Here is a 72,089-nt window from a genome sequence, read left to right as displayed (position 1 = left end):
TTTCATGTGTTAAAGTTTTTTTGCAGAGCAAGTCATGTTTGAGCTTCAATGCACATTATCACTAGTTTAAACCTTCTAAGAACACTAATGCTGTGTTTAGTGCAATAAGCAAATGAAGAGAAAGCAAGGCCAGATTTGCTAAAAAGCTCCTTTCTCAGTGAGAGAAAGTTGGTTTATGCAATTTTAAGAGTAAAGCTCAAGTACATGAAAGATATTTCTTTCTCGTGAAATGTAATGTTATTTGCAATGCAGAAGACAGATTTTCATGTGTTAAAGTTTTTTTGCAGAGCAGGTCATGTTTGAGCTTCAATGCGTATTATCACTAGTTTAAACCTTTTAAGAACACTAATGCTGTGTTTAGTGCAACTAGGCAAATGAAGAGAAAGCAAGGCCACATTTGCTGCAATGCTTCTTTCTCAGTGAGAGAAAGTTGGTTTATGCAATTTTATGAGTAAAGCTCAAGTACATGAAAGATGTTTCTTTCTCATGAAATGTAATGTTATTTGCAATGCAGAAGACAGATTTTCATGTGTTAAAGTTTTTTTGCAGTGCAAGTCATCTTTGAGCTTCAATGCACATTATCACTAGTTTAAACCTTCTAAGAACTCTAATGCTGTGTTTAGTGCAAGTAAGCAAATGAAGAGAAAGCAAATGAAGGTTTAAACCTTCTAAGAACACTAATGCTGTGTTTAAGTGCAACTAGGCAAATGAAGAGAAAGCAAGGCCACATTTTCTGCAAAGCTTCTTTCCCAGTGAGAGAAAGTTGGTTTATGCAATTTTATGAGTAAAGCTCAAGTACATGAAAGATGTTTCTTTCTCATGAAATGTAATGTTATTTGCAATGCAGAAGACAGATTTTCATGTGTTAAAGTTTTTTTGCAGAGCAAGACATGTTTGAGCTTCAATGCACATTATCACTAGTTTAAACCTTCTAAGAACACTAATGCTGTGTTTAGTGCAAATGAAGAAAAAGCAAGGCCACATTTGCTGCAAAGCTTCTTTCTCAGTGAGAGAAAGTTGGTTTATGCAATTTTATGAGTAAAGCTCAAGTACATGAAAGATGTTTCTTTCTCATGAAATGTAATGTTATTTGCAATGCAGAAGACAGATTTTCATGTGTTAAAGTTTTTTTGCAGAGCAAGTCATATTTGAGCTTCAATGCACATTATCACTAGTTTAAACCTTTTAAGAACACTAATGCTGTGTTTAGTGCAATAAGCAAATGAAGAGAAAGCAAGGCCAGATTTGCTAAAAAGCTCCTTTCTCAGTGAGAGAAAGTTGGTTTATGCAATTTTAAGAGTAAAGCTCAAGTACATGAAAGATATTTCTTTCTCGTGAAATGTAATGTTATTTGCAATGCAGAAGACAGATTTTCATGTGTTAAAGTTTTTTTGCAGAGCAGGTCATGTTTGAGCTTCAATGCGTATTATCACTAGTTTAAACCTTGTAAGAACACTAATGCTGTGTTTAGTGCAACTAGGCAAATGAAGAGAAAGCAAGGCCACATTTGCTGCAATGCTTCTTTCTCAGTGAGAGAAAGTTGGTTTATGCAATTTTATGAGTAAAGCTCAAGTACATGAAAATGTTTCTTTCTCAGGAAATGTAATGTTATTTGCAATGCAGAAGACAGATTTTTATGTGTTAAAGTTTTTTTGCAGAGCAGGTAATGTTTGAGCTTCAATGCATATTATCACTAGTTCAAACCTTTTAAGAACACTAATGCTGTGTTTAGTGCAACTAAGCAAACGAAGAGAACGCAAAGCCACATTTGCTGAAAAGCTTCTTTCTCAGTGAGAGAAAGTTGGTTTTTGCAATTTTAAGAGTAAAGCTCAAGTACATGAAAGATGTTTCTTTCTCATGAAATGTAATGTTATTTGCAATGCAGAAGACAGATTTTCATTTGTTAAAGTTTTTTTGCAGTGCAAGTCATGTTTGAGCTTAAATGCACATTATCACTATTTTAAACCTTCTAAGAACTCTAATGCTGTGTTTAGTGCAAGTAAGCAGATGAAGAGAAAGCAAATGAAGGTTTAAACCTTCTAAGAACACTAATGCTGTGTTTAAGTGCAACTAGGCAAATGAAGAGAAAGCAAGGCCAGATTTGCTAAAAAGCTCCTTTCTCAGTGAGAGAAAGTTGGTTTATGCAATTTTAAGAGTAAAGCTCAAGTAATGAAAGATGTTTCTTTCTCATGAAATGTAATGTTATTTGCAAAGCAGAAGACAGATTTTCATGTGTTAAAGTTTTTTTGCAGAGCAGGCCATGTTTGAGCTTCAATGCATATTATCACTAGTTTAAACCTTTTAAGAACTCTAATGCTGTGTTTAGTGCAAGTAAGCAAATGAAGAGAAAGCAAATGAAGGTTTAAACCTTCTAAGAACACTAATGCTGTGTTTAAGTGCAAGTAAGCAAATGAAGAGAACGCAAAGCCACATTTCCTGAAAAGCTTCTTTCTCAGTGAGAGAAAGTTGGTTTATGCAATTTTAAGAGTAAAGCTCAAGTACATGCAAGATGTTTCTTTCTCATGAAATGTAATGTGATTTGCAATGCAGAAGACAAATTTTCATGTGTTAAAGTTTTTTGCAGTGCAAGTCACGTTTGAGCTTCAATGCACATTATCACTAGTTTAAACCTTCTAAGAACACTAATGCTGTGTTTAAGTGCAACTAGGCAAATGAAGAGAAAGCAAGGCCACATTTGCTGCAATGCTTCTTTCTCAGTGAGAGAAAGTTGGTTTATGCAATTTTATGAGTAAAGCTCAAGTACATGAAAGATGTTTCTTTCTCATGAAATGTAATGTTATTTGCAATGCAGAAGACAGATTTTCATGTGTTAAAGTTTTTTTGCAGAGCAGGTCATGTTTGAGCTTCAATGCATAATATCACTAGTTTAAACCTTTTAAGAACACTAATGCTGTGTTTAGTGCAACTAAGCAAACGAAGAGAACGCAAAGCCACATTTGCTGAAAAGCTTCTTTCTCAGTGAGAGAAAGTTGGTTTATGCAATTTTAAGAGTAAAGCTCACGTACATGCAAGATGTCTCTTTCTCATGAAATGTAATGTCATTTGCAATGCAGAAGACAGATTTTCATGTGTTAAAGTTTTTTTGCAGAGCAAGACAAGTTTGAGCTTCAATGCACATTATCACTAGTTTAAACCTTCTAAGAACACTAATGCTGTGTTTAGTGCAAATGAAGAAAAAGCAAGGCCACATTTTTTGCAAAGCTTCTTTCTCAGTGAGAGAAAGTTGGTTTATGCAATTTTAAGAGTAAAGCTCAAGTACATGAAAGATATTTCTTTCTCGTGAAATGTAATGTTATTTGCAATGCAGAAGACAGATTTTCATGTGTTAAAGTTTTTTTGCAGAGCAGGTCATGTTTGAGCTTCAATGCACATTATCACTAGTTTAAACCTTCTAAGAACACTAATGCTGTGTTTAGTGCAATAAGCAAATGAAGAGAAAGCAAGGCCAGATTTGCTAAAAAGCTCCTTTCTCAGTGAGAGAGAGTTGGTTTATGCAATTTTAAGAGTAAAGCTCAAGTACATGAAAGATATTTCTTTCTCGTGAAATGTAATGTTATTTGCAATGCAGAAGACAGATTTTCATGTGTTAAAGTTTTTTTGCAGAGCAGGTCATGTTTGAGCTTCAATGCGTATTATCACTAGTTTAAACCTTTTAAGAACACTAATGCTGTGTTTAGTGCAACTAGGCAAATGAAGAGAAAGCAAGGCCACATTTGCTGCAATGCTTCTTTCTCAGTGAGAGAAAGTTGGTTTATGCAATTTTATGAGTAAAGCTCAAGTACATGAAAGATGTTTCTTTCTCATGAAATGTAATGTTATTTGCAATGCAGAAGACAGATTTTCATGTGTTAAAGTTTTTTTGCAGTGCAGGTCATGTTTGAGCTTCAATGCACATTATCACTAGTTTAAACCTTCTAAGAACTCTAATGCTGTGTTTAGTGCAAGTAAGCAAATGAAGAGAAAGCAAATGAAGGTTTAAACCTTCTAAGAACACTAATGCTGTGTTTAAGTGCAACTAGGCAAATGAAGAGAAAGCAAGGCCACATTTTCTGCAAAGCTTCTTTCCCAGTGAGAGAAAGTTGGTTTATGCAATTTTATGAGTAAAGCTCAAGTACATGAAAGATGTTTCTTTCTCATGAAATGTAATGTTATTTGCAATGCAGAAGACAGATTTTCATGTGTTAAAGTTTTTTTGCAGAGCAAGACATGTTTGAGCTTCAATGCACATTATCACTAGTTTAAACCTTCTAAGAACACTAATGCTGTGTTTAGTGCAAATGAAGAAAAAGCAAGGCCACATTTGCTGCAAAGCTTCTTTCTCAGTGAGAGAAAGTTGGTTTATGCAATTTTATGAGTAAAGCTCAAGTACATGAAAGATGTTTCTTTCTCATGAAATGTAATGTTATTTGCAATGCAGAAGACAGATTTTCATGTGTTAAAGTTTTTTTGCAGAGCAAGTCATATTTGAGCTTCAATGCACATTATCACTAGTTTAAACCTTTTAAGAACACTAATGCTGTGTTTAGTGCAATAAGCAAATGAAGAGAAAGCAAGGCCAGATTTGCTAAAAAGCTCCTTTCTCAGTGAGAGAAAGTTGGTTTATGCAATTTTAAGAGTAAAGCTCAAGTACATGAAAGATATTTCTTTCTCGTGAAATGTAATGTTATTTGCAATGCAGAAGACAGATTTTCATGTGTTAAAGTTTTTTTGCAGAGCAGGTCATGTTTGAGCTTCAATGCGTATTATCACTAGTTTAAACCTTGTAAGAACACTAATGCTGTGTTTAGTGCAACTAGGCAAATGAAGAGAAAGCAAGGCCACATTTGCTGCAATGCTTCTTTCTCAGTGAGAGAAAGTTGGTTTATGCAATTTTATGAGTAAAGCTCAAGTACATGAACATGTTTCTTTCTCAGGAAATGTAATGTTATTTGCAATGCAGAAGACAGATTTTTATGTGTTAAAGTTTTTTTGCAGAGCAGGTAATGTTTGAGCTTCAATGCATATTATCACTAGTTCAAACCTTTTAAGAACACTAATGCTGTTTTTAGTGCAACTAAGCAAACGAAGAGAACGCAAAGCCACATTTGCTGAAAAGCTTCTTTCTCAGTGAGAGAAAGTTGGTTTTTGCAATTTTAAGAGTAAAGCTCAAGTACATGAAAGATGTTTCTTTCTCATGAAATGTAATGTTATTTGCAATGCAGAAGACAGATTTTCATTTGTTAAAGTTTTTTTGCAGTGCAAGTCATGTTTGAGCTTAAATGCACATTATCACTATTTTAAACCTTCTAAGAACTCTAATGCTGTGTTTAGTGCAAGTAAGCAGATGAAGAGAAAGCAAATGAAGGTTTAAACCTTCTAAGAACACTAATGCTGTGTTTAAGTGCAACTAGGCAAATGAAGAGAAAGCAAGGCCAGATTTGCTAAAAAGCTCCTTTCTCAGTGAGAGAAAGTTGGTTTATGCAATTTTAAGAGTAAAGCTCAAGTAATGAAAGATGTTTCTTTCTCATGAAATGTAATGTTATTTGCAAAGCAGAAGACAGATTTTCATGTGTTAAAGTTTTTTTGCAGAGCAGGCCATGTTTGAGCTTCAATGCATATTATCACTAGTTTAAACCTTTTAAGAACTCTAATGCTGTGTTTAGTGCAAGTAAGCAAATGAAGAGAAAGCAAATGAAGGTTTAAACCTTCTAAGAACACTAATGCTGTGTTTAAGTGCAAGTAAGCAAATGAAGAGAACGCAAAGCCACATTTCCTGAAAAGCTTCTTTCTCAGTGAGAGAAAGTTGGTTTATGCAATTTTAAGAGTAAAGCTCAAGTACATGCAAGATGTTTCTTTCTCATGAAATGTAATGTGATTTGCAATGCAGAAGACAAATTTTCATGTGTTAAAGTTTTTTGCAGTGCAAGTCACGTTTGAGCTTCAATGCACATTATCACTAGTTTAAACCTTCTAAGAACACTAATGCTGTGTTTAAGTGCAACTAGGCAAATGAAGAGAAAGCAAGGCCACATTTGCTGCAATGCTTCTTTCTCAGTGAGAGAAAGTTGGTTTATGCAATTTTATGAGTAAAGCTCAAGTACATGAAAGATGTTTCTTTCTCATGAAATGTAATGTTATTTGCAATGCAGAAGACAGATTTTCATGTGTTAAAGTTTTTTTGCAGAGCAGGTCATGTTTGAGCTTCAATGCATAATATCACTAGTTTAAACCTTTTAAGAACACTAATGCTGTGTTTAGTGCAACTAAGCAAACGAAGAGAACGCAAAGCCACATTTGCTGAAAAGCTTCTTTCTCAGTGAGAGAAAGTTGGTTTATGCAATTTTAAGAGTAAAGCTCACGTACATGCAAGATGTCTCTTTCTCATGAAATGTAATGTCATTTGCAATGCAGAAGACAGATTTTCATGTGTTAAAGTTTTTTTGCAGAGCAAGACAAGTTTGAGCTTCAATGCACATTATCACTAGTTTAAACCTTCTAAGAACACTAATGCTGTGTTTAGTGCAAATGAAGAAAAAGCAAGGCCACATTTTTTGCAAAGCTTCTTTCTCAGTGAGAGAAAGTTGGTTTATGCAATTTTAAGAGTAAAGCTCAAGTACATGAAAGATATTTCTTTCTCGTGAAATGTAATGTTATTTGCAATGCAGAAGACAGATTTTCATGTGTTAAAGTTTTTTTGCAGAGCAGGTCATGTTTGAGCTTCAATGCACATTATCACTAGTTTAAACCTTCTAAGAACACTAATGCTGTGTTTAGTGCAATAAGCAAATGAAGAGAAAGCAAGGCCAGATTTGCTAAAAAGCTCCTTTCTCAGTGAGAGAGAGTTGGTTTATGCAATTTTAAGAGTAAAGCTCAAGTACATGAAAGATATTTCTTTCTCGTGAAATGTAATGTTATTTGCAATGCAGAAGACAGATTTTCATGTGTTAAAGTTTTTTTGCAGAGCAGGTCATGTTTGAGCTTCAATGCGTATTATCACTAGTTTAAACCTTTTAAGAACACTAATGCTGTGTTTAGTGCAACTAGGCAAATGAAGAGAAAGCAAGGCCACATTTGCTGCAATGCTTCTTTCTCAGTGAGAGAAAGTTGGTTTATGCAATTTTATGAGTAAAGCTCAAGTACATGAAAGATGTTTCTTTCTCATGAAATGTAATGTTATTTGCAATGCAGAAGACAGATTTTCATGTGTTAAAGTTTTTTTGCAGTGCAAGTCATCTTTGAGCTTCAATGCACATTATCACTAGTTTAAACCTTCTAAGAACTCTAATGCTGTGTTTAGTGCAAGTAAGCAAATGAAGAGAAAGCAAATGAAGGTTTAAACCTTCTAAGAACACTAATGCTGTGTTTAAGTGCAACTAGGCAAATGAAGAGAAAGCAAGGCCACATTTTCTGCAAAGCTTCTTTCCCAGTGAGAGAAAGTTGGTTTATGCAATTTTATGAGTAAAGCTCAAGTACATGAAAGATGTTTCTTTCTCATGAAATGTAATGTTATTTGCAATGCAGAAGACAGATTTTCATGTGTTAAAGTTTTTTTGCAGAGCAAGACATGTTTGAGCTTCAATGCACATTATCACTAGTTTAAACCTTCTAAGAACACTAATGCTGTGTTTAGTGCAATAAGCAAATGAAGAGAAAGCAAGGCCAGATTTGCTAAAAAGCTCCTTTCTCAGTGAGAGAAAGTTGGTTTATGCAATTTTAAGAGTAAAGCTCAAGTACATGAAAGATATTTCTTTCTCGTGAAATGTAATGTTATTTGCAATGCAGAAGACAGATTTTCATGTGTTAAAGCTTTTTTGCAGAGCAGGTCATGTTTGAGCTTCAATGCATATTATCACTAGTTTAAACCTTCTAAGAACACTAATGCTGTGTTTAAGTGCAACTAGGCAAATGAAGAGAAAGCAAGGCCACATTTGCTGCAATGCTTCTTTCTCAGTGAGAGAAAGTTGGTTTATGCAATTTTATGAGTAAAGCTCAAGTACATGAAAGATGTTTCTTTCTCATGAAATGTAATGTTATTTGCAATGCAGAAGACAGATTTTCATGCGTTAAAGTTTTTTTGCAGAGCAAGACATGTTTATGCTTCAATAACGCACATTATCACTAGTTTAAACCTTCTAAGAACACTAATGCTGTGTTTAGTGCAAGTAAGCAAATGAAGAGAAAGCAAATGAAGGTTTAAACCTTCTAAGAACACTAATGCTGTGTTTAAGTGCAACTAGGCAAATGAAGAGAAAGCAAGGCCACATTTTCTGCAAAGCTTCTTTCCCAGTGAGAGAAAGTTGGTTTATGCAATTTTATGAGTAAAGCTCAAGTACATGAAAGATGTTTCTTTCTCATGAAATGTAATGTTATTTGCAATGCAAAAGACAGATTTTCATGTGTTAAAGTTTTTTTGCAGAGCAAGACATGTTTGAGCTTCAATGCACATTATCACTAGTTTAAACCTTCTAAGAACACTAATGCTGTGTTTAGTGCAAATGAAGAAAAAGCAAGGCCACATTTTTTGCAAAGCTTCTTTCTCAGTGAGAGAAAGTTGGTTTATGCAATTTTATGAGTAAAGCTCAAGTACATGAAAGATGTTTCTTTCTCATGAAATGTAATGTTATTTGCAATGCAGAAGACAGATTTTCATGTGTTAAAGTTTTTTTGCAGAGCAAGTCATGTTTGAGCTTCAGTGCACATTATCACTAGTTTAAACCTTCTAAGAACACTAATGCTGTGTTTAGTGCAATAAGCAAATGAAGAGAAAGCAAGGCCAGATTTGCTAAAAAGCTCCTTTCTCAGTGAGAGAGAGTTGGTTTATGCAATTTTAAGAGTAAAGCTCAAGTACATGAAAGATATTTCTTTCTCGTGAAATGTAATGTTATTTGCAATGCAGAAGACAGATTTTCATGTGTTAAAGTTTTTTTGCAGAGCAGGTCATGTTTGAGCTTCAATGCGTATTATCACTAGTTTAAACCTTTTAAGAACACTAATGCTGTGTTTAGTGCAACTAGGCAAATGAAGAGAAAGCAAGGCCACATTTGCTGCAATGCTTCTTTCTCAGTGAGAGAAAGTTGGTTTATGCAATTTTATGAGTAAAGCTCAAGTACATGAAAGATGTTTCTTTCTCATGAAATGTAATGTTATTTGCAATGCAGAAGACAGATTTTCATGTGTTAAAGTTTTTTTGCAGTGCAAGTCATCTTTGAGCTTCAATGCACATTATCACTAGTTTAAACCTTCTAAGAACTCTAATGCTGTGTTTAGTGCAAGTAAGCAAATGAAGAGAAAGCAAATGAAGGTTTAAACCTTCTAAGAACACTAATGCTGTGTTTAAGTGCAACTAGGCAAATGAAGAGAAAGCAAGGCCACATTTTCTGCAAAGCTTCTTTCCCAGTGAGAGAAAGTTGGTTTATGCAATTTTATGAGTAAAGCTCAAGTACATGAAAGATGTTTCTTTCTTATGAAATGTAATGTTATTTGCAATGCAGAAGACAGATTTTCATGTGTTAAAGTTTTTTTGCAGAGCAAGTCATGTTTGAGCTTCAATGCACATTATCACTAGTTTAAACCTTCTAAGAACACTAATGCTGTGTTTAGTGCAATAAGCAAATGAAGAGAAAGCAAGGCCAGATTTGCTAAAAAGCTCCTTTCTCAGTGAGAGAAAGTTGGTTTATGCAATTTTAAGAGTAAAGCTCAAGTACATGAAAGATATTTCTTTCTCGTGAAATGTAATGTTATTTGCAATGCAGAAGACAGATTTTCATGTGTTAAAGTTTTTTTGCAGAGCAGGTCATGTTTGAGCTTCAATGCGTATTATCACTAGTTTAAACCTTTTAAGAACACTAATGCTGTGTTTAGTGCAACTAGGCAAATGAAGAGAAAGCAAGGCCACATTTGCTGCAATGCTTCTTTCTCAGTGAGAGAAAGTTGGTTTATGCAATTTTATGAGTAAAGCTCAAGTACATGAAAGATGTTTCTTTCTCATGAAATGTAATGTTATTTGCAATGCAGAAGACAGATTTTCATGTGTTAAAGTTTTTTTGCAGTGCAAGTCATCTTTGAGCTTCAATGCACATTATCACTAGTTTAAACCTTCTAAGAACTCTAATGCTGTGTTTAGTGCAAGTAAGCAAATGAAGAGAAAGCAAATGAAGGTTTAAACCTTCTAAGAACACTAATGCTGTGTTTAAGTGCAACTAGGCAAATGAAGAGAAAGCAAGGCCACATTTTCTGCAAAGCTTCTTTCCCAGTGAGAGAAAGTTGGTTTATGCAATTTTATGAGTAAAGCTCAAGTACATGAAAGATGTTTCTTTCTCATGAAATGTAATGTTATTTGCAATGCAGAAGACAGATTTTCATGTGTTAAAGTTTTTTTGCAGAGCAAGACATGTTTGAGCTTCAATGCACATTATCACTAGTTTAAACCTTCTAAGAACACTAATGCTGTGTTTAGTGCAAATGAAGAAAAAGCAAGGCCACATTTGCTGCAAAGCTTCTTTCTCAGTGAGAGAAAGTTGGTTTATGCAATTTTATGAGTAAAGCTCAAGTACATGAAAGATGTTTCTTTCTCATGAAATGTAATGTTATTTGCAATGCAGAAGACAGATTTTCATGTGTTAAAGTTTTTTTGCAGAGCAAGTCATATTTGAGCTTCAATGCACATTATCACTAGTTTAAACCTTTTAAGAACACTAATGCTGTGTTTAGTGCAATAAGCAAATGAAGAGAAAGCAAGGCCAGATTTGCTAAAAAGCTCCTTTCTCAGTGAGAGAAAGTTGGTTTATGCAATTTTAAGAGTAAAGCTCAAGTACATGAAAGATATTTCTTTCTCGTGAAATGTAATGTTATTTGCAATGCAGAAGACAGATTTTCATGTGTTAAAGTTTTTTTGCAGAGCAGGTCATGTTTGAGCTTCAATGCGTATTATCACTAGTTTAAACCTTGTAAGAACACTAATGCTGTGTTTAGTGCAACTAGGCAAATGAAGAGAAAGCAAGGCCACATTTGCTGCAATGCTTCTTTCTCAGTGAGAGAAAGTTGGTTTATGCAATTTTATGAGTAAAGCTCAAGTACATGAAAATGTTTCTTTCTCAGGAAATGTAATGTTATTTGCAATGCAGAAGACAGATTTTTATGTGTTAAAGTTTTTTTGCAGAGCAGGTAATGTTTGAGCTTCAATGCATATTATCACTAGTTCAAACCTTTTAAGAACACTAATGCTGTGTTTAGTGCAACTAAGCAAACGAAGAGAACGCAAAGCCACATTTGCTGAAAAGCTTCTTTCTCAGTGAGAGAAAGTTGGTTTTTGCAATTTTAAGAGTAAAGCTCAAGTACATGAAAGATGTTTCTTTCTCATGAAATGTAATGTTATTTGCAATGCAGAAGACAGATTTTCATTTGTTAAAGTTTTTTTGCAGTGCAAGTCATGTTTGAGCTTAAATGCACATTATCACTATTTTAAACCTTCTAAGAACTCTAATGCTGTGTTTAGTGCAAGTAAGCAGATGAAGAGAAAGCAAATGAAGGTTTAAACCTTCTAAGAACACTAATGCTGTGTTTAAGTGCAACTAGGCAAATGAAGAGAAAGCAAGGCCAGATTTGCTAAAAAGCTCCTTTCTCAGTGAGAGAAAGTTGGTTTATGCAATTTTAAGAGTAAAGCTCAAGTAATGAAAGATGTTTCTTTCTCATGAAATGTAATGTTATTTGCAAAGCAGAAGACAGATTTTCATGTGTTAAAGTTTTTTTGCAGAGCAGGCCATGTTTGAGCTTCAATGCATATTATCACTAGTTTAAACCTTTTAAGAACTCTAATGCTGTGTTTAGTGCAAGTAAGCAAATGAAGAGAAAGCAAATGAAGGTTTAAACCTTCTAAGAACACTAATGCTGTGTTTAAGTGCAAGTAAGCAAATGAAGAGAACGCAAAGCCACATTTCCTGAAAAGCTTCTTTCTCAGTGAGAGAAAGTTGGTTTATGCAATTTTAAGAGTAAAGCTCAAGTACATGCAAGATGTTTCTTTCTCATGAAATGTAATGTGATTTGCAATGCAGAAGACAAATTTTCATGTGTTAAAGTTTTTTGCAGTGCAAGTCACGTTTGAGCTTCAATGCACATTATCACTAGTTTAAACCTTCTAAGAACACTAATGCTGTGTTTAAGTGCAACTAGGCAAATGAAGAGAAAGCAAGGCCACATTTGCTGCAATGCTTCTTTCTCAGTGAGAGAAAGTTGGTTTATGCAATTTTATGAGTAAAGCTCAAGTACATGAAAGATGTTTCTTTCTCATGAAATGTAATGTTATTTGCAATGCAGAAGACAGATTTTCATGTGTTAAAGTTTTTTTGCAGAGCAGGTCATGTTTGAGCTTCAATGCATAATATCACTAGTTTAAACCTTTTAAGAACACTAATGCTGTGTTTAGTGCAACTAAGCAAACGAAGAGAACGCAAAGCCACATTTGCTGAAAAGCTTCTTTCTCAGTGAGAGAAAGTTGGTTTATGCAATTTTAAGAGTAAAGCTCACGTACATGCAAGATGTCTCTTTCTCATGAAATGTAATGTCATTTGCAATGCAGAAGACAGATTTTCATGTGTTAAAGTTTTTTTGCAGAGCAAGACAAGTTTGAGCTTCAATGCACATTATCACTAGTTTAAACCTTCTAAGAACACTAATGCTGTGTTTAGTGCAAATGAAGAAAAAGCAAGGCCACATTTTTTGCAAAGCTTCTTTCTCAGTGAGAGAAAGTTGGTTTATGCAATTTTAAGAGTAAAGCTCAAGTACATGAAAGATATTTCTTTCTCGTGAAATGTAATGTTATTTGCAATGCAGAAGACAGATTTTCATGTGTTAAAGTTTTTTTGCAGAGCAGGTCATGTTTGAGCTTCAATGCACATTATCACTAGTTTAAACCTTCTAAGAACACTAATGCTGTGTTTAGTGCAATAAGCAAATGAAGAGAAAGCAAGGCCAGATTTGCTAAAAAGCTCCTTTCTCAGTGAGAGAGAGTTGGTTTATGCAATTTTAAGAGTAAAGCTCAAGTACATGAAAGATATTTCTTTCTCGTGAAATGTAATGTTATTTGCAATGCAGAAGACAGATTTTCATGTGTTAAAGTTTTTTTGCAGAGCAGGTCATGTTTGAGCTTCAATGCGTATTATCACTAGTTTAAACCTTTTAAGAACACTAATGCTGTGTTTAGTGCAACTAGGCAAATGAAGAGAAAGCAAGGCCACATTTGCTGCAATGCTTCTTTCTCAGTGAGAGAAAGTTGGTTTATGCAATTTTATGAGTAAAGCTCAAGTACATGAAAGATGTTTCTTTCTCATGAAATGTAATGTTATTTGCAATGCAGAAGACAGATTTTCATGTGTTAAAGTTTTTTTGCAGTGCAAGTCATCTTTGAGCTTCAATGCACATTATCACTAGTTTAAACCTTCTAAGAACTCTAATGCTGTGTTTAGTGCAAGTAAGCAAATGAAGAGAAAGCAAATGAAGGTTTAAACCTTCTAAGAACACTAATGCTGTGTTTAAGTGCAACTAGGCAAATGAAGAGAAAGCAAGGCCACATTTTCTGCAAAGCTTCTTTCCCAGTGAGAGAAAGTTGGTTTATGCAATTTTATGAGTAAAGCTCAAGTACATGAAAGATGTTTCTTTCTCATGAAATGTAATGTTATTTGCAATGCAGAAGACAGATTTTCATGTGTTAAAGTTTTTTTGCAGAGCAAGACATGTTTGAGCTTCAATGCACATTATCACTAGTTTAAACCTTCTAAGAACACTAATGCTGTGTTTAGTGCAATAAGCAAATGAAGAGAAAGCAAGGCCAGATTTGCTAAAAAGCTCCTTTCTCAGTGAGAGAAAGTTGGTTTATGCAATTTTAAGAGTAAAGCTCAAGTACATGAAAGATATTTCTTTCTCGTGAAATGTAATGTTATTTGCAATGCAGAAGACAGATTTTCATGTGTTAAAGCTTTTTTGCAGAGCAGGTCATGTTTGAGCTTCAATGCATATTATCACTAGTTTAAACCTTCTAAGAACACTAATGCTGTGTTTAAGTGCAACTAGGCAAATGAAGAGAAAGCAAGGCCACATTTGCTGCAATGCTTCTTTCTCAGTGAGAGAAAGTTGGTTTATGCAATTTTATGAGTAAAGCTCAAGTACATGAAATATGTTTCTTTCTCATGAAATGTAATGTTATTTGCAATGCAGAAGACAGATTTTCATGCGTTAAAGTTTTTTTGCAGAGCAAGACATGTTTATGCTTCAATAACGCACATTATCACTAGTTTAAACCTTCTAAGAACACTAATGCTGTGTTTAGTGCAAGTAAGCAAATGAAGAGAAAGCAAATGAAGGTTTAAACCTTCTAAGAACACTAATGCTGTGTTTAAGTGCAACTAGGCAAATGAAGAGAAAGCAAGGCCACATTTTCTGCAAAGCTTCTTTCCCAGTGAGAGAAAGTTGGTTTATGCAATTTTATGAGTAAAGCTCAAGTACATGAAAGATGTTTCTTTCTCATGAAATGTAATGTTATTTGCAATGCAAAAGACAGATTTTCATGTGTTAAAGTTTTTTTGCAGAGCAAGACATGTTTGAGCTTCAATGCACATTATCACTAGTTTAAACCTTCTAAGAACACTAATGCTGTGTTTAGTGCAAATGAAGAAAAAGCAAGGCCACATTTTTTGCAAAGCTTCTTTCTCAGTGAGAGAAAGTTGGTTTATGCAATTTTATGAGTAAAGCTCAAGTACATGAAAGATGTTTCTTTCTCATGAAATGTAATGTTATTTGCAATGCAGAAGACAGATTTTCATGTGTTAAAGTTTTTTTGCAGAGCAAGTCATGTTTGAGCTTCAGTGCACATTATCACTAGTTTAAACCTTCTAAGAACACTAATGCTGTGTTTAGTGCAATAAGCAAATGAAGAGAAAGCAAGGCCAGATTTGCTAAAAAGCTCCTTTCTCAGTGAGAGAGAGTTGGTTTATGCAATTTTAAGAGTAAAGCTCAAGTACATGAAAGATATTTCTTTCTCGTGAAATGTAATGTTATTTGCAATGCAGAAGACAGATTTTCATGTGTTAAAGTTTTTTTGCAGAGCAGGTCATGTTTGAGCTTCAATGCGTATTATCACTAGTTTAAACCTTTTAAGAACACTAATGCTGTGTTTAGTGCAACTAGGCAAATGAAGAGAAAGCAAGGCCACATTTGCTGCAATGCTTCTTTCTCAGTGAGAGAAAGTTGGTTTATGCAATTTTATGAGTAAAGCTCAAGTACATGAAAGATGTTTCTTTCTCATGAAATGTAATGTTATTTGCAATGCAGAAGACAGATTTTCATTTGTTAAAGTTTTTTTGCAGTGCAAGTCATGTTTGAGCTTAAATGCACATTATCACTATTTTAAACCTTCTAAGAACTCTAATGCTGTGTTTAGTGCAAGTAAGCAGATGAAGAGAAAGCAAATGAAGGTTTAAACCTTCTAAGAACACTAATGCTGTGTTTAAGTGCAACTAGGCAAATGAAGAGAAAGCAAGGCCAGATTTGCTAAAAAGCTCCTTTCTCAGTGAGAGAAAGTTGGTTTATGCAATTTTAAGAGTAAAGCTCAAGTAATGAAAGATGTTTCTTTCTCATGAAATGTAATGTTATTTGCAAAGCAGAAGACAGATTTTCATGTGTTAAAGTTTTTTTGCAGAGCAGGCCATGTTTGAGCTTCAATGCATATTATCACTAGTTTAAACCTTTTAAGAACTCTAATGCTGTGTTTAGTGCAAGTAAGCAAATGAAGAGAAAGCAAATGAAGGTTTAAACCTTCTAAGAACACTAATGCTGTGTTTAAGTGCAAGTAAGCAAATGAAGAGAACGCAAAGCCACATTTCCTGAAAAGCTTCTTTCTCAGTGAGAGAAAGTTGGTTTATGCAATTTTAAGAGTAAAGCTCAAGTACATGCAAGATGTTTCTTTCTCATGAAATGTAATGTGATTTGCAATGCAGAAGACAGATTTTCATGTGTTAAAGTTTTTTTGCAGAGCAGGTCATGTTTGAGCTTCAATGCGTATTATCACTAGTTTAAACCTTTTAAGAACACTAATGCTGTGTTTAGTGCAACTAGGCAAATGAAGAGAAAGCAAGGCCACATTTGCTGCAATGCTTCTTTCTCAGTGAGAGAAAGTTGGTTTATGCAATTTTATGAGTAAAGCTCAAGTACATGAAAGATGTTTCTTTCTCATGAAATGTAATGTTATTTGCAATGCAGAAGACAGATTTTCATGTGTTAAAGTTTTTTTGCAGTGCAAGTCATCTTTGAGCTTCAATGCACATTATCACTAGTTTAAACCTTCTAAGAACTCTAATGCTGTGTTTAGTGCAAGTAAGCAGATGAAGAGAAAGCAAATGAAGGTTTAAACCTTCTAAGAACACTAATGCTGTGTTTAAGTGCAACTAGGCAAATGAAGAGAAAGCAAGGCCAGATTTGCTAAAAAGCTCCTTTCTCAGTGAGAGAAAGTTGGTTTATGCAATTTTAAGAGTAAAGCTCAAGTAATGAAAGATGTTTCTTTCTCATGAAATGTAATGTTATTTGCAAAGCAGAAGACAGATTTTCATGTGTTAAAGTTTTTTTGCAGAGCAGGCCATGTTTGAGCTTCAATGCATATTATCACTAGTTTAAACCTTTTAAGAACTCTAATGCTGTGTTTAGTGCAAGTAAGCAAATGAAGAGAAAGCAAATGAAGGTTTAAACCTTCTAAGAACACTAATGCTGTGTTTAAGTGCAAGTAAGCAAATGAAGAGAACGCAAAGCCACATTTCCTGAAAAGCTTCTTTCTCAGTGAGAGAAAGTTGGTTTATGCAATTTTAAGAGTAAAGCTCAAGTACATGCAAGATGTTTCTTTCTCATGAAATGTAATGTGATTTGCAATGCAGAAGACAAATTTTCATGTGTTAAAGTTTTTTGCAGTGCAAGTCACGTTTGAGCTTCAATGCACATTATCACTAGTTTAAACCCTCTAAGAACACTAATGCTGTGTTTAAGTGCAACTAGGCAAATGAAGAGAAAGCAAGGCCACATTTGCTGCAATGCTTCTTTCTCAGTGAGAGAAAGTTGGTTTATGCAATTTTATGAGTAAAGCTCAAGTACATGAAAGATGTTTCTTTCTCATGAAATGTAATGTTATTTGCAATGCAGAAGACAGATTTTCATGTGTTAAAGTTTTTTTGCAGAGCAGGTCATGTTTGAGCTTCAATGCATAATATCACTAGTTTAAACCTTTTAAGAACACTAATGCTGTGTTTAGTGCAACTAAGCAAACGAAGAGAACGCAAAGCCACATTTGCTGAAAAGCTTCTTTCTCAGTGAGAGAAAGTTGGTTTATGCAATTTTAAGAGTAAAGCTCACGTACATGCAAGATGTCTCTTTCTCATGAAATGTAATGTCATTTGCAATGCAGAAGACAGATTTTCATGTGTTAAAGTTTTTTTGCAGAGCAAGACAAGTTTGAGCTTCAATGCACATTATCACTAGTTTAAACCTTCTAAGAACACTAATGCTGTGTTTAGTGCAAATGAAGAAAAAGCAAGGCCACATTTTTTGCAAAGCTTCTTTCTCAGTGAGAGAAAGTTGGTTTATGCAATTTTATGAGTAAAGCTCAAGTACATGAAAGATGTTTCTTTCTCATGAAATGTAATGTTATTTGCAATGCAGAAGACAGATTTTCATGTGTTAAAGTTTTTTTGCAGAGCAAGTCATGTTTGAGCTTCAGTGCACATTATCACTAGTTTAAACCTTCTAAGAACACTAATGCTGTGTTTAGTGCAATAAGCAAATGAAGAGAAAGCAAGGCCAGATTTGCTAAAAAGCTCCTTTCTCAGTGAGAGAGAGTTGGTTTATGCAATTTTAAGAGTAAAGCTCAAGTACATGAAAGATATTTCTTTCTCGTGAAATGTAATGTTATTTGCAATGCAGAAGACAGATTTTCATGTGTTAAAGTTTTTTTGCAGAGCAGGTCATGTTTGAGCTTCAATGCGTATTATCACTAGTTTAAACCTTTTAAGAACACTAATGCTGTGTTTAGTGCAACTAGGCAAATGAAGAGAAAGCAAGGCCACATTTGCTGCAATGCTTCTTTCTCAGTGAGAGAAAGTTGGTTTATGCAATTTTATGAGTAAAGCTCAAGTACATGAAAGATGTTTCTTTCTCATGAAATGTAATGTTATTTGCAATGCAGAAGACAGATTTTCATGTGTTAAAGTTTTTTTGCAGTGCAAGTCATCTTTGAGCTTCAATGCACATTATCACTAGTTTAAACCTTCTAAGAACTCTAATGCTGTTTTTAGTGCAAGTAAGCAAATGAAGAGAAAGCAAATGAAGGTTTAAACCTTCTAAGAACACTAATGCTGTGTTTAAGTGCAACTAGGCAAATGAAGAGAAAGCAAGGCCACATTTGCTGCAATGCTTCTTTCTCAGTGAGAGAAAGTTGGTTTATGCAATTTTATGAGTAAAGCTCAAGTACATGAAAGATGTTTCTTTCTCATGAAATGTAATGTTATTTGCAATGCAGAAGACAGATTTTCATGTGTTAAAGTTTTTTTGCAGTGCAAGTCATCTTTGAGCTTCAATGCACATTATCACTAGTTTAAACCTTCTAAGAACTCTAATGCTGTGTTTAGTGCAAGTAAGCAAATGAAGAGAAAGCAAATGAAGGTTTAAACCTTCTAAGAACACTAATGCTGTGTTTAAGTGCAACTAGGCAAATGAAGAGAAAGCAAGGCCACATTTTCTGCAAAGCTTCTTTCCCAGTGAGAGAAAGTTGGTTTATGCAATTTTATGAGTAAAGCTCAAGTACATGAAAGATGTTTCTTTCTCATGAAATGTAATGTTATTTGCAATGCAGAAGACAGATTTTCATGTGTTAAAGTTTTTTTGCAGAGCAAGACATGTTTGAGCTTCAATGCACATTATCACTAGTTTAAACCTTCTAAGAACACTAATGCTGTGTTTAGTGCAAATGAAGAAAAAGCAAGGCCACATTTGCTGCAAAGCTTCTTTCTCAGTGAGAGAAAGTTGGTTTATGCAATTTTATGAGTAAAGCTCAAGTACATGAAAGATGTTTCTTTCTCATGAAATGTAATGTTATTTGCAATGCAGAAGACAGATTTTCATGTGTTAAAGTTTTTTTGCAGAGCAAGTCATATTTGAGCTTCAATGCACATTATCACTAGTTTAAACCTTTTAAGAACACTAATGCTGTGTTTAGTGCAATAAGCAAATGAAGAGAAAGCAAGGCCAGATTTGCTAAAAAGCTCCTTTCTCAGTGAGAGAAAGTTGGTTTATGCAATTTTAAGAGTAAAGCTCAAGTACATGAAAGATATTTCTTTCTCGTGAAATGTAATGTTATTTGCAATGCAGAAGACAGATTTTCATGTGTTAAAGTTTTTTTGCAGAGCAGGTCATGTTTGAGCTTCAATGCGTATTATCACTAGTTTAAACCTTGTAAGAACACTAATGCTGTGTTTAGTGCAACTAGGCAAATGAAGAGAAAGCAAGGCCACATTTGCTGCAATGCTTCTTTCTCAGTGAGAGAAAGTTGGTTTATGCAATTTTATGAGTAAAGCTCAAGTACATGAAAATGTTTCTTTCTCAGGAAATGTAATGTTATTTGCAATGCAGAAGACAGATTTTTATGTGTTAAAGTTTTTTTGCAGAGCAGGTAATGTTTGAGCTTCAATGCATATTATCACTAGTTCAAACCTTTTAAGAACACTAATGCTGTGTTTAGTGCAACTAAGCAAACGAAGAGAACGCAAAGCCACATTTGCTGAAAAGCTTCTTTCTCAGTGAGAGAAAGTTGGTTTTTGCAATTTTAAGAGTAAAGCTCAAGTACATGAAAGATGTTTCTTTCTCATGAAATGTAATGTTATTTGCAATGCAGAAGACAGATTTTCATTTGTTAAAGTTTTTTTGCAGTGCAAGTCATGTTTGAGCTTAAATGCACATTATCACTATTTTAAACCTTCTAAGAACTCTAATGCTGTGTTTAGTGCAAGTAAGCAGATGAAGAGAAAGCAAATGAAGGTTTAAACCTTCTAAGAACACTAATGCTGTGTTTAAGTGCAACTAGGCAAATGAAGAGAAAGCAAGGCCAGATTTGCTAAAAAGCTCCTTTCTCAGTGAGAGAAAGTTGGTTTATGCAATTTTAAGAGTAAAGCTCAAGTAATGAAAGATGTTTCTTTCTCATGAAATGTAATGTTATTTGCAAAGCAGAAGACAGATTTTCATGTGTTAAAGTTTTTTTGCAGAGCAGGCCATGTTTGAGCTTCAATGCATATTATCACTAGTTTAAACCTTTTAAGAACTCTAATGCTGTGTTTAGTGCAAGTAAGCAAATGAAGAGAAAGCAAATGAAGGTTTAAACCTTCTAAGAACACTAATGCTGTGTTTAAGTGCAAGTAAGCAAATGAAGAGAACGCAAAGCCACATTTCCTGAAAAGCTTCTTTCTCAGTGAGAGAAAGTTGGTTTATGCAATTTTAAGAGTAAAGCTCAAGTACATGCAAGATGTTTCTTTCTCATGAAATGTAATGTGATTTGCAATGCAGAAGACAAATTTTCATGTGTTAAAGTTTTTTGCAGTGCAAGTCACGTTTGAGCTTCAATGCACATTATCACTAGTTTAAACCTTCTAAGAACACTAATGCTGTGTTTAAGTGCAACTAGGCAAATGAAGAGAAAGCAAGGCCACATTTGCTGCAATGCTTCTTTCTCAGTGAGAGAAAGTTGGTTTATGCAATTTTATGAGTAAAGCTCAAGTACATGAAAGATGTTTCTTTCTCATGAAATGTAATGTTATTTGCAATGCAGAAGACAGATTTTCATGTGTTAAAGTTTTTTTGCAGAGCAGGTCATGTTTGAGCTTCAATGCATAATATCACTAGTTTAAACCTTTTAAGAACACTAATGCTGTGTTTAGTGCAACTAAGCAAACGAAGAGAACGCAAAGCCACATTTGCTGAAAAGCTTCTTTCTCAGTGAGAGAAAGTTGGTTTATGCAATTTTAAGAGTAAAGCTCACGTACATGCAAGATGTCTCTTTCTCATGAAATGTAATGTCATTTGCAATGCAGAAGACAGATTTTCATGTGTTAAAGTTTTTTTGCAGAGCAAGACAAGTTTGAGCTTCAATGCACATTATCACTAGTTTAAACCTTCTAAGAACACTAATGCTGTGTTTAGTGCAAATGAAGAAAAAGCAAGGCCACATTTTTTGCAAAGCTTCTTTCTCAGTGAGAGAAAGTTGGTTTATGCAATTTTAAGAGTAAAGCTCAAGTACATGAAAGATATTTCTTTCTCGTGAAATGTAATGTTATTTGCAATGCAGAAGACAGATTTTCATGTGTTAAAGTTTTTTTGCAGAGCAGGTCATGTTTGAGCTTCAATGCACATTATCACTAGTTTAAACCTTCTAAGAACACTAATGCTGTGTTTAGTGCAATAAGCAAATGAAGAGAAAGCAAGGCCAGATTTGCTAAAAAGCTCCTTTCTCAGTGAGAGAGAGTTGGTTTATGCAATTTTAAGAGTAAAGCTCAAGTACATGAAAGATATTTCTTTCTCGTGAAATGTAATGTTATTTGCAATGCAGAAGACAGATTTTCATGTGTTAAAGTTTTTTTGCAGAGCAGGTCATGTTTGAGCTTCAATGCGTATTATCACTAGTTTAAACCTTTTAAGAACACTAATGCTGTGTTTAGTGCAACTAGGCAAATGAAGAGAAAGCAAGGCCACATTTGCTGCAATGCTTCTTTCTCAGTGAGAGAAAGTTGGTTTATGCAATTTTATGAGTAAAGCTCAAGTACATGAAAGATGTTTCTTTCTCATGAAATGTAATGTTATTTGCAATGCAGAAGACAGATTTTCATGTGTTAAAGTTTTTTTGCAGTGCAAGTCATCTTTGAGCTTCAATGCACATTATCACTAGTTTAAACCTTCTAAGAACTCTAATGCTGTGTTTAGTGCAAGTAAGCAAATGAAGAGAAAGCAAATGAAGGTTTAAACCTTCTAAGAACACTAATGCTGTGTTTAAGTGCAACTAGGCAAATGAAGAGAAAGCAAGGCCACATTTTCTGCAAAGCTTCTTTCCCAGTGAGAGAAAGTTGGTTTATGCAATTTTATGAGTAAAGCTCAAGTACATGAAAGATGTTTCTTTCTCATGAAATGTAATGTTATTTGCAATGCAGAAGACAGATTTTCATGTGTTAAAGTTTTTTTGCAGAGCAAGACATGTTTGAGCTTCAATGCACATTATCACTAGTTTAAACCTTCTAAGAACACTAATGCTGTGTTTAGTGCAATAAGCAAATGAAGAGAAAGCAAGGCCAGATTTGCTAAAAAGCTCCTTTCTCAGTGAGAGAAAGTTGGTTTATGCAATTTTAAGAGTAAAGCTCAAGTACATGAAAGATATTTCTTTCTCGTGAAATGTAATGTTATTTGCAATGCAGAAGACAGATTTTCATGTGTTAAAGCTTTTTTGCAGAGCAGGTCATGTTTGAGCTTCAATGCATATTATCACTAGTTTAAACCTTCTAAGAACACTAATGCTGTGTTTAAGTGCAACTAGGCAAATGAAGAGAAAGCAAGGCCACATTTGCTGCAATGCTTCTTTCTCAGTGAGAGAAAGTTGGTTTATGCAATTTTATGAGTAAAGCTCAAGTACATGAAAGATGTTTCTTTCTCATGAAATGTAATGTTATTTGCAATGCAGAAGACAGATTTTCATGCGTTAAAGTTTTTTTGCAGAGCAAGACATGTTTATGCTTCAATAACGCACATTATCACTAGTTTAAACCTTCTAAGAACACTAATGCTGTGTTTAGTGCAAGTAAGCAAATGAAGAGAAAGCAAATGAAGGTTTAAACCTTCTAAGAACACTAATGCTGTGTTTAAGTGCAACTAGGCAAATGAAGAGAAAGCAAGGCCACATTTTCTGCAAAGCTTCTTTCCCAGTGAGAGAAAGTTGGTTTATGCAATTTTATGAGTAAAGCTCAAGTACATGAAAGATGTTTCTTTCTCATGAAATGTAATGTTATTTGCAATGCAAAAGACAGATTTTCATGTGTTAAAGTTTTTTTGCAGAGCAAGACATGTTTGAGCTTCAATGCACATTATCACTAGTTTAAACCTTCTAAGAACACTAATGCTGTGTTTAGTGCAAATGAAGAAAAAGCAAGGCCACATTTTTTGCAAAGCTTCTTTCTCAGTGAGAGAAAGTTGGTTTATGCAATTTTATGAGTAAAGCTCAAGTACATGAAAGATGTTTCTTTCTCATGAAATGTAATGTTATTTGCAATGCAGAAGACAGATTTTCATGTGTTAAAGTTTTTTTGCAGAGCAAGTCATGTTTGAGCTTCAGTGCACATTATCACTAGTTTAAACCTTCTAAGAACACTAATGCTGTGTTTAGTGCAATAAGCAAATGAAGAGAAAGCAAGGCCAGATTTGCTAAAAAGCTCCTTTCTCAGTGAGAGAGAGTTGGTTTATGCAATTTTAAGAGTAAAGCTCAAGTACATGAAAGATATTTCTTTCTCGTGAAATGTAATGTTATTTGCAATGCAGAAGACAGATTTTCATGTGTTAAAGTTTTTTTGCAGAGCAGGTCATGTTTGAGCTTCAATGCGTATTATCACTAGTTTAAACCTTTTAAGAACACTAATGCTGTGTTTAGTGCAACTAGGCAAATGAAGAGAAAGCAAGGCCACATTTGCTGCAATGCTTCTTTCTCAGTGAGAGAAAGTTGGTTTATGCAATTTTATGAGTAAAGCTCAAGTACATGAAAGATGTTTCTTTCTCATGAAATGTAATGTTATTTGCAATGCAGAAGACAGATTTTCATGTGTTAAAGTTTTTTTGCAGTGCAAGTCATCTTTGAGCTTCAATGCACATTATCACTAGTTTAAACCTTCTAAGAACTCTAATGCTGTGTTTAGTGCAAGTAAGCAAATGAAGAGAAAGCAAATGAAGGTTTAAACCTTCTAAGAACACTAATGCTGTGTTTAAGTGCAACTAGGCAAATGAAGAGAAAGCAAGGCCACATTTTCTGCAAAGCTTCTTTCCCAGTGAGAGAAAGTTGGTTTATGCAATTTTATGAGTAAAGCTCAAGTACATGAAAGATGTTTCTTTCTTATGAAATGTAATGTTATTTGCAATGCAGAAGACAGATTTTCATGTGTTAAAGTTTTTTTGCAGAGCAAGTCATGTTTGAGCTTCAATGCACATTATCACTAGTTTAAACCTTCTAAGAACACTAATGCTGTGTTTAGTGCAATAAGCAAATGAAGAGAAAGCAAGGCCAGATTTGCTAAAAAGCTCCTTTCTCAGTGAGAGAAAGTTGGTTTATGCAATTTTAAGAGTAAAGCTCAAGTACATGAAAGATATTTCTTTCTCGTGAAATGTAATGTTATTTGCAATGCAGAAGACAGATTTTCATGTGTTAAAGTTTTTTTGCAGAGCAGGTCATGTTTGAGCTTCAATGCGTATTATCACTAGTTTAAACCTTTTAAGAACACTAATGCTGTGTTTAGTGCAACTAGGCAAATGAAGAGAAAGCAAGGCCACATTTGCTGCAATGCTTCTTTCTCAGTGAGAGAAAGTTGGTTTATGCAATTTTATGAGTAAAGCTCAAGTACATGAAAGATGTTTCTTTCTCATGAAATGTAATGTTATTTGCAATGCAGAAGACAGATTTTCATGTGTTAAAGTTTTTTTGCAGTGCAAGTCATCTTTGAGCTTCAATGCACATTATCACTAGTTTAAACCTTCTAAGAACTCTAATGCTGTGTTTAGTGCAAGTAAGCAAATGAAGAGAAAGCAAATGAAGGTTTAAACCTTCTAAGAACACTAATGCTGTGTTTAAGTGCAACTAGGCAAATGAAGAGAAAGCAAGGCCACATTTTCTGCAAAGCTTCTTTCCCAGTGAGAGAAAGTTGGTTTATGCAATTTTATGAGTAAAGCTCAAGTACATGAAAGATGTTTCTTTCTCATGAAATGTAATGTTATTTGCAATGCAGAAGACAGATTTTCATGTGTTAAAGTTTTTTTGCAGAGCAAGACATGTTTGAGCTTCAATGCACATTATCACTAGTTTAAACCTTCTAAGAACACTAATGCTGTGTTTAGTGCAAATGAAGAAAAAGCAAGGCCACATTTGCTGCAAAGCTTCTTTCTCAGTGAGAGAAAGTTGGTTTATGCAATTTTATGAGTAAAGCTCAAGTACATGAAAGATGTTTCTTTCTCATGAAATGTAATGTTATTTGCAATGCAGAAGACAGATTTTCATGTGTTAAAGTTTTTTTGCAGAGCAAGTCATATTTGAGCTTCAATGCACATTATCACTAGTTTAAACCTTTTAAGAACACTAATGCTGTGTTTAGTGCAATAAGCAAATGAAGAGAAAGCAAGGCCAGATTTGCTAAAAAGCTCCTTTCTCAGTGAGAGAAAGTTGGTTTATGCAATTTTAAGAGTAAAGCTCAAGTACATGAAAGATATTTCTTTCTCGTGAAATGTAATGTTATTTGCAATGCAGAAGACAGATTTTCATGTGTTAAAGTTTTTTTGCAGAGCAGGTCATGTTTGAGCTTCAATGCGTATTATCACTAGTTTAAACCTTGTAAGAACACTAATGCTGTGTTTAGTGCAACTAGGCAAATGAAGAGAAAGCAAGGCCACATTTGCTGCAATGCTTCTTTCTCAGTGAGAGAAAGTTGGTTTATGCAATTTTATGAGTAAAGCTCAAGTACATGAAAATGTTTCTTTCTCAGGAAATGTAATGTTATTTGCAATGCAGAAGACAGATTTTTATGTGTTAAAGTTTTTTTGCAGAGCAGGTAATGTTTGAGCTTCAATGCATATTATCACTAGTTCAAACCTTTTAAGAACACTAATGCTGTGTTTAGTGCAACTAAGCAAACGAAGAGAACGCAAAGCCACATTTGCTGAAAAGCTTCTTTCTCAGTGAGAGAAAGTTGGTTTTTGCAATTTTAAGAGTAAAGCTCAAGTACATGAAAGATGTTTCTTTCTCATGAAATGTAATGTTATTTGCAATGCAGAAGACAGATTTTCATTTGTTAAAGTTTTTTTGCAGTGCAAGTCATGTTTGAGCTTAAATGCACATTATCACTATTTTAAACCTTCTAAGAACTCTAATGCTGTGTTTAGTGCAAGTAAGCAGATGAAGAGAAAGCAAATGAAGGTTTAAACCTTCTAAGAACACTAATGCTGTGTTTAAGTGCAACTAGGCAAATGAAGAGAAAGCAAGGCCAGATTTGCTAAAAAGCTCCTTTCTCAGTGAGAGAAAGTTGGTTTATGCAATTTTAAGAGTAAAGCTCAAGTAATGAAAGATGTTTCTTTCTCATGAAATGTAATGTTATTTGCAAAGCAGAAGACAGATTTTCATGTGTTAAAGTTTTTTTGCAGAGCAGGCCATGTTTGAGCTTCAATGCATATTATCACTAGTTTAAACCTTTTAAGAACTCTAATGCTGTGTTTAGTGCAAGTAAGCAAATGAAGAGAAAGCAAATGAAGGTTTAAACCTTCTAAGAACACTAATGCTGTGTTTAAGTGCAAGTAAGCAAATGAAGAGAACGCAAAGCCACATTTCCTGAAAAGCTTCTTTCTCAGTGAGAGAAAGTTGGTTTATGCAATTTTAAGAGTAAAGCTCAAGTACATGCAAGATGTTTCTTTCTCATGAAATGTAATGTGATTTGCAATGCAGAAGACAAATTTTCATGTGTTAAAGTTTTTTGCAGTGCAAGTCACGTTTGAGCTTCAATGCACATTATCACTAGTTTAAACCTTCTAAGAACACTAATGCTGTGTTTAAGTGCAACTAGGCAAATGAAGAGAAAGCAAGGCCACATTTGCTGCAATGCTTCTTTCTCAGTGAGAGAAAGTTGGTTTATGCAATTTTATGAGTAAAGCTCAAGTACATGAAAGATGTTTCTTTCTCATGAAATGTAATGTTATTTGCAATGCAGAAGACAGATTTTCATGTGTTAAAGTTTTTTTGCAGAGCAGGTCATGTTTGAGCTTCAATGCATAATATCACTAGTTTAAACCTTTTAAGAACACTAATGCTGTGTTTAGTGCAACTAAGCAAACGAAGAGAACGCAAAGCCACATTTGCTGAAAAGCTTCTTTCTCAGTGAGAGAAAGTTGGTTTATGCAATTTTAAGAGTAAAGCTCACGTACATGCAAGATGTCTCTTTCTCATGAAATGTAATGTCATTTGCAATGCAGAAGACAGATTTTCATGTGTTAAAGTTTTTTTGCAGAGCAAGACAAGTTTGAGCTTCAATGCACATTATCACTAGTTTAAACCTTCTAAGAACACTAATGCTGTGTTTAGTGCAAATGAAGAAAAAGCAAGGCCACATTTTTTGCAAAGCTTCTTTCTCAGTGAGAGAAAGTTGGTTTATGCAATTTTAAGAGTAAAGCTCAAGTACATGAAAGATATTTCTTTCTCGTGAAATGTAATGTTATTTGCAATGCAGAAGACAGATTTTCATGTGTTAAAGTTTTTTTGCAGAGCAGGTCATGTTTGAGCTTCAATGCACATTATCACTAGTTTAAACCTTCTAAGAACACTAATGCTGTGTTTAGTGCAATAAGCAAATGAAGAGAAAGCAAGGCCAGATTTGCTAAAAAGCTCCTTTCTCAGTGAGAGAGAGTTGGTTTATGCAATTTTAAGAGTAAAGCTCAAGTACATGAAAGATATTTCTTTCTCGTGAAATGTAATGTTATTTGCAATGCAGAAGACAGATTTTCATGTGTTAAAGTTTTTTTGCAGAGCAGGTCATGTTTGAGCTTCAATGCGTATTATCACTAGTTTAAACCTTTTAAGAACACTAATGCTGTGTTTAGTGCAACTAGGCAAATGAAGAGAAAGCAAGGCCACATTTGCTGCAATGCTTCTTTCTCAGTGAGAGAAAGTTGGTTTATGCAATTTTATGAGTAAAGCTCAAGTACATGAAAGATGTTTCTTTCTCATGAAATGTAATGTTATTTGCAATGCAGAAGACAGATTTTCATGTGTTAAAGTTTTTTTGCAGTGCAAGTCATCTTTGAGCTTCAATGCACATTATCACTAGTTTAAACCTTCTAAGAACTCTAATGCTGTGTTTAGTGCAAGTAAGCAAATGAAGAGAAAGCAAATGAAGGTTTAAACCTTCTAAGAACACTAATGCTGTGTTTAAGTGCAACTAGGCAAATGAAGAGAAAGCAAGGCCACATTTTCTGCAAAGCTTCTTTCCCAGTGAGAGAAAGTTGGTTTATGCAATTTTATGAGTAAAGCTCAAGTACATGAAAGATGTTTCTTTCTCATGAAATGTAATGTTATTTGCAATGCAGAAGACAGATTTTCATGTGTTAAAGTTTTTTTGCAGAGCAAGACATGTTTGAGCTTCAATGCACATTATCACTAGTTTAAACCTTCTAAGAACACTAATGCTGTGTTTAGTGCAATAAGCAAATGAAGAGAAAGCAAATGAAGGTTTAAACCTTCTAAGAACACTAATGCTGTGTTTAAGTGCAACTAGGCAAATGAAGAGAAAGCAAGGCCACATTTTCTGCAAAGCTTCTTTCCCAGTGAGAGAAAGTTGGTTTATGCAATTTTATGAGTAAAGCTCAAGTACATGAAAGATGTTTCTTTCTCATGAAATGTAATGTTATTTGCAATGCAAAAGACAGATTTTCATGTGTTAAAGTTTTTTTGCAGAGCAAGACATGTTTGAGCTTCAATGCACATTATCACTAGTTTAAACCTTCTAAGAACACTAATGCTGTGTTTAGTGCAAATGAAGAAAAAGCAAGGCCACATTTTTTGCAAAGCTTCTTTCTCAGTGAGAGAAAGTTGGTTTATGCAATTTTATGAGTAAAGCTCAAGTACATGAAAGATGTTTCTTTCTCATGAAATGTAATGTTATTTGCAATGCAGAAGACAGATTTTCATGTGTTAAAGTTTTTTTGCAGAGCAAGTCATGTTTGAGCTTCAGTGCACATTATCACTAGTTTAAACCTTTTAAGAACACTAATGCTGTGTTTAGTGCAATAAGCAAATGAAGAGAAAGCAAGGCCAGATTTGCTAAAAAGCTCCTTTCTCAGTGAGAGAGAGTTGGTTTATGCAATTTTAAGAGTAAAGCTCAAGTACATGAAAGATATTTCTTTCTCGTGAAATGTAATGTTATTTGCAATGCAGAAGACAGATTTTCATGTGTTAAAGTTTTTTTGCAGAGCAGGTCATGTTTGAGCTTCAATGCGTATTATCACTAGTTTAAACCTTTTAAGAACACTAATGCTGTGTTTAGTGCAACTAGGCAAATGAAGAGAAAGCAAGGCCACATTTGCTGCAATGCTTCTTTCTCAGTGAGAGAAAGTTGGTTTATGCAATTTTATGAGTAAAGCTCAAGTACATGAAAGATGTTTCTTTCTCATGAAATGTAATGTTATTTGCAATGCAGAAGACAGATTTTCATTTGTTAAAGTTTTTTTGCAGTGCAAGTCATGTTTGAGCTTAAATGCACATTATCACTATTTTAAACCTTCTAAGAACTCTAATGCTGTGTTTAGTGCAAGTAAGCAGATGAAGAGAAAGCAAATGAAGGTTTAAACCTTCTAAGAACACTAATGCTGTGTTTAAGTGCAACTAGGCAAATGAAGAGAAAGCAAGGCCAGATTTGCTAAAAAGCTCCTTTCTCAGTGAGAGAAAGTTGGTTTATGCAATTTTAAGAGTAAAGCTCAAGTAATGAAAGATGTTTCTTTCTCATGAAATGTAATGTTATTTGCAAAGCAGAAGACAGATTTTCATGTGTTAAAGTTTTTTTGCAGAGCAGGCCATGTTTGAGCTTCAATGCATATTATCACTAGTTTAAACCTTTTAAGAACTCTAATGCTGTGTTTAGTGCAAGTAAGCAAATGAAGAGAAAGCAAATGAAGGTTTAAACCTTCTAAGAACACTAATGCTGTGTTTAAGTGCAAGTAAGCAAATGAAGAGAACGCAAAGCCACATTTCCTGAAAAGCTTCTTTCTCAGTGAGAGAAAGTTGGTTTATGCAATTTTAAGAGTAAAGCTCAAGTACATGCAAGATGTTTCTTTCTCATGAAATGTAATGTGATTTGCAATGCAGAAGACAGATTTTCATGTGTTAAAGTTTTTTTGCAGAGCAGGTCATGTTTGAGCTTCAATGCGTATTATCACTAGTTTAAACCTTTTAAGAACACTAATGCTGTGTTTAGTGCAACTAGGCAAATGAAGAGAAAGCAAGGCCACATTTGCTGCAATGCTTCTTTCTCAGTGAGAGAAAGTTGGTTTATGCAATTTTATGAGTAAAGCTCAAGTACATGAAAGATGTTTCTTTCTCATGAAATGTAATGTTATTTGCAATGCAGAAGACAGATTTTCATGTGTTAAAGTTTTTTTGCAGTGCAAGTCATCTTTGAGCTTCAATGCACATTATCACTAGTTTAAACCTTCTAAGAACTCTAATGCTGTGTTTAGTGCAAGTAAGCAGATGAAGAGAAAGCAAATGAAGGTTTAAACCTTCTAAGAACACTAATGCTGTGTTTAAGTGCAACTAGGCAAATGAAGAGAAAGCAAGGCCAGATTTGCTAAAAAGCTCCTTTCTCAGTGAGAGAAAGTTGGTTTATGCAATTTTAAGAGTAAAGCTCAAGTAATGAAAGATGTTTCTTTCTCATGAAATGTAATGTTATTTGCAAAGCAGAAGACAGATTTTCATGTGTTAAAGTTTTTTTGCAGAGCAGGCCATGTTTGAGCTTCAATGCATATTATCACTAGTTTAAACCTTTTAAGAACTCTAATGCTGTGTTTAGTGCAAGTAAGCAAATGAAGAGAAAGCAAATGAAGGTTTAAACCTTCTAAGAACACTAATGCTGTGTTTAAGTGCAAGTAAGCAAATGAAGAGAACGCAAAGCCACATTTCCTGAAAAGCTTCTTTCTCAGTGAGAGAAAGTTGGTTTATGCAATTTTAAGAGTAAAGCTCAAGTACATGCAAGATGTTTCTTTCTCATGAAATGTAATGTGATTTGCAATGCAGAAGACAAATTTTCATGTGTTAAAGTTTTTTGCAGTGCAAGTCACGTTTGAGCTTCAATGCACATTATCACTAGTTTAAACCCTCTAAGAACACTAATGCTGTGTTTAAGTGCAACTAGGCAAATGAAGAGAAAGCAAGGCCACATTTGCTGCAATGCTTCTTTCTCAGTGAGAGAAAGTTGGTTTATGCAATTTTATGAGTAAAGCTCAAGTACATGAAAGATGTTTCTTTCTCATGAAATGTAATGTTATTTGCAATGCAGAAGACAGATTTTCATGTGTTAAAGTTTTTTTGCAGAGCAGGTCATGTTTGAGCTTCAATGCATAATATCACTAGTTTAAACCTTTTAAGAACACTAATGCTGTGTTTAGTGCAACTAAGCAAACGAAGAGAACGCAAAGCCACATTTGCTGAAAAGCTTCTTTCTCAGTGAGAGAAAGTTGGTTTATGCAATTTTAAGAGTAAAGCTCACGTACATGCAAGATGTCTCTTTCTCATGAAATGTAATGTCATTTGCAATGCAGAAGACAGATTTTCATGTGTTAAAGTTTTTTTGCAGAGCAAGACAAGTTTGAGCTTCAATGCACATTATCACTAGTTTAAACCTTCTAAGAACACTAATGCTGTGTTTAGTGCAAGTAAGCAAATGAAGAGAACGCAAAGCCACATTTGCTGAAAAGCTTCTTTCTCAGTGAGAGAAAGTTGGTTTATGCAATTTTAAGACTAAAGCTCAAGTACATGAAAGATGTTTCTTTCTCATGAAATGTAATTTTATTTGCAATGCAGAAGACAGATTTTCATGTGTTAAAGTTTTTTTGCAGAGCAGGTCATGTTTGAGCTTCAATGCATAATATCACTAGTTTAAACCTTTTAAGAACACTAATGCTGTGTTTAGTGCAACTAAGCAAACGAAGAGAACGCAAAGCCACATTTGCTGAAAAGCTTCTTTCTCAGTGAGAGAAAGTTGGTTTATGCAATTTTAAGAGTAAAGCTCACGTACATGCAAGATGTCTCTTTCTCATGAAATGTAATGTCATTTGCAATGCAGAAGACAGATTTTCATGTGTTAAAGTTTTTTTGCAGAGCAAGACATGTTTGAGCTTCAATGCACATTATCACTAGTTTAAACCTTCTAAGAACACTAATGCTGTGTTTAGTGCAAATGAAGAAAAAGCAAGGCCACATTTGCTGCAAAGCTTCTTTCTCAGTGAGAGAAAGTTGGTTTATGCAATTTTATGAGTAAAGCTCAAGTACATGAAAGATGTTTCTTTCTCATGAAATGTAATGTTATTTGCAATGCAGAAGACAGATTTTCATGTGTTAAAGTTTTTTTGCAGAGCAAGTCATGTTTGAGCTTCAATGCACATTATCACTAGTTTAAACCTTCTAAGAACACTAATGCTGTGTTTAGTGCAATAAGCAAATGAAGAGAAAGCAAGGCCAGATTTGCTAAAAAGCTCCTTTCTCAGTGAGAGAAAGTTGGTTTATGCAATTTTAAGAGTAAAGCTCAAGTACATGAAAGATATTTCTTTCTCGTAAAATGTAATGTTATTTGCAATGCAGAAGACAGATTTTCATGTGTTAAAGTTTTTTTGCAGAGCAGGTCATGTTTGAGCTTCAATGCGTATTATCACTAGTTTAAACCTTTTAAGAACACTAATGCTGTGTTTAGTGCAACTAGGCAAATGAAGAGAAAGCAAGGCCACATTTGCTGCAATGCTTCTTTCTCAGTGAGAGAAAGTTGGTTTATGCAATTTTATGAGTAAAGCTCAAGTACATGAAAGATGTTTCTTTCTCATGAAATGTAATGTTATTTGCAATGCAGAAGACAGATTTTCATGTGTTAAAGTTTTTTTGCAGTGCAAGTCATCTTTGAGCTTCAATGCACATTATCACTAGTTTAAACCTTCTAAGAACTCTAATGCTGTGTTTAGTGCAAGTAAGCAAATGAAGAGAAAGCAAATGAAGGTTTAAACCTTCTAAGAACACTAATGCTGTGTTTAAGTGCAACTAGGCAAATGAAGAGAAAGCAAGGCCACATTTTCTGCAAAGCTTCTTTCCCAGTGAGAGAAAGTTGGTTTATGCAATTTTATGAGTAAAGCTCAAGTACATGAAAGATGTTTCTTTCTCATGAAATGTAATGTTATTTGCAATGCAGAAGACAGATTTTCATGTGTTAAAGTTTTTTTGCAGAGCAAGACATGTTTGAGCTTCAATGCACATTATCACTAGTTTAAACCTTCTAAGAACACTAATGCTGTGTTTAGTGCAAATGAAGAAAAAGCAAGGCCACATTTGCTGCAAAGCTTCTTTCTCAGTGAGAGAAAGTTGGTTTATGCAATTTTATGAGTAAAGCTCAAGTACATGAAAGATGTTTCTTTCTCATGAAATGTAATGTTATTTGCAATGCAGAAGACAGATTTTCATGTGTTAAAGTTTTTTTGCAGAGCAAGTCATATTTGAGCTTCAATGCACATTATCACTAGTTTAAACCTTTTAAGAACACTAATGCTGTGTTTAGTGCAATAAGCAAATGAAGAGAAAGCAAGGCCAGATTTGCTAAAAAGCTCCTTTCTCAGTGAGAGAAAGTTGGTTTATGCAATTTTAAGAGTAAAGCTCAAGTACATGAAAGATATTTCTTTCTCGTGAAATGTAATGTTATTTGCAATGCAGAAGACAGATTTTCATGTGTTAAAGTTTTTTTGCAGAGCCAGACATGTTTGAGCTTCAATGCACATTATCACTAGTTTAAACCTCCTAAGAACACTAATGCTGTGTTTAGTGCAAATGAAGAAAAAGCAAGGCCAAATTTGCTGCAAAGCTTCTTTCTCAGTGAGAGAAAGTTGGTTTATGCAATTTTATGAGTAAAGCTCAAGTACATGAAAGATGTTTCTTTCTCATGAAATGTAATGTTATTTGCAATGCAGAAGACAGATTTTCATGTGTTAAAGTTTTTTTGCAGAGCAAGTCATGTTTGAGCTTCAATGCACATTATCACTAGTTTAAACCTTCTAAGAACACTAATGCTGTGTTTAGTGCAATAAGCAAATGAAGAGAAAGCAAGGCCAGATTTGCTAAAAAGCTCCTTTCTCAGTGAGAGAAAGTTGGTTTACGCAATTTTAAGAGTAAAGCTCAAGTACATGAAAGATATTTCTTTCTCGTGAAATGTAATGTTATTTGCAATGCAGAAGACAGATTTTCATGTGTTAAAGTTTTTTTGCAGAGCAGGTCATGTTTGAGCTTCAATGCATATTATCACTAGTTTAAACCTTCTAAGAACACTAATGCTGTGTTTAAGTGCAACTAGGCAAATGAAGAGAAAGCAAGGCCACATTTGCTGCAATGCTTCTTTCTCAGTGAGAGAAAGTTGGTTTATGCAATTTTATGAGTAAAGCTCAAGTACATGAAAGATGTTTCTTTCTCATGAAATGTAATGTTATTTGCAATGCAGAAGACAGATTTTCATGCGTTAAAGTTTTTTTGCAGAGCAAGACATGTTTATGCTTCAATAACGCACATTATCACTAGTTTAAACCTTCTAAGAACACTAATGCTGTGTTTAGTGCAAGTAAGCAAATGAAGAGAACGCAAAGCCACATTTGCTGAAAAGCTTCTTTCTCAGTGAGAGAAAGTTGGTTTATGCAATTTTAAGAGTAAAGCTCACGTACATGCAAGATGTCTCTTTCTCATGAAATGTAATGTCATTTGCAATGCAGAAGACAGATTTTCATGTGTTAAAGTTTTTTTGCAGAGCAAGACATGTTTGAGCTTCAATGCACATTATCACTAGTTTAAACCTTCTAAGAACACTAATGCTGTGTTTAGTGCAAATGAAGAAAAAGCAAGGCCACATTTGCTGCAAAGCTTCTTTCTCAGTGAGAGAAAGTTGGTTTATGCAATTTTATGAGTAAAGCTCAAGTACATGAAAGATGTTTCTTTCTCATGAAATGTAATGTTATTTGCAATGCAGAAGACAGATTTTCATGTGTTAAAGTTTTTTTGCAGAGCAAGTCATGTTTGAGCTTCAATGCACATTATCACTAGTTTAAACCTTCTAAGAACACTAATGCTGTGTTTAGTGCAATAAGCAAATGAAGAGAAAGCAAGGCCAGATTTGCTAAAAAGCTCCTTTCTCAGTGAGAGAAAGTTGGTTTATGCAATTTTAAGAGTAAAGCTCAAGTACATGAAAGATATTTCTTTCTCGTGAAATGTAATGTTATTTGCAATGCAGAAGACAGATTTTCATGTGTTAAAGTTTTTTTGCAGAGCAGGTCATGTTTGAGCTTCAATGCGTATTATCACTAGTTTAAACCTTTTAAGAACACTAATGCTGTGTTTAGTGCAACTAGGCAAATGAAGAGAAAGCAAGGCCACATTTGCTGCAATTCTTCTTTCTCAGTGAGAGAAAGTTGGTTTATGCAATTTTATGAGTAAAGCTCAAGTACATGAAAGATGTTTCTTTCACATGAAATGTAATGTTATTTGCAATGCAGAAGAAAGATTTTCATGCGTTAAAGTTTTTTTGCAGAGCAAGACATGTTTATGCTTCAATAATGCACATTATCACTAGTTTAAACCTTCTAAGAACACTAATGCTGTGTTTAGTGCAAGTAAGCAAATGAAGAGAACGCAAAGCCACATTTGCTGAAAAGCTTCTTTCTCAGTGAGAGAAAGTTGGTTTATGCAATTTTATGAGTAAAGCTCAAGTACATGAAAGATGTTTCTTTCTCATGAAATGTAATATATGCAATGCAGAAGACAGATTTTCATGTGTTAAAGTTTTTTTGCAGAGCAGGTAATGTTTGAGCTTCAATGCATATTATCACTAGTTTAAACCTTTTAAGAACACTAATGCTGTGTTTAGTGCAACTAAGCAAATGAAGAGAACGCAAAGCCACATTTGCTGAAAAGCTTCTTTCTCAGTGAGAGAAAGTTGGTTTATGCAATTTTAAGAGTAAAGCTCACGTACATGCAAGATGTCTCTTTCTCATGAAATGTAATGTTATTTGCAATGCAGAAGACAGATTTTCATGTGTTAAAGTTTTTTTGCAGTGCAAGTCATGTTTGAGCTTCAATGCACATTATCACTAGTTTAAACCTTCTAAGAACACTAATGCTGTGTTTAGTGCAAATGAAGAAAAAGCAAGGCCACATTTGCTGCAAAGCTTCTTTCTCAGTGAGAGAAAGTTGGTTTATGCAATTTTATGAGTAAAGCTCAAGTACATGAAAGATGTTTCTTTCTCATGAAATGTAATGTTATTTGCAATGCAGAAGACAGATTTTCATGTGTTAAAGTTTTTTTGCAGAGCAAGTCATGTTTGAGCTTCAATGCACATTATCACTAGTTTAAACCTTCTAAGAACACTAATGCTGTGTTTAGTGCAATAAGCAAATGAAGAGAAAGCAAGGCCAGATTTGCTAAAAAGCTCCTTTCTCAGTGAGAGAAAGTTGGTTTATGCAATTTTAAGAGTAAAGCTCAAGTACATGAAAGATATTTCTTTCTCGTGAAATGTAATTTTATTTGCAATGCAGAAGACAGATTTTCATGTGTTAAAGTTTTTTTGCAGAGCAGGTAATGTTTGAGCTTCAATGCATATCATCACTAGTTTAAACCTTTTAAGAACACTAATGCTGTGTTTAGTGCAACTAAGCAAATGAAGAGAACGCAAAGCCACATTTGCTGAAAAGCTTCTTTCTCAGTGAGAGAAAGTTGGTTTATGCAATTTTAAGAGTAAAGCTCACGTACATGCAAGATGTCTCTTTCTCATGAAATGTAATGTTATTTGCAATGCAGAAGACAGATTTTCATGTGTTAAAGTTTTTTTGCAGTGCAAGTCATGTTTGAGCTTCAATGCACATTATCACTAGTTTAAACCTAAGAACTCTAATGCTGTGTTTAGTGCAAGTAAGCAAATGAAGAGAAAGCTAATGAAGGTTTAAACCTTCTAAGAACACTAATGCTGTGTTTAAGTGCAACTAGGCAAATGAAGAGAAAGCAAGGCCAGATTTGCTAAAAAGCTCCTTTCTCAGTGAGAGAAAGTTGGTTTATGCAATTTTAAGACTAAAGCTCAAGTACATGAAAGATGTTTCTTTCTCATGAAATGTAATTTTATTTGCAATGCAGAAGACAGATTTTCATGTGTTAAAGTTTTTTTGCAGAGCAGGTCATGTTTGAGCTTCAATGCATAATATCACTAGTTTAAACCTTTTAAGAACACTAATGCTGTGTTTAGTGCAACTAAGCAAACGAAGAGAACGCAAAGCCACATTTGCTGAAAAGCTTCTTTCTCAGTGAGAGAAAGTTGGTTTATGCAATTTTAAGAGTAAAGCTCACGTACATGCAAGATGTCTCTTTCTCATGAAATGTAATGTCATTTGCAATGCAGAAGACAGATTTTCATGTGTTAAAGTTTTTTTGCAGAGCAAGACATGTTTGAGCTTCAATGCACATTATCACTAGTTTAAACCTTCTAAGAACACTAATGCTGTGTTTAGTGCAAATGAAGAAAAAGCAAGGCCACATTTGCTGCAAAGCTTCTTTCTCAGTGAGAGAAAGTTGGTTTATGCAATTTTATGAGTAAAGCTCAAGTACATGAAAGATGTTTCTTTCTCATGAAATGTAATGTTATTTGCAATGCAGAAGACAGATTTTCATGTGTTAAAGTTTTTTTGCAGAGCAAGTCATGTTTGAGCTTCAATGCACATTATCACTAGTTTAAACCTTCTAAGAACACTAATGCTGTGTTTAGTGCAATAAGCAAATGAAGAGAAAGCAAGGCCACATTTGCTGCAATGCTTCTTTCTCAGTGAGAGAAAGTTGGTTTATGCAATTTTATGAGTAAAGCTCAAGTACATGAAAATGTTTCTTTCTCAGAAAATGTAATGTTATTTGCAATGCAGAAGACAGATTTTTATGTGTTAAAAGTTTTTTTGCAGAGCAGGTAATGTTTGAGCTTCAATGCATATTATCACTAGTTCAAACCTTTTAAGAACACTAATGCTGTGTTTAGTGCAACTAAGCAAACGAAGAGAACGCAAAGCCACATTTGCTGAAAAGCTTCTTTCTCAGTGAGAGAAAGTTGGTTTTTGCAATTTTAAGAGTAAAGCTCAAGTACATGAAAGATGTTTCTTTCTCATGAAATGTAATGTTATTTGCAATGCAGAAGACAGATTTTCATGTGTTAAAGTTTTTTTGCAGTGCAAGTCATGTTTGAGCTTAAATGCACATTATCACTATTTTAAACCTTCTAAGAACTCTAATGCTGTGTTTAGTGCAAGTAAGCAGATGAAGAGAAAGCAAATGAAGGTTTAAACCTTCTAAGAACACTAATGCTGTGTTTAAGTGCAACTAGGCAAATGAAGAGAAAGCAAGGCCAGATTTGCTAAAAAGCTCCTTTCTCAGTGAGAGAAAGTTGGTTTATGCAATTTTAAGAGTAAAGCTCAAGTAATGAAAGATGTTTCTTTCTCATGAAATGTAATGTTATTTGCAAAGCAGAAGACAGATTTTCATGTGTTAAAGTTTTTTTGCAGAGCAGGTCATGTTTGAGCTTCAATGCATATTATCACTAGTTTAAACCTTTTAAGAACACTAATGTTGTGTTTAGTGCAACTAAGCAAACGAAGAGAACGCAAAGCCACATTTGCTGAAAAGCTTCTTTCTCAGTGAGAGAAAGTTGGTTTATGCAATTTTAAGGGTAAAGCTCACGTACATGCAAGATGTCTCTTTCTCATGAAATGTAATGTCATTTGCAATGCAGAAGACAGATTTTCATGTGTTAAAGTTTTTTTGCAGAGCAAGACATGTTTGAGCTTCAATGCACATTATCACTAGTTTAAACCTTCTAAGAACACTAATGCTGTGTTTAGTGCAAATGAAGAAAAAGCAAGGCCAAATTTGCTGCAAAGCTTCTTTCTCAGTGAGAGAAAGTTGGTTTATGCAATTTTATGAGTAAAGCTAAAGTACATGAAAGATGTTTCTTTCTCATGAAATGTAATGTTATTTGCAATGCAGAAGACAGATTTTCATGTGTTAAAGTTTTTTTGCAGAGCAAGTCATATTTGAGCTTCAATGCACATTATCACTAGTTTAAACCTTCTAAGAACACTAATGCTGTGTTTAGTGCAATAAGCAAATGAAGAGAAAGCAAGGCCAGATTTGCTAAAAAGCTCCTTTCTCAGTGAGAGAAAGTTGGTTTACGCAATTTTAAGAGTAAAGCTCAAGTACATGAAAGATATTTCTTTCTCGTGAAATGTAATGTTATTTGCAATGCAGAAGACAGATTTTCATGTGTTAAAGTTTTTTTGCAGAGCAGGTCATGTTTGAGCTTCAATGCATATTATCACTAGTTTAAACCTTCTAAGAACACTAATGCTGTGTTTAAGTGCAACTAGGCAAATGAAGAGAAAGCAAGGCCACATTTGCTGCAATGCTTCTTTCTCAGTGAGAGAAAGTTGGTTTATGCAATTTTATGAGTAAAGCTCAAGTACATGAAAGATGTTTCTTTCTCATGAAATGTAATGTTATTTGCAATGCAGAAGACCGATTTTCATGCGTTAAAGTTTTTTTGCAGAGCAAGACATGTTTATGCTTCAATAACGCACATTATCACTAGTTTAAACCTTCTAAGAACACTAATGCTGTGTTTAGTGCAAGTAAGCAAATGAAGAGAACGCAAAGCCACATTTGCTGAAAAGCTTCTTTCTCAGTGAGAGAAAGTTGGTTTATGCAATTTTAAGAGTAAAGCTCACGTACATGCAAGATGTCTCTTTCTCATGAAATGTAATGTCATTTGCAATGCAGAAGACAGATTTTCATGTGTTAAAGTTTTTTTGCAGAGCAAGACATGTTTGAGCTTCAATGCACATTATCACTAGTTTAAACCTTCTAAGAACACTAATGCTGTGTTTAGTGCAAATGAAGAAAAAGCAAGGCCACATTTGCTGCAAAGCTTCTTTCTCAGTGAGAGAAAGTTGGTTTATGCAATTTTATGAGTAAAGCTCAAGTACATGAAAGATGTTTCTTTCTCATGAAATGTAATGTTATTTGCAATGCAGAAGACAGATTTTCATGTGTTAAAGTTTTTTTGCAGAGCAAGTCATGTTTGAGCTTCAATGCACATTATCACTAGTTTAAACCTTCTAAGAACACTAATGCTGTGTTTAGTGCAATAAGCAAATGAAGAGAAAGCAAGGCCAGATTTGCTAAAAAGCTCCTTTCTCAGTGAGAGAAAGTTGGTTTATGCAATTTTAAGAGTAAAGCTCAAGTACATGAAAGATATTTCTTTCTCGTGAAATGTAGTTATTTGCAATGCAGAAGACAGATTTTCATGTGTTAAAGTTTTTTTGCAGAGCAGGTCATGTTTGAGCTTCAATGCGTATTATCACTAGTTTAAACCTTTTAAGAACACTAATGCTGTGTTTAGTGCAACTAGGCAAATGAAGAGAAAGCAAGGCCACATTTGCTGCAATTCTTCTTTCTCAGTGAGAGAAAGTTGGTTTATGCAATTTTATGAGTAAAGCTCAAGTACATGAAAGATGTTTCTTTCACATGAAATGTAATGTTATTTGCAATGCAGAAGACAGATTTTCATGCGTTAAAGTTTTTTTGCAGAGCAAGACATGTTTATGCTTCAATAATGCACATTATCACTAGTTTAAACCTTCTAAGAACACTAATGCTGTGTCTAGTGCAAGTAAGCAAATGAAGAGAACGCAAAGCCACATTTGCTGAAAAGCTTCTTTCTCAGTGAGAGAAAGTTGGTTTATGCAATTTTATGAGTAAAGCTCAAGTACATGAAAGATGTTTCTTTCTCATGAAATGTAATATATGCAATGCAGAAGACAGATTTTCATGTGTTAAAGTTTTTTTGCAGAGCAGGTAATGTTTGAGCTTCAATGCATATTATCACTAGTTTAAACCTTTTAAGAACACTAATGCTGTGTTTAGTGCAACTAAGCAAATGAAGAGAACGCAAAGCCACATTTGCTGAAAAGCTTCTTTCTCAGTGAGAGAAAGTTGGTTTATGCAATTTTAAGAGTAAAGCTCACGTACATGCAAGATGTCTCTTTCTCATGAAATGTAATGTTATTTGCAATGCAGAAGACAGATTTTCATGTGTTAAAGTTTTTTTGCAGTGCAAGTCATGTTTGAGCTTCAATGCACATTATCACTAGTTTAAACCTTCTAAGAACACTAATGCTGTGTTTAGTGCAAATGAAGAAAAAGCAAGGCCACATTTGCTGCAAAGCTTCTTTCTCAGTGAGAGAAAGTTGGTTTATGCAATTTTATGAGTAAAGCTCAAGTACATGAAAGATGTTTCTTTCTCATGAAATGTAATGTTATTTGCAATGCAGAAGACAGATTTTCATGTGTTAAAGTTTTTTTGCAGAGCAAGTCATGTTTGAGCTTCAATGCACATTATCACTAGTTTAAACCTTCTAAGAACACTAATGCTGTGTTTAGTGCAATAAGCAAATGAAGAGAAAGCAAGGCCAGATTTGCTAAAAAGCTCCTTTCTCAGTGAGAGAAAGTTGGTTTATGCAATTTTAAGAGTAAAGCTCAAGTACATGAAAGATATTTCTTTCTCGTGAAATGTAATGTTATTTGCAATGCAGAAGACAGATTTTCATGTGTTAAAGCTTTTTTGCAGAGCAGGTCATGTTTGAGCTTCAATGCATATTATCACTAGTTTAAACCTTCTAAGAACACTAATGCTGTGTTTAAGTGCAACTAGGCAAATGAAGAGAAAGCAAGGCCACATTTGCTGCAATGCTTCTTTCTCAGTGAGAGAAAGTTGGTTTATGCAATTTTATGAGTAAAGCTCAAGTACATGAAAGATGTTTCTTTCTCATGAAATGTAATGTTATTTGCAATGCAGAAGACAGATTTTCATGCGTTAAAGTTTTTTTGCAGAGCAAGACATGTTTATGCTTCAATAACGCACATTATCACTAGTTTAAACCTTCTAAGAACACTAATGCTGTGTTTAGTGCAAGTAAGCAAATGAAGAGAACGCAAAGCCACATTTGCTGAAAAGCTTCTTTCTCAGTGAGAGAAAGTTGGTTTATGCAATTTTATGAGTAAAGCTCAAGTACATGAAAGATGTTTCTTTCTCATGAAATGTAATTTTATTTGCAATGCAGAAGACAGATTTTCATGTGTTAAAGTTTTTTTGCAGAGCAGGTAATGTTTGAGCTTCAATGCATATCATCACTAGTTTAAACCTTTTAAGAACACTAATGCTGTGTTTAGTGCAACTAAGCAAATGAAGAGAACGCAAAGCCACATTTGCTGAAAAGCTTCTTTCTCAGTGAGAGAAAGTTGGTTTATGCAATTTTAAGAGTAAAGCTCACGTACATGCAAGATGTCTCTTTCTCATGAAATGTAATGTTATTTGCAATGCAGAAGACAGATTTTCATGTGTTAAAGTTTTTTTGCAGTGCAAGTCATGTTTGAGCTTCAATGCACATTATCACTAGTTTAAACCTTCTAAGAACTCTAATGCTGTGTTTAGTGCAAGTAAGCAAATGAAGAGAAAGCTAATGAAGGTTTAAACCTTCTAAGAACACTAATGCTGTGTTTAAGTGCAACTAGGCAAATGAAGAGAAAGCAAGGCCAGATTTGCTAAAAAGCTCCTTTCTCAGTGAGAGAAAGTTGGTTTATGCAATTTTAAGACTAAAGCTCAAGTACATGAAAGATGTTTCTTTCTCATGAAATGTAATTTTATTTGCAATGCAGAAGACAGATTTTCATGTGTTAAAGTTTTTTTGCAGAGCAGGTCATGTTTGAGCTTCAATGCATAATATCACTAGTTTAAACCTTTTAAGAACACTAATGCTGTGTTTAGTGCAACTAAGCAAACGAAGAGAACGCAAAGCCACATTTGCTGAAAAGCGTCTTTCTCAGTGAGAGAAAGTTGGTTTATGCAATTTTAAGAGTAAAGCTCACGTACATGCAAGATGTCTCTTTCTCATGAAATGTAATGTCATTTGCAATGCAGAAGACAGATTTTCATGTGTTAAAGTTTTTTTGCAGAGCAAGACATGTTTGAGCTTCAATGCACATTATCACTAGTTTAAACCTTCTAAGAACACTAATGCTGTGTTTAGTGCAAATGAAGAAAAAGCAAGGCCACATTTGCTGCAAAGCTTCTTTCTCAGTGAGAGAAAGTTGGTTTATGCAATTTTATGAGTAAAGCTCAAGTACATGAAAGATGTTTCTTTCTCATGAAATGTAATGTTATTTGCAATGCAGAAGACAGATTTTCATGTGTTAAAGTTTTTTTGCAGAGCAAGTCATGTTTGAGCTTCAATGCACATTATCACTAGTTTAAACCTTCTAAGAACACTAATGCTGTGTTTAGTGCAATAAGCAAATGAAGAGAAAGCAAGGCCACATTTGCTGCAATGCTTCTTTCTCAGTGAGAGAAAGTTGGTTTATGCAATTTTAAGAGTAAAGCTCAAGTAATGAAAGATGTTTCTTTCTCATGAAATGTAATGTTATTTGCAAAGCAGAAGACAGATTTTCATGTGTTAAAGTTTTTTTGCAGAGCAGGCCATGTTTGAGCTTCAATGCATATTATCACTAGTTTAAACCTTTTAAGAACTCTAATGCTGTGTTTAGTGCAAGTAAGCAAATGAAGAGAAAGCAAATGAAGGTTTAAACCTTCTAAGAACACTAATGCTGTGTTTAAGTGCAAGTAAGCAAATGAAGAGAACGCAAAGCCACATTTCCTGAAAAGCTTCTTTCTCAGTGAGAGAAAGTTGGTTTATGCAATTTTAAGAGTAAAGCTCAAGTACATGCAAGATGTTTCTTTCTCATGAAATGTAATGTGATTTGCAATGCAGAAGACAAATTTTCATGTGTTAAAGTTTTTTGCAGTGCAAGTCACGTTTGAGCTTCAATGCACATTATCACTAGTTTAAACCTTCTAAGAACACTAATGCTGTGTTTAAGTGCAACTAGGCAAATGAAGAGAAAGCAAGGCCACATTTGCTGCAATGCTTCTTTCTCAGTGAGAGAAAGTTGGTTTATGCAATTTTATGAGTAAAGCTCAAGTACATGAAAGATGTTTCTTTCTCATGAAATGTAATGTTATTTGCAATGCAGAAGACAGATTTTCATGTGTTAAAGTTTTTTTGCAGAGCAGGTCATGTTTGAGCTTCAATGCATAATATCACTAGTTTAAACCTTTTAAGAACACTAATGCTGTGTTTAGTGCAACTAAGCAAACGAAGAGAACGCAAAGCCACATTTGCTGAAAAGCTTCTTTCTCAGTGAGAGAAAGTTGGTTTATGCAATTTTAAGAGTAAAGCTCACGTACATGCAAGATGTCTCTTTCTCATGAAATGTAATGTCATTTGCAATGCAGAAGACAGATTTTCATGTGTTAAAGTTTTTTTGCAGAGCAAGACAAGTTTGAGCTTCAATGCACATTATCACTAGTTTAAACCTTCTAAGAACACTAATGCTGTGTTTAGTGCAAATGAAGAAAAAGCAAGGCCACATTTTTTGCAAAGCTTCTTTCTCAGTGAGAGAAAGTTGGTTTATGCAATTTTATGAGTAAAGCTCAAGTACATGAAAGATGTTTCTTTCTCATGAAATGTAATGTTATTTGCAATGCAGAAGACAGATTTTCATGTGTTAAAGTTTTTTTGCAGAGCAAGTCATGTTTGAGCTTCAGTGCACATTATCACTAGTTTAAACCTTCTAAGAACACTAATGCTGTGTTTAGTGCAATAAGCAAATGAAGAGAAAGCAAGGCCAGATTAGCTAAAAAGCTCCTTTCTCAGTGAGAGAGAGTTGGTTTATGCAATTTTAAGAGTAAAGCTCAAGTACATGAAAGATATTTCTTTCTCGTGAAATGTAATGTTATTTGCAATGCAGAAGACAGATTTTCATGTGTTAAAGTTTTTTTGCAGAGCAGGTCATGTTTGAGCTTCAATGCGTATTATCACTAGTTTAAACCTTTTAAGAACACTAATGCTGTGTTTAGTGCAACTAGGCAAATGAAGAGAAAGCAAGGCCACATTTGCTGCAATGCTTCTTTCTCAGTGAGAGAAAGTTGGTTTATGCAATTTTATGAGTAAAGCTCAAGTACATGAAAGATGTTTCTTTCTCATGAAATGTAATGTTATTTGCAATGCAGAAGACAGATTTTCATGTGTTAAAGTTTTTTTGCAGTGCAAGTCATCTTTGAGCTTCAATGCACATTATCACTAGTTTAAACCTTCTAAGAACTCTAATGCTGTGTTTAGTGCAAGTAAGCAAATGAAGAGAAAGCAAATGAAGGTTTAAACCTTCTAAGAACACTAATGCTGTGTTTAAGTGCAACTAGGCAAATGAAGAGAAAGCAAGGCCACATTTTCTGCAAAGCTTCTTTCCCAGTGAGAGAAAGTTGGTTTATGCAATTTTATGAGTAAAGCTCAAGTACATGAAAGATGTTTCTTTCTCATGAAATGTAATGTTATTTGCAATGCAGAAGACAGATTTTCATGTGTTAAAGTTTTTTTGCAGAGCAAGACATGTTTGAGCTTCAATGCACATTATCACTAGTTTAAACCTTCTAAGAACACTAATGCTGTGTTTAGTGCAATAAGCAAATGAAGAGAAAGCAAGGCCAGATTTGCTAAAAAGCTCCTTTCTCAGTGAGAGAAAGTTGGTTTATGCAATTTTAAGAGTAAAGCTCAAGTACATGAAAGATATTTCTTTCTCGTGAAATGTAATGTTATTTGCAATGCAGAAGACAGAGTTTCATGTGTTAAAGCTTTTTTGCAGAGCAGGTCATGTTTGAGCTTCAATGCATATTATCACTAGTTTAAACCTTCTAAGAACACTAATGCTGTGTTTAAGTGCAACTAGGCAAATGAAGAGAAAGCAAGGCCACATTTGCTGCAATGCTTCTTTCTCAGTGAGAGAAAGTTGGTTTATGCAATTTTATGAGTAAAGCTCAAGTACATGAAAGATGTTTCTTTCTCATGAAATGTAATGTTATTTGCAATGCAGAAGACAGATTTTCATGCGTTAAAGTTTTTTTGCAGAGCAAGACATGTTTATGCTTCAATAACGCACATTATCACTAGTTTAAACCTTCTAAGAACACTAATGCTGTGTTTAGTGCAAGTAAGCAAATGAAGAGAACGCAAAGCCACATTTGCTGAAAAGCTTCTTTCTCAGTGAGAGAAAGTTGGTTTATGCAATTTTATGAGTAAAGCTCAAGTACATGAAAGATGTTTCTTTCTCATGAAATGTAATTTTATTTGCAATGCAGAAGACAGATTTTCATGTGTTAAAGTTTTTTTGCAGAGCCAGACATGTTTGAGCTTCAATGCACATTATCACTAGTTTAAACCTCCTAAGAACACTAATGCTGTGTTTAGTGCAAATGAAGAAAAAGCAAGGCCAAATTTGCTGCAAAGCTTCTTTCTCAGTGAGAGAAAGTTGGTTTATGCAATTTTATGAGTAAAGCTCAAGTACATGAAAGATGTTTCTTTCTCATGAAATGTAATGTTATTTGCAATGCAGAAGACAGATTTTCATGTGTTAAAGTTTTTTTGCAGAGCAAGTCATGTTTGAGCTTCAATGCACATTATCACTAGTTTAAACCTTCTAAGAACACTAATGCTGTGTTTAGTGCAATAAGCAAATGAAGAGAAAGCAAGGCCAGATTTGCTAAAAAGCTCCTTTCTCAGTGAGAGAAAGTTGGTTTACGCAATTTTAAGAGTAAAGCTCAAGTACATGAAAGATATTTCTTTCACATGAAATGTAATGTGATTTGCAATGCAGAAGACAAATTTTCATGTGTTAAAGTTTTTTGCAGTGCAAGTCACGTTTGAGCTTCAATGCACATTATCACTAGTTTAAACCTTCTAAGAACACTAATGCTGTGTTTAAGTGCAACTAGGCAAATGAAGAGAAAGCAAGGCCACATTTGCTGCAATGCTTCTTTCTCAGTGAGAGAAAGTTGGTTTATGCAATTTTATGAGTAAAGCTCAAGTACATGAAAGATGTTTCTTTCTCATGAAATGTAATGTTATTTGCAATGCAGAAGACAGATTTTCATGTGTTAAAGTTTTTTTGCAGAGCAGGTCATGTTTGAGCTTCAATGCATAATATCACTAGTTTAAACCTTTTAAGAACACTAATGCTGTGTTTAGTGCAACTAAGCAAACGAAGAGAACGCAAAGCCACATTTGCTGAAAAGCTTCTTTCTCAGTGAGAGAAAGTTGGTTTATGCAATTTTAAGAGTAAAGCTCACGTACATGCAAGATGTCTCTTTCTCATGAAATGTAATGTCATTTGCAATGCAGAAGACAGATTTTCATGTGTTAAAGTTTTTTTGCAGAGCAAGACAAGTTTGAGCTTCAATGCACATTATCACTAGTTTAAACCTTCTAAGAACACTAATGCTGTGTTTAGTGCAAATGAAGAAAAAGCAAGGCCACATTTATTGCAAAGCTTCTTTCTCAGTGAGAGAAAGTTGGTTTATGCAATTTTATGAGTAAAGCTCAAGTACATGAAAGATGTTTCTTTCTCATGAAATGTAATGTTATTTGCAATGCAGAAGACAGATTTTCATGTGTTAAAGTTTTTTTGCAGAGCAAGTCATGTTTGAGCTTCAGTGCACATTATCACTAGTTTAAACCTTCTAAGAACACTAATGCTGTGTTTAGTGCAATAAGCAAATGAAGAGAAAGCAAGGCCAGATTTGCTAAAAAGCTCCTTTCTCAGTGAGAGAGAGTTGGTTTATGCAATTTTAAGAGTAAAGCTCAAGTACATGAAAGATATTTCTTTCTCGTGAAATGTAATGTTATTTGCAATGCAGAAGACAGATTTTCATGTGTTAAAGTTTTTTTGCAGAGCAGGTCATGTTTGAGCTTCAATGCGTATTATCACTAGTTTAAACCTTTTAAGAACACTAATGCTGTGTTTAGTGCAACTAGGCAAATGAAGAGAAAGCAAGGCCACATTTGCTGCAATGCTTCTTTCTCAGTGAGAGAAAGTTGGTTTATGCAATTTTATGAGTAAAGCTCAAGTACATGAAAGATGTTTCTTTCTCATGAAATGTAATGTTATTTGCAATGCAGAAGACAGATTTTCATGTGTTAAAGTTTTTTTGCAGTGCAAGTCATCTTTGAGCTTCAATGCACATTATCACTAGTTTAAACCTTCTAAGAACTCTAATGCTGTGTTTAGTGCAAGTAAGCAAATGAAGAGAAAGCAAATGAAGGTTTAAACCTTCTAAGAACACTAATGCTGTGTTTAAGTGCAACTAGGCAAATGAAGAGAAAGCAAGGCCACATTTTCTGCAAAGCTTCTTTCCCAGTGAGAGAAAGTTGGTTTATGCAATTTTATGAGTAAAGCTCAAGTACATGAAAGATGTTTCTTTCTCATGAAATGTAATGTTATTTGCAATGCAGAAGACAGATTTTCATGTGTTAAAGTTTTTTTGCAGAGCAAGACATGTTTGAGCTTCAATGCACATTATCACTAGTTTAAACCTTCTAAGAACACTAATGCTGTGTTTAGTGCAATAAGCAAATGAAGAGAAAGCAAGGCCAGATTTGCTAAAAAGCTCCTTTCTCAGTGAGAGAAAGTTGGTTTATGCAATTTTAAGAGTAAAGCTCAAGTACATGAAAGATATTTCTTTCTCGTGAAATGTAATGTTATTTGCAATGCAGAAGACAGAGTTTCATGTGTTAAAGCTTTTTTGCAGAGCAGGTCATGTTTGAGCTTCAATGCATATTATCACTAGTTTAAACCTTCTAAGAACACTAATGCTGTGTTTAAGTGCAACTAGGCAAATGAAGAGAAAGCAAGGCCACATTTGCTGCAATGCTTCTTTCTCAGTGAGAGAAAGTTGGTTTATGCAATTTTATGAGTAAAGCTCAAGTACATGAAAGATGTTTCTTTCTCATGAAATGTAATGTTATTTGCAATGCAGAAGACAGATTTTCATGCGTTAAAGTTTTTTTGCAGAGCAAGACATGTTTATGCTTCAATAACGCACATTATCACTAGTTTAAACCTTCTAAGAACACTAATGCTGTGTTTAGTGCAAGTAAGCAAATGAAGAGAACGCAAAGCCACATTTGCTGAAAAGCTTCTTTCTCAGTGAGAGAAAGTTGGTTTATGCAATTTTATGAGTAAAGCTCAAGTACATGAAAGATGTTTCTTTCTCATGAAATGTAATTTTATTTGCAATGCAGAAGACAGATTTTCATGTGTTAAAGTTTTTTTGCAGAGCCAGACATGTTTGAGCTTCAATGCACATTATCACTAGTTTAAACCTCCTAAGAACACTAATGCTGTGTTTAGTGCAAATGAAGAAAAAGCAAGGCCAAATTTGCTGCAAAGCTTCTTTCTCAGTGAGAGAAAGTTGGTTTATGCAATTTTATGAGTAAAGCTCAAGTACATGAAAGATGTTTCTTTCTCATGAAATGTAATGTTATTTGCAATGCAGAAGACAGATTTTCATGTGTTAAAGTTTTTTTGCAGAGCAAGTCATGTTTGAGCTTCAATGCACATTATCACTAGTTTAAACCTTCTAAGAACACTAATGCTGTGTTTAGTGCAATAAGCAAATGAAGAGAAAGCAAGGCCAGATTTGCTAAAAAGCTCCTTTCTCAGTGAGAGAAAGTTGGTTTACGCAATTTTAAGAGTAAAGCTCAAGTACATGAAAGATATTTCTTTCACATGAAATGTAATGTGATTTGCAATGCAGAAGACAAATTTTCATGTGTTAAAGTTTTTTGCAGTGCAAGTCACGTTTGAGCTTCAATGCACATTATCACTAGTTTAAACCTTCTAAGAACACTAATGCTGTGTTTAAGTGCAACTAGGCAAATGAAGAGAAAGCAAGGCCACATTTGCTGCAATGCTTCTTTCTCAGTGAGAGAAAGTTGGTTTATGCAATTTTATGAGTAAAGCTCAAGTACATGAAAGATGTTTCTTTCTCATGAAATGTAATGTTATTTGCAATGCAGAAGACAGATTTTCATGTGTTAAAGTTTTTTTGCAGAGCAGGTCATGTTTGAGCTTCAATGCATAATATCACTAGTTTAAACCTTTTAAGAACACTAATGCTGTGTTTAGTGCAACTAAGCAAACGAAGAGAACGCAAAGCCACATTTGCTGAAAAGCTTCTTTCTCAGTGAGAGAAAGTTGGTTTATGCAATTTTAAGAGTAAAGCTCACGTACATGCAAGATGTCTCTTTCTCATGAAATGTAATGTCATTTGCAATGCAGAAGACAGATTTTCATGTGTTAAAGTTTTTTTGCAGAGCAAGACAAGTTTGAGCTTCAATGCACATTATCACTAGTTTAAACCTTCTAAGAACACTAATGCTGTGTTTAGTGCAAATGAAGAAAAAGCAAGGCCACATTTTTTGCAAAGCTTCTTTCTCAGTGAGAGAAAGTTGGTTTATGCAATTTTATGAGTAAAGCTCAAGTACATGAAAGATGTTTCTTTCTCATGAAATGTAATGTTATTTGCAATGCAGAAGACAGATTTTCATGTGTTAAAGTTTTTTTGCAGAGCAAGTCATGTTTGAGCTTCAGTGCACATTATCACTAGTTTAAACCTTCTAAGAACACTAATGCTGTGTTTAGTGCAATAAGCAAATGAAGAGAAAGCAAGGCCAGATTTGCTAAAAAGCTCCTTTCTCAGTGAGAGAGAGTTGGTTTATGCAATTTTAAGAGTAAAGCTCAAGTACATGAAAGATATTTCTTTCTCGTGAAATGTAATGTTATTTGCAATGCAGAAGACAGATTTTCATGTGTTAAAGTTTTTTTGCAGAGCAGGTCATGTTTGAGCTTCAATGCGTATTATCACTAGTTTAAACCTTTTAAGAACACTAATGCTGTGTTTAGTGCAACTAGGCAAATGAAGAGAAAGCAAGGCCACATTTGCTGCAATGCTTCTTTCTCAGTGAGAGAAAGTTGGTTTATGCAATTTTATGAGTAAAGCTCAAGTACATGAAAGATGTTTCTTTCTCATGAAATGTAATGTTATTTGCAATGCAGAAGACAGATTTTCATGTGTTAAAGTTTTTTTGCAGTGCAAGTCATCTTTGAGCTTCAATGCACATTATCACTAGTTTAAACCTTCTAAGAACTCTAATGCTGTGTTTAGTGCAAGTAAGCAAATGAAGAGAAAGCAAATGAAGGTTTAAACCTTCTAAGAACACTAATGCTGTGTTTAAGTGCAACTAGGCAAATGAAGAGAAAGCAAGGCCACATTTTCTGCAAAGCTTCTTTCCCAGTGAGAGAAAGTTGGTTTATGCAATTTTATGAGTAAAGCTCAAGTACATGAAAGATGTTTCTTTCTCATGAAATGTAATGTTATTTGCAATGCAGAAGACAGATTTTCATGTGTTAAAGTTTTTTTGCAGAGCAAGACATGTTTGAGCTTCAATGCACATTATCACTAGTTTAAACCTTCTAAGAACACTAATGCTGTGTTTAGTGCAATAAGCAAATGAAGAGAAAGCAAGGCCAGATTTGCTAAAAAGCTCCTTTCTCAGTGAGAGAAAGTTGGTTTATGCAATTTTAAGAGTAAAGCTCAAGTACATGAAAGATATTTCTTTCTCGTGAAATGTAATGTTATTTGCAATGCAGAAGACAGAGTTTCATGTGTTAAAGCTTTTTTGCAGAGCAGGTCATGTTTGAGCTTCAATGCATATTATCACTAGTTTAAACCTTCTAAGAACACTAATGCTGTGTTTAAGTGCAACTAGGCAAATGAAGAGAAAGCAAGGCCACATTTGCTGCAATGCTTCTTTCTCAGTGAGAGAAAGTTGGTTTATGCAATTTTATGAGTAAAGCTCAAGTACATGAAAGATGTTTCTTTCTCATGAAATGTAATGTTATTTGCAATGCAGAAGACAGATTTTCATGCGTTAAAGTTTTTTTGCAGAGCAAGACATGTTTATGCTTCAATAACGCACATTATCACTAGTTTAAACCTTCTAAGAACACTAATGCTGTGTTTAGTGCAAGTAAGCAAATGAAGAGAACGCAAAGCCACATTTGCTGAAAAGCTTCTTTCTCAGTGAGAGAAAGTTGGTTTATGCAATTTTATGAGTAAAGCTCAAGTACATGAAAGATGTTTCTTTCTCATGAAATGTAATTTTATTTGCAATGCAGAAGACAGATTTTCATGTGTTAAAGTTTTTTTGCAGAGCAGGTAATGTTTGAGCTTCAATGCATATCATCACTAGTTTAAACCTTTTAAGAACACTAATGCTGTGTTTAGTGCAACTAAGCAAATGAAGAGAACGCAAAGCCACATTTGCTGAAAAGCTTCTTTCTCAGTGAGAGAAAGTTGGTTTATGCAATTTTAAGAGTAAAGCTCACGTACATGCAAGATGTCTCTTTCTCATGAAATGTAATGTTATTTGCAATGCAGAAGACAGATTTTCATGTGTTAAAGTTTTTTTGCAGTGCAAGTCATGTTTGAGCTTCAATGCACATTATCACTAGTTTAAACCTTCTAAGAACTCTAATGCTGTGTTTAGTGCAAGTAAGCAAATGAAGAGAAAGCTAATGAAGGTTTAAACCTTCTAAGAACACTAATGCTGTGTTTAAGTGCAACTAGGCAAATGAAGAGAAAGCAAGGCCAGATTTGCTAAAAAGCTCCTTTCTCAGTGAGAGAAAGTTGGTTTATGCAATTTTAAGACTAAAGCTCAAGTACATGAAAGATGTTTCTTTCTCATGAAATGTAATTTTATTTGCAATGCAGAAGACAGATTTTCATGTGTTAAAGTTTTTTTGCAGAGCAGGTCATGTTTGAGCTTCAATGCATAATATCACTAGTTTAAACCTTTTAAGAACACTAATGCTGTGTTTAGTGCAACTAAGCAAACGAAGAGAACGCAAAGCCACATTTGCTGAAAAGCTTCTTTCTCAGTGAGAGAAAGTTGGTTTATGCAATTTTAAGAGTAAAGCTCACGTACATGCAAGATGTCTCTTTCTCATGAAATGTAATGTCATTTGCAATGCAGAAGACAGATTTTCATGTGTTAAAGTTTTTTTGCAGAGCAAGACATGTTTGAGCTTCAATGCACATTATCACTAGTTTAAACCTTCTAAGAACACTAATGCTGTGTTTAGTGCAAATGAAGAAAAAGCAAGGCCACATTTGCTGCAAAGCTTCTTTCTCAGTGAGAGAAAGTTGGTTTATGCAATTTTATGAGTAAAGCTCAAGTACATGAAAGATGTTTCTTTCTCATGAAATGTAATGTTATTTGCAATGCAGAAGACAGATTTTCATGTGTTAAAGTTTTTTTGCAGAGCAAGTCATGTTTGAGCTTCAATGCACATTATCACTAGTTTAAACCTTCTAAGAACACTAATGCTGTGTTTAGTGCAATAAGCAAATGAAGAGAAAGCAAGGCCAGATTTGCTAAAAAGCTCCTTTCTCAGTGAGAGAAAGTTGGTTTATGCAATTTTAAGAGTAAAGCTCAAGTACATGAAAGATATTTCTTTCTCGTAAAATGTAATGTTATTTGCAATGCAGAAGACAGATTTTCATGTGTTAAAGTTTTTTTGCAGAGCAGGTCATGTTTGAGCTTCAATGCGTATTATCACTAGTTTAAACCTTTTAAGAACACTAATGCTGTGTTTAGTGCAACTAGGCAAATGAAGAGAAAGCAAGGCCACATTTGCTGCAATGCTTCTTTCTCAGTGAGAGAAAGTTGGTTTATGCAATTTTATGAGTAAAGCTCAAGTACATGAAAGATGTTTCTTTCTCATGAAATGTAATGTTATTTGCAATGCAGAAGACAGATTTTCATGTGTTAAAGTTTTTTTGCAGTGCAAGTCATCTTTGAGCTTCAATGCACATTATCACTAGTTTAAACCTTCTAAGAACTCTAATGCTGTGTTTAGTGCAAGTAAGCAAATGAAGAGAAAGCAAATGAAGGTTTAAACCTTCTAAGAACACTAATGCTGTGTTTAAGTGCAACTAGGCAAATGAAGAGAAAGCAAGGCCACATTTTCTGCAAAGCTTCTTTCCCAGTGAGAGAAAGTTGGTTTATGCAATTTTATGAGTAAAGCTCAAGTACATGAAAGATGTTTCTTTCTCATGAAATGTAATGTTATTTGCAATGCAGAAGACAGATTTTCATGTGTTAAAGTTTTTTTGCAGAGCAAGACATGTTTGAGCTTCAATGCACATTATCACTAGTTTAAACCTTCTAAGAACACTAATGCTGTGTTTAGTGCAAATGAAGAAAAAGCAAGGCCACATTTGCTGCAAAGCTTCTTTCTCAGTGAGAGAAAGTTGGTTTATGCAATTTTATGAGTAAAGCTCAAGTACATGAAAGATGTTTCTTTCTCATGAAATGTAATGTTATTTGCAATGCAGAAGACAGATTTTCATGTGTTAAAGTTTTTTTGCAGAGCAAGTCATATTTGAGCTTCAATGCACATTATCACTAGTTTAAACCTTTTAAGAACACTAATGCTGTGTTTAGTGCAATAAGCAAATGAAGAGAAAGCAAGGCCAGATTTGCTAAAAAGCTCCTTTCTCAGTGAGAGAAAGTTGGTTTATGCAATTTTAAGAGTAAAGCTCAAGTACATGAAAGATATTTCTTTCTCGTGAAATGTAATGTTATTTGCAATGCAGAAGACAGATTTTCATGTGTTAAAGTTTTTTTGCAGAGCCAGACATGTTTGAGCTTCAATGCACATTATCACTAGTTTAAACCTCCTAAGAACACTAATGCTGTGTTTAGTGCAAATGAAGAAAAAGCAAGGCCAAATTTGCTGCAAAGCTTCTTTCTCAGTGAGAGAAAGTTGGTTTATGCAATTTTATGAGTAAAGCTCAAGTACATGAAAGATGTTTCTTTCTCATGAAATGTAATGTTATTTGCAATGCAGAAGACAGATTTTCATGTGTTAAAGTTTTTTTGCAGAGCAAGTCATGTTTGAGCTTCAATGCACATTATCACTAGTTTAAACCTTCTAAGAACACTAATGCTGTGTTTAGTGCAATAAGCAAATGAAGAGAAAGCAAGGCCAGATTTGCTAAAAAGCTCCTTTCTCAGTGAGAGAAAGTTGGTTTACGCAATTTTAAGAGTAAAGCTCAAGTACATGAAAGATATTTCTTTCTCGTGAAATGTAATGTTATTTGCAATGCAGAAGACAGATTTTCATGTGTTAAAGTTTTTTTGCAGAGCAGGTCATGTTTGAGCTTCAATGCATATTATCACTAGTTTAAACCTTCTAAGAACACTAATGCTGTGTTTAAGTGCAACTAGGCAAATGAAGAGAAAGCAAGGCCACATTTGCTGCAATGCTTCTTTCTCAGTGAGAGAAAGTTGGTTTATGCAATTTTATGAGTAAAGCTCAAGTACATGAAAGATGTTTCTTTCTCATGAAATGTAATGTTATTTGCAATGCAGAAGACAGATTTTCATGCGTTAAAGTTTTTTTGCAGAGCAAGACATGTTTATGCTTCAATAACGCACATTATCACTAGTTTAAACCTTCTAAGAACACTAATGCTGTGTTTAGTGCAAGTAAGCAAATGAAGAGAACGCAAAGCCACATTTGCTGAAAAGCTTCTTTCTCAGTGAGAGAAAGTTGGTTTATGCAATTTTAAGAGTAAAGCTCACGTACATGCAAGATGTCTCTTTCTCATGAAATGTAATGTCATTTGCAATGCAGAAGACAGATTTTCATGTGTTAAAGTTTTTTTGCAGAGCAAGACATGTTTGAGCTTCAATGCACATTATCACTAGTTTAAACCTTCTAAGAACACTAATGCTGTGTTTAGTGCAAATGAAGAAAAAGCAAGGCCACATTTGCTGCAAAGCTTCTTTCTCAGTGAGAGAAAGTTGGTTTATGCAATTTTATGAGTAAAGCTCAAGTACATGAAAGATGTTTCTTTCTCATGAAATGTAATGTTATTTGCAATGCAGAAGACAGATTTTCATGTGTTAAAGTTTTTTTGCAGAGCAAGTCATGTTTGAGCTTCAATGCACATTATCACTAGTTTAAACCTTCTAAGAACACTAATGCTGTGTTTAGTGCAATAAGCAAATGAAGAGAAAGCAAGGCCAGATTTGCTAAAAAGCTCCTTTCTCAGTGAGAGAAAGTTGGTTTATGCAATTTTAAGAGTAAAGCTCAAGTACATGAAAGATATTTCTTTCTCGTGAAATGTAATGTTATTTGCAATGCAGAAGACAGATTTTCATGTGTTAAAGTTTTTTTGCAGAGCAGGTCATGTTTGAGCTTCAATGCGTATTATCACTAGTTTAAACCTTTTAAGAACACTAATGCTGTGTTTAGTGCAACTAGGCAAATGAAGAGAAAGCAAGGCCACATTTGCTGCAATTCTTCTTTCTCAGTGAGAGAAAGTTGGTTTATGCAATTTTATGAGTAAAGCTCAAGTACATGAAAGATGTTTCTTTCACATGAAATGTAATGTTATTTGCAATGCAGAAGAAAGATTTTCATGCGTTAAAGTTTTTTTGCAGAGCAAGACATGTTTATGCTTCAATAATGCACATTATCACTAGTTTAAACCTTCTAAGAACACTAATGCTGTGTTTAGTGCAAGTAAGCAAATGAAGAGAACGCAAAGCCACATTTGCTGAAAAGCTTCTTTCTCAGTGAGAGAAAGTTGGTTTATGCAATTTTATGAGTAAAGCTCAAGTACATGAAAGATGTTTCTTTCTCATGAAATGTAATATATGCAATGCAGAAGACAGATTTTCATGTGTTAAAGTTTTTTTGCAGAGCAGGTAATGTTTGAGCTTCAATGCATATTATCACTAGTTTAAACCTTTTAAGAACACTAATGCTGTGTTTAGTGCAACTAAGCAAATGAAGAGAACGCAAAGCCACATTTGCTGAAAAGCTTCTTTCTCAGTGAGAGAAAGTTGGTTTATGCAATTTTAAGAGTAAAGCTCACGTACATGCAAGATGTCTCTTTCTCATGAAATGTAATGTTATTTGCAATGCAGAAGACAGATTTTCATGTGTTAAAGTTTTTTTGCAGTGCAAGTCATGTTTGAGCTTCAATGCACATTATCACTAGTTTAAACCTTCTAAGAACACTAATGCTGTGTTTAGTGCAAATGAAGAAAAAGCAAGGCCACATTTGCTGCAAAGCTTCTTTCTCAGTGAGAGAAAGTTGGTTTATGCAATTTTATGAGTAAAGCTCAAGTACATGAAAGATGTTTCTTTCTCATGAAATGTAATGTTATTTGCAATGCAGAAGACAGATTTTCATGTGTTAAAGTTTTTTTGCAGAGCAAGTCATGTTTGAGCTTCAATGCACATTATCACTAGTTTAAACCTTCTAAGAACACTAATGCTGTGTTTAGTGCAATAAGCAAATGAAGAGAAAGCAAGGCCAGATTTGCTAAAAAGCTCCTTTCTCAGTGAGAGAAAGTTGGTTTATGCAATTTTAAGAGTAAAGCTCAAGTACATGAAAGATATTTCTTTCTCGTGAAATGTAATGTTATTTGCAATGCAGAAGACAGATTTTCATGTGTTAAAGCTTTTTTGCAGAGCAGGTCATGTTTGAGCTTCAATGCATATTATCACTAGTTTAAACCTTCTAAGAACACTAATGCTGTGTTTAAGTGCAACTAGGCAAATGAAGAGAAAGCAAGGCCACATTTGCTGCAATGCTTCTTTCTCAGTGAGAGAAAGTTGGTTTATGCAATTTTATGAGTAAAGCTCAAGTACATGAAAGATGTTTCTTTCTCATGAAATGTAATGTTATTTGCAATGCAGAAGACAGATTTTCATGCGTTAAAGTTTTTTTGCAGAGCAAGACATGTTTATGCTTCAATAACGCACATTATCACTAGTTTAAACCTTCTAAGAACACTAATGCTGTGTTTAGTGCAAGTAAGCAAATGAAGAGAACGCAAAGCCACATTTGCTGAAAAGCTTCTTTCTCAGTGAGAGAAAGTTGGTTTATGCAATTTTATGAGTAAAGCTCAAGTACATGAAAGATGTTTCTTTCTCATGAAATGTAATTTTATTTGCAATGCAGAAGACAGATTTTCATGTGTTAAAGTTTTTTTGCAGAGCAGGTAATGTTTGAGCTTCAATGCATATCATCACTAGTTTAAACCTTTTAAGAACACTAATGCTGTGTTTAGTGCAACTAAGCAAATGAAGAGAACGCAAAGCCACATTTGCTGAAAAGCTTCTTTCTCAGTGAGAGAAAGTTGGTTTATGCAATTTTAAGAGTAAAGCTCACGTACATGCAAGATGTCTCTTTCTCATGAAATGTAATGTTATTTGCAATGCAGAAGACAGATTTTCATGTGTTAAAGTTTTTTTGCAGTGCAAGTCATGTTTGAGCTTCAATGCACATTATCACTAGTTTAAACCTAAGAACTCTAATGCTGTGTTTAGTGCAAGTAAGCAAATGAAGAGAAAGCTAATGAAGGTTTAAACCTTCTAAGAACACTAATGCTGTGTTTAAGTGCAACTAGGCAAATGAAGAGAAAGCAAGGCCAGATTTGCTAAAAAGCTCCTTTCTCAGTGAGAGAAAGTTGGTTTATGCAATTTTAAGACTAAAGCTCAAGTACATGAAAGATGTTTCTTTCTCATGAAATGTAATTTTATTTGCAATGCAGAAGACAGATTTTCATGTGTTAAAGTTTTTTTGCAGAGCAGGTCATGTTTGAGCTTCAATGCATAATATCACTAGTTTAAACCTTTTAAGAACACTAATGCTGTGTTTAGTGCAACTAAGCAAACGAAGAGAACGCAAAGCCACATTTGCTGAAAAGCTTCTTTCTCAGTGAGAGAAAGTTGGTTTATGCAATTTTAAGAGTAAAGCTCACGTACATGCAAGATGTCTCTTTCTCATGAAATGTAATGTCATTTGCAATGCAGAAGACAGATTTTCATGTGTTAAAGTTTTTTTGCAGAGCAAGACATGTTTGAGCTTCAATGCACATTATCACTAGTTTAAACCTTCTAAGAACACTAATGCTGTGTTTAGTGCAAATGAAGAAAAAGCAAGGCCACATTTGCTGCAAAGCTTCTTTCTCAGTGAGAGAAAGTTGGTTTATGCAATTTTATGAGTAAAGCTCAAGTACATGAAAGATGTTTCTTTCTCATGAAATGTAATGTTATTTGCAATGCAGAAGACAGATTTTCATGTGTTAAAGTTTTTTTGCAGAGCAAGTCATGTTTGAGCTTCAATGCACATTATCACTAGTTTAAACCTTCTAAGAACACTAATGCTGTGTTTAGTGCAATAAGCAAATGAAGAGAAAGCAAGGCCAGATTTGCTAAAAAGCTCCTTTCTCAGTGAGAGAAAGTTGGTTTATGCAATTTTAAGAGTAAAGCTCAAGTACATGAAAGATATTTCTTTCTCGTGAAATGTAATGTTATTTGCAATGCAGAAGACAGATTTTCATGTGTTAAAGTTTTTTTGCAGAGCAGGTCATGTTTGAGCTTCAATGCGTATTATCACTAGTTTAAACCTTTTAAGAACACTAATGCTGTGTTTAGTGCAACTAGGCAAATGAAGAGAAAGCAAGGCCACATTTGCTGCAATTCTTCTTTCTCAGTGAGAGAAAGTTGGTTTATGCAATTTTATGAGTAAAGCTCAAGTACATGAAAGATGTTTCTTTCACATGAAATGTAATGTTATTTGCAATGCAGAAGAAAGATTTTCATGCGTTAAAGTTTTTTTGCAGAGCAAGACATGTTTATGCTTCAATAATGCACATTATCACTAGTTTAAACCTTCTAAGAACACTAATGCTGTGTTTAGTGCAAGTAAGCAAATGAAGAGAACGCAAAGCCACATTTGCTGAAAAGCTTCTTTCTCAGTGAGAGAAAGTTGGTTTATGCAATTTTATGAGTAAAGCTCAAGTACATGAAAGATGTTTCTTTCTCATGAAATGTAATATATGCAATGCAGAAGACAGATTTTCATGTGTTAAAGTTTTTTTGCAGAGCAGGTAATGTTTGAGCTTCAATGCATATTATCACTAGTTTAAACCTTTTAAGAACACTAATGCTGTGTTTAGTGCAACTAAGCAAATGAAGAGAACGCAAAGCCACATTTGCTGAAAAGCTTCTTTCTCAGTGAGAGAAAGTTGGTTTATGCAATTTTAAGAGTAAAGCTCACGTACATGCAAGATGTCTCTTTCTCATGAAATGTAATGTTATTTGCAATGCAGAAGACAGATTTTCATGTGTTAAAGTTTTTTTGCAGTGCAAGTCATGTTTGAGCTTCAATGCACATTATCACTAGTTTAAACCTTCTAAGAACACTAATGCTGTGTTTAGTGCAAATGAAGAAAAAGCAAGGCCACATTTGCTGCAAAGCTTCTTTCTCAGTGAGAGAAAGTTGGTTTATGCAATTTTATGAGTAAAGCTCAAGTACATGAAAGATGTTTCTTTCTCATGAAATGTAATGTTATTTGCAATGCAGAAGACAGATTTTCATGTGTTAAAGTTTTTTTGCAGAGCAAGTCATGTTTGAGCTTCAATGCACATTATCACTAGTTTAAACCTTCTAAGAACACTAATGCTGTGTTTAGTGCAATAAGCAAATGAAGAGAAAGCAAGGCCAGATTTGCTAAAAAGCTCCTTTCTCAGTGAGAGAAAGTTGGTTTATGCAATTTTAAGAGTAAAGCTCAAGTACATGAAAGATATTTCTTTCTCGTGAAATGTAATGTTATTTGCAATGCAGAAGACAGATTTTCATGTGTTAAAGCTTTTTTGCAGAGCAGGTCATGTTTGAGCTTCAATGCATATTATCACTAGTTTAAACCTTCTAAGAACACTAATGCTGTGTTTAAGTGCAACTAGGCAAATGAAGAGAAAGCAAGGCCACATTTGCTGCAATGCTTCTTTCTCAGTGAGAGAAAGTTGGTTTATGCAATTTTATGAGTAAAGCTCAAGTACATGAAAGATGTTTCTTTCTCATGAAATGTAATGTTATTTGCAATGCAGAAGACAGATTTTCATGCGTTAAAGTTTTTTTGCAGAGCAAGACATGTTTATGCTTCAATAACGCACATTATCACTAGTTTAAACCTTCTAAGAACACTAATGCTGTGTTTAGTGCAAGTAAGCAAATGAAGAGAACGCAAAGCCACATTTGCTGAAAAGCTTCTTTCTCAGTGAGAGAAAGTTGGTTTATGCAATTTTATGAGTAAAGCTCAAGTACATGAAAGATGTTTCTTTCTCATGAAATGTAATTTTATTTGCAATGCAGAAGACAGATTTTCATGTGTTAAAGTTTTTTTGCAGAGCAGGTAATGTTTGAGCTTCAATGCATATCATCACTAGTTTAAACCTTTTAAGAACACTAATGCTGTGTTTAGTGCAACTAAGCAAATGAAGAGAACGCAAAGCCACATTTGCTGAAAAGCTTCTTTCTCAGTGAGAGAAAGTTGGTTTATGCAATTTTAAGAGTAAAGCTCACGTACATGCAAGATGTCTCTTTCTCATGAAATGTAATGTTATTTGCAATGCAGAAGACAGATTTTCATGTGTTAAAGTTTTTTTGCAGTGCAAGTCATGTTTGAGCTTCAATGCACATTATCACTAGTTTAAACCTAAGAACTCTAATGCTGTGTTTAGTGCAAGTAAGCAAATGAAGAGAAAGCTAATGAAGGTTTAAACCTTCTAAGAACACTAATGCTGTGTTTAAGTGCAACTAGGCAAATGAAGAGAAAGCAAGGCCAGATTTGCTAAAAAGCTCCTTTCTCAGTGAGAGAAAGTTGGTTTATGCAATTTTAAGACTAAAGCTCAAGTACATGAAAGATGTTTCTTTCTCATGAAATGTAATTTTATTTGCAATGCAGAAGACAGATTTTCATGTGTTAAAGTTTTTTTGCAGAGCAGGTCATGTTTGAGCTTCAATGCATAATATCACTAGTTTAAACCTTTTAAGAACACTAATGCTGTGTTTAGTGCAACTAAGCAAACGAAGAGAACGCAAAGCCACATTTGCTGAAAAGCTTCTTTCTCAGTGAGAGAAAGTTGGTTTATGCAATTTTAAGAGTAAAGCTCACGTACATGCAAGATGTCTCTTTCTCATGAAATGTAATGTCATTTGCAATGCAGAAGACAGATTTTCATGTGTTAAAGTTTTTTTGCAGAGCAAGACATGTTTGAGCTTCAATGCACATTATCACTAGTTTAAACCTTCTAAGAACACTAATGCTGTGTTTAGTGCAAATGAAGAAAAAGCAAGGCCACATTTGCTGCAAAGCTTCTTTCTCAGTGAGAGAAAGTTGGTTTATGCAATTTTATGAGTAAAGCTCAAGTACATGAAAGATGTTTCTTTCTCATGAAATGTAATGTTATTTGCAATGCAGAAGACAGATTTTCATGTGTTAAAGTTTTTTTGCAGAGCAAGTCATGTTTGAGCTTCAATGCACATTATCACTAGTTTAAACCTTCTAAGAACACTAATGCTGTGTTTAGTGCAATAAGCAAATGAAGAGAAAGCAAGGCCACATTTGCTGCAATGCTTCTTTCTCAGTGAGAGAAAGTTGGTTTATGCAATTTTATGAGTAAAGCTCAAGTACATGAAAATGTTTCTTTCTCAGAAAATGTAATGTTATTTGCAATGCAGAAGACAGATTTTTATGTGTTAAAAGTTTTTTTGCAGAGCAGGTAATGTTTGAGCTTCAATGCATATTATCACTAGTTCAAACCTTTTAAGAACACTAATGCTGTGTTTAGTGCAACTAAGCAAACGAAGAGAACGCAAAGCCACATTTGCTGAAAAGCTTCTTTCTCAGTGAGAGAAAGTTGGTTTTTGCAATTTTAAGAGTAAAGCTCAAGTACATGAAAGATGTTTCTTTCTCATGAAATGTAATGTTATTTGCAATGCAGAAGACAGATTTTCATGTGTTAAAGTTTTTTTGCAGTGCAAGTCATGTTTGAGCTTAAATGCACATTATCACTATTTTAAACCTTCTAAGAACTCTAATGCTGTGTTTAGTGCAAGTAAGCAGATGAAGAGAAAGCAAATGAAGGTTTAAACCTTCTAAGAACACTAATGCTGTGTTTAAGTGCAACTAGGCAAATGAAGAGAAAGCAAGGCCAGATTTGCTAAAAAGCTCCTTTCTCAGTGAGAGAAAGTTGGTTTATGCAATTTTAAGAGTAAAGCTCAAGTAATGAAAGATGTTTCTTTCTCATGAAATGTAATGTTATTTGCAAAGCAGAAGACAGATTTTCATGTGTTAAAGTTTTTTTGCAGAGAAGGTCATGTTTGAGCTTCAATGCATATTATCACTAGTTTAAACCTTTTAAGAACACTAATGTTGTGTTTAGTGCAACTAAGCAAACGAAGAGAACGCAAAGCCACATTTGCTGAAAAGCTTCTTTCTCAGTGAGAGAAAGTTGGTTTATGCAATTTTAAGGGTAAAGCTCACGTACATGCAAGATGTCTCTTTCTCATGAAATGTAATGTCATTTGCAATGCAGAAGACAGATTTTCATGTGTTAAAGTTTTTTTGCAGAGCAAGACATGTTTGAGCTTCAATGCACATTATCACTAGTTTAAACCTTCTAAGAACACTAATGCTGTGTTTAGTGCAAATGAAGAAAAAGCAAGGCCAAATTTGCTGCAAAGCTTCTTTCTCAGTGAGAGAAAGTTGGTTTATGCAATTTTATGAGTAAAGCTAAAGTACATGAAAGATGTTTCTTTCTCATGAAATGTAATGTTATTTGCAATGCAGAAGACAGATTTTCATGTGTTAAAGTTTTTTTGCAGAGCAAGTCATATTTGAGCTTCAATGCACATTATCACTAGTTTAAACCTTCTAAGAACACTAATGCTGTGTTTAGTGCAATAAGCAAATGAAGAGAAAGCAAGGCCAGATTTGCTAAAAAGCTCCTTTCTCAGTGAGAGAAAGTTGGTTTACGCAATTTTAAGAGTAAAGCTCAAGTACATGAAAGATATTTCTTTCTCGTGAAATGTAATGTTATTTGCAATGCAGAAGACAGATTTTCATGTGTTAAAGTTTTTTTGCAGAGCAGGTCATGTTTGAGCTTCAATGCATATTATCACTAGTTTAAACCTTCTAAGAACACTAATGCTGTGTTTAAGTGCAACTAGGCAAATGAAGAGAAAGCAAGGCCACATTTGCTGCAATGCTTCTTTCTCAGTGAGAGAAAGTTGGTTTATGCAATTTTATGAGTAAAGCTCAAGTACATGAAAGATGTTTCTTTCTCATGAAATGTAATGTTATTTGCAATGCAGAAGACCGATTTTCATGCGTTAAAGTTTTTTTGCAGAGCAAGACATGTTTATGCTTCAATAACGCACATTATCACTAGTTTAAACCTTCTAAGAACACTAATGCTGTGTTTAGTGCAAGTAAGCAAATGAAGAGAACGCAAAGCCACATTTGCTGAAAAGCTTCTTTCTCAGTGAGAGAAAGTTGGTTTATGCAATTTTAAGAGTAAAGCTCACGTACATGCAAGATGTCTCTTTCTCATGAAATGTAATGTCATTTGCAATGCAGAAGACAGATTTTCATGTGTTAAAGTTTTTTTGCAGAGCATGACATGTTTGAGCTTCAATGCACATTATCACTAGTTTAAACCTTCTAAGAACAATAATGCTGTGTTTAGTGCAAATGAAGAAAAAGCAAGGCCACATTTGCTGCAAAGCTTCTTTCTCAGTGAGAGAAAGTTGGTTTATGCAATTTTATGAGTAAAGCTCAAGTACATGAAAGATGTTTCTTTCTCATGAAATGTAATGTTATTTGCAATGCAGAAGACAGATTTTCATGTGTTAAAGTTTTTTTGCAGAGCAAGTCATGTTTGAGCTTCAATGCACATTATCACTAGTTTAAACCTTCTAAGAACACTAATGCTGTGTTTAGTGCAATAAGCAAATGAAGAGAAAGCAAGGCCAGATTTGCTAAAAAGCTCCTTTCTCAGTGAGAGAAAGTTGGTTTATGCAATTTTAAGAGTAAAGCTCAAGTACATGAAAGATATTTCTTTCTCGTGAAATGTAGTTATTTGCAATGCAGAAGACAGATTTTCATGTGTTAAAGTTTTTTTGCAGAGCAGGTCATGTTTGAGCTTCAATGCGTATTATCACTAGTTTAAACCTTTTAAGAACACTAATGCTGTGTTTAGTGCAACTAGGCAAATGAAGAGAAAGCAAGGCCACATTTGCTGCAATTCTTCTTTCTCAGTGAGAGAAAGTTGGTTTATGCAATTTTATGAGTAAAGCTCAAGTACATGAAAGATGTTTCTTTCACATGAAATGTAATGTTATTTGCAATGCAGAAGACAGATTTTCATGCGTTAAAGTTTTTTTGCAGAGCAAGACATGTTTATGCTTCAATAATGCACATTATCACTAGTTTAAACCTTCTAAGAACACTAATGCTGTGTTTAGTGCAAGTAAGCAAATGAAGAGAACGCAAAGCCACATTTGCTGAAAAGCTTCTTTCTCAGTGAGAGAAAGTTGGTTTATGCAATTTTATGAGTAAAGCTCAAGTACATGAAAGATGTTTCTTTCTCATGAAATGTAATATATGCAATGCAGAAGACAGATTTTCATGTGTTAAAGTTTTTTTGCAGAGCAGGTAATGTTTGAGCTTCAATGCATATTATCACTAGTTTAAACCTTTTAAGAACACTAATGCTGTGTTTAGTGCAACTAAGCAAATGAAGAGAACGCAAAGCCACATTTGCTGAAAAGCTTCTTTCTCAGTGAGAGAAAGTTGGTTTATGCAATTTTAAGAGTAAAGCTCACGTACATGCAAGATGTCTCTTTCTCATGAAATGTAATGTTATTTGCAATGCAGAAGACAGATTTTCATGTGTTAAAGTTTTTTTGCAGTGCAAGTCATGTTTGAGCTTCAATGCACATTATCACTAGTTTAAACCTTCTAAGAACACTAATGCTGTGTTTAGTGCAAATGAAGAAAAAGCAAGGCCACATTTGCTGCAAAGCTTCTTTCTCAGTGAGAGAAAGTTGGTTTATGCAATTTTATGAGTAAAGCTCAAGTACATGAAAGATGTTTCTTTCTCATGAAATGTAATGTTATTTGCAATGCAGAAGACAGATTTTCATGTGTTAAAGTTTTTTTGCAGAGCAAGTCATGTTTGAGCTTCAATGCACATTATCACTAGTTTAAACCTTCTAAGAACACTAATGCTGTGTTTAGTGCAATAAGCAAATGAAGAGAAAGCAAGGCCAGATTTGCTAAAAAGCTCCTTTCTCAGTGAGAGAAAGTTGGTTTATGCAATTTTAAGAGTAAAGCTCAAGTACATGAAAGATATTTCTTTCTCGTGAAATGTAATGTTATTTGCAATGCAGAAGACAGATTTTCATGTGTTAAAGCTTTTTTGCAGAGCAGGTCATGTTTGAGCTTCAATGCATATTATCACTAGTTTAAACCTTCTAAGAACACTAATGCTGTGTTTAGTGCAAGTAAGCAAATGAAGAGAACGCAAAGCCACATTTGCTGAAAAGCTTCTTTCTCAGTGAGAGAAAGTTGGTTTATGCAATTTTATGAGTAAAGCTCAAGTACATGAAAGATGTTTCTTTCTCATGAAATGTAATTTTATTTGCAATGCAGAAGACAGATTTTCATGTGTTAAAGTTTTTTTGCAGAGCAGGTAATGTTTGAGCTTCAATGCATATCATCACTAGTTTAAACCTTTTAAGAACACTAATGCTGTGTTTAGTGCAACTAAGCAAATGAAGAGAACGCAAAGCCACATTTGCTGAAAAGCTTCTTTCTCAGTGAGAGAAAGTTGGTTTATGCAATTTTAAGAGTAAAGCTCACGTACATGCAAGATGTCTCTTTCTCATGAAATGTAATGTTATTTGCAATGCAGAAGACAGATTTTCATGTGTTAAAGTTTTTTTGCAGTGCAAGTCATGTTTGAGCTTCAATGCACATTATCACTAGTTTAAACCTTCTAAGAACTCTAATGCTGTGTTTAGTGCAAGTAAGCAAATGAAGAGAAAGCTAATGAAGGTTTAAACCTTCTAAGAACACTAATGCTGTGTTTAAGTGCAACTAGGCAAATGAAGAGAAAGCAAGGCCAGATTTGCTAAAAAGCTCCTTTCTCAGTGAGAGAAAGTTGGTTTATGCAATTTTAAGACTAAAGCTCAAGTACATGAAAGATGTTTCTTTCTCATGAAATGTAATTTTATTTGCAATGCAGAAGACAGATTTTCATGTGTTAAAGTTTTTTTGCAGAGCAGGTCATGTTTGAGCTTCAATGCATAATATCACTAGTTTAAACCTTTTAAGAACACTAATGCTGTGTTTAGTGCAACTAAGCAAACGAAGAGAACGCAAAGCCACATTTGCTGAAAAGCGTCTTTCTCAGTGAGAGAAAGTTGGTTTATGCAATTTTAAGAGTAAAGCTCACGTACATGCAAGATGTCTCTTTCTCATGAAATGTAATGTCATTTGCAATGCAGAAGACAGATTTTCATGTGTTAAAGTTTTTTTGCAGAGCAAGACATGTTTGAGCTTCAATGCACATTATCACTAGTTTAAACCTTCTAAGAACACTAATGCTGTGTTTAGTGCAAATGAAGAAAAAGCAAGGCCACATTTGCTGCAAAGCTTCTTTCTCAGTGAGAGAAAGTTGGTTTATGCAATTTTATGAGTAAAGCTCAAGTACATGAAAGATGTTTCTTTCTCATGAAATGTAATGTTATTTGCAATGCAGAAGACAGATTTTCATGTGTTAAAGTTTTTTTGCAGAGCAAGTCATGTTTGAGCTTCAATGCACATTATCACTAGTTTAAACCTTCTAAGAACACTAATGCTGTGTTTAGTGCAATAAGCAAATGAAGAGAAAGCAAGGCCACATTTGCTGCAATGCTTCTTTCTCAGTGAGAGAAAGTTGGTTTATGCAATTTTAAGAGTAAAGCTCAAGTAATGAAAGATGTTTCTTTCTCATGAAATGTAATGTTATTTGCAAAGCAGAAGACAGATTTTCATGTGTTAAAGTTTTTTTGCAGAGCAGGCCATGTTTGAGCTTCAATGCATATTATCACTAGTTTAAACCTTTTAAGAACTCTAATGCTGTGTTTAGTGCAAGTAAGCAAATGAAGAGAAAGCAAATGAAGGTTTAAACCTTCTAAGAACACTAATGCTGTGTTTAAGTGCAAGTAAGCAAATGAAGAGAACGCAAAGCCACATTTCCTGAAAAGCTTCTTTCTCAGTGAGAGAAAGTTGGTTTATGCAATTTTAAGAGTAAAGCTCAAGTACATGCAAGATGTTTCTTTCTCATGAAATGTAATGTGATTTGCAATGCAGAAGACAAATTTTCATGTGTTAAAGTTTTTTGCAGTGCAAGTCACGTTTGAGCTTCAATGCACATTATCACTAGTTTAAACCTTCTAAGAACACTAATGCTGTGTTTAAGTGCAACTAGGCAAATGAAGAGAAAGCAAGGCCACATTTGCTGCAATGCTTCTTTCTCAGTGAGAGAAAGTTGGTTTATGCAATTTTATGAGTAAAGCTCAAGTACATGAAAGATGTTTCTTTCTCATGAAATGTAATGTTATTTGCAATGCAGAAGACAGATTTTCATGTGTTAAAGTTTTTTTGCAGAGCAGGTCATGTTTGAGCTTCAATGCATAATATCACTAGTTTAAACCTTTTAAGAACACTAATGCTGTGTTTAGTGCAACTAAGCAAACGAAGAGAACGCAAAGCCACATTTGCTGAAAAGCTTCTTTCTCAGTGAGAGAAAGTTGGTTTATGCAATTTTAAGAGTAAAGCTCACGTACATGCAAGATGTCTCTTTCTCATGAAATGTAATGTCATTTGCAATGCAGAAGACAGATTTTCATGTGTTAAAGTTTTTTTGCAGAGCAAGACAAGTTTGAGCTTCAATGCACATTATCACTAGTTTAAACCTTCTAAGAACACTAATGCTGTGTTTAGTGCAAATGAAGAAAAAGCAAGGCCACATTTTTTGCAAAGCTTCTTTCTCAGTGAGAGAAAGTTGGTTTATGCAATTTTATGAGTAAAGCTCAAGTACATGAAAGATGTTTCTTTCTCATGAAATGTAATGTTATTTGCAATGCAGAAGACAGATTTTCATGTGTTAAAGTTTTTTTGCAGAGCAAGTCATGTTTGAGCTTCAGTGCACATTATCACTAGTTTAAACCTTCTAAGAACACTAATGCTGTGTTTAGTGCAATAAGCAAATGAAGAGAAAGCAAGGCCAGATTTGCTAAAAAGCTCCTTTCTCAGTGAGAGAGAGTTGGTTTATGCAATTTTAAGAGTAAAGCTCAAGTACATGAAAGATATTTCTTTCTCGTGAAATGTAATGTTATTTGCAATGCAGAAGACAGATTTTCATGTGTTAAAGTTTTTTTGCAGAGCAGGTCATGTTTGAGCTTCAATGCGTATTATCACTAGTTTAAACCTTTTAAGAACACTAATGCTGTGTTTAGTGCAACTAGGCAAATGAAGAGAAAGCAAGGCCACATTTGCTGCAATGCTTCTTTCTCAGTGAGAGAAAGTTGGTTTATGCAATTTTATGAGTAAAGCTCAAGTACATGAAAGATGTTTCTTTCTCATGAAATGTAATGTTATTTGCAATGCAGAAGACAGATTTTCATGTGTTAAAGTTTTTTTGCAGTGCAAGTCATCTTTGAGCTTCAATGCACATTATCACTAGTTTAAACCTTCTAAGAACTCTAATGCTGTGTTTAGTGCAAGTAAGCAAATGAAGAGAAAGCAAATGAAGGTTTAAACCTTCTAAGAACACTAATGCTGTGTTTAAGTGCAACTAGGCAAATGAAGAGAAAGCAAGGCCACATTTTCTGCAAAGCTTCTTTCCCAGTGAGAGAAAGTTGGTTTATGCAATTTTATGAGTAAAGCTCAAGTACATGAAAGATGTTTCTTTCTCATGAAATGTAATGTTATTTGCAATGCAGAAGACAGATTTTCATGTGTTAAAGTTTTTTTGCAGAGCAAGACATGTTTGAGCTTCAATGCACATTATCACTAGTTTAAACCTTCTAAGAACACTAATGCTGTGTTTAGTGCAATAAGCAAATGAAGAGAAAGCAAGGCCAGATTTGCTAAAAAGCTCCTTTCTCAGTGAGAGAAAGTTGGTTTATGCAATTTTAAGAGTAAAGCTCAAGTACATGAAAGATATTTCTTTCTCGTGAAATGTAATGTTATTTGCAATGCAGAAGACAGAGTTTCATGTGTTAAAGCTTTTTTGCAGAGCAGGTCATGTTTGAGCTTCAATGCATATTATCACTAGTTTAAACCTTCTAAGAACACTAATGCTGTGTTTAAGTGCAACTAGGCAAATGAAGAGAAAGCAAGGCCACATTTGCTGCAATGCTTCTTTCTCAGTGAGAGAAAGTTGGTTTATGCAATTTTATGAGTAAAGCTCAAGTACATGAAAGATGTTTCTTTCTCATGAAATGTAATGTTATTTGCAATGCAGAAGACAGATTTTCATGCGTTAAAGTTTTTTTGCAGAGCAAGACATGTTTATGCTTCAATAACGCACATTATCACTAGTTTAAACCTTCTAAGAACACTAATGCTGTGTTTAGTGCAAGTAAGCAAATGAAGAGAACGCAAAGCCACATTTGCTGAAAAGCTTCTTTCTCAGTGAGAGAAAGTTGGTTTATGCAATTTTATGAGTAAAGCTCAAGTACATGAAAGATGTTTCTTTCTCATGAAATGTAATTTTATTTGCAATGCAGAAGACAGATTTTCATGTGTTAAAGTTTTTTTGCAGAGCCAGACATGTTTGAGCTTCAATGCACATTATCACTAGTTTAAACCTCCTAAGAACACTAATGCTGTGTTTAGTGCAAATGAAGAAAAAGCAAGGCCAAATTTGCTGCAAAGCTTCTTTCTCAGTGAGAGAAAGTTGGTTTATGCAATTTTATGAGTAAAGCTCAAGTACATGAAAGATGTTTCTTTCTCATGAAATGTAATGTTATTTGCAATGCAGAAGACAGATTTTCATGTGTTAAAGTTTTTTTGCAGAGCAAGTCATGTTTGAGCTTCAATGCACATTATCACTAGTTTAAACCTTCTAAGAACACTAATGCTGTGTTTAGTGCAATAAGCAAATGAAGAGAAAGCAAGGCCAGATTTGCTAAAAAGCTCCTTTCTCAGTGAGAGAAAGTTGGTTTACGCAATTTTAAGAGTAAAGCTCAAGTACATGAAAGATATTTCTTTCTCGTGAAATGTAATGTTATTTGCAATGCAGAAGACAGATTTTCATGTGTTAAAGTTTTTTTGCAGAGCAGGTCATGTTTGAGCTTCAATGCATATTATCACTAGTTTAAACCTTCTAAGAACACTAATGCTGTGTTTAAGTGCAACTAGGCAAATGAAGAGAAAGCAAGGCCACATTTGCTGCAATGCTTCTTTCTCAGTGAGAGAAAGTTGGTTTATGCAATTTTATGAGTAAAGCTCAAGTACATGAAAGATGTTTCTTTCTCATGAAATGTAATGTTATTTGCAATGCAGAAGACAGATTTTCATGCGTTAAAGTTTTTTTGCAGAGCAAGACATGTTTATGCTTCAATAACGCACATTATCACTAGTTTAAACCTTCTAAGAACACTAATGCTGTGTTTAGTGCAAGTAAGCAAATGAAGAGAACGCAAAGCCACATTTGCTGAAAAGCTTCTTTCTCAGTGAGAGAAAGTTGGTTTATGCAATTTTAAGAGTAAAGCTCACGTACATGCAAGATGTCTCTTTCTCATGAAATGTAATGTCATTTGCAATGCAGAAGACAGATTTTCATGTGTTAAAGTTTTTTTGCAGAGCAAGACATGTTTGAGCTTCAATGCACATTATCACTAGTTTAAACCTTCTAAGAACACTAATGCTGTGTTTAGTGCAAATGAAGAAAAAGCAAGGCCACATTTGCTGCAAAGCTTCTTTCTCAGTGAGAGAAAGTTGGTTTATGCAATTTTATGAGTAAAGCTCAAGTACATGAAAGATGTTTCTTTCTCATGAAATGTAATGTTATTTGCAATGCAGAAGACAGATTTTCATGTGTTAAAGTTTT

This window comes from Barbus barbus, assembly GCF_936440315.1.
Source record: "Barbus barbus genome assembly, chromosome: 27".
Taxonomy (NCBI): domain Eukaryota; kingdom Metazoa; phylum Chordata; class Actinopteri; order Cypriniformes; family Cyprinidae; genus Barbus; species Barbus barbus.
Note: the sequence above shows the minus strand (reverse complement) of the source record.